The sequence below is a fragment of the Phoca vitulina genome, unplaced genomic scaffold (assembly GCF_004348235.1).
Source record: "Phoca vitulina isolate PV1807 unplaced genomic scaffold, GSC_HSeal_1.0 scaffold1, whole genome shotgun sequence".
NCBI classification, from domain to species: Eukaryota; Metazoa; Chordata; class Mammalia; order Carnivora; family Phocidae; genus Phoca; species Phoca vitulina.
In genome coordinates, this window is record NW_022589704.1 from 46,427,969 (window position 1) to 46,500,057 (window position 72,089).

The 72,089-nt window shown below is 37.4% G+C and overlaps 2 pseudogenes; one reads left to right on the forward strand and one right to left on the reverse strand.

The window, feature by feature from the left end:
* The first annotated feature begins 8,763 nt into the window (after positions 1-8,763).
* On the forward strand, positions 8,764-33,945 carry LOC116639977 (annotated as a pseudogene).
* A 15,205-nt stretch (positions 33,946-49,150) lies between these two features.
* Positions 49,151-49,587, reverse strand: LOC116641035 (annotated as a pseudogene).
* Positions 49,588-72,089: the final 22,502 nt, after the last annotated feature.

Here is a 72,089-nt window from a genome sequence, read left to right on the forward strand (position 1 = left end):
GCATCATCTGTCATTAGGGAAATGCAGATTAAAACACTAAAATACTGCTACACACTTAATAGAATAGCCAAAATCCAGAACACTGGCAACACCAAATTCTGGAAAGGATATGGAGCAACAAGAACTCCCATTCATTGCTGGTGGAAATGCAAAATGGTAGAGCCATATAGGAAGGCATTTTGGCAGTTTTCTATAAAGTTAAACATACTCCAGCTATGCAATTATTCTCCTTAGTATTTTCCAAAGGAGTTGAAAACTTATGCCCAAACAAAAATCTGCACGCATATGTTTATGGCAGCTTTATTCATAATTGCCAAACATGAAAGCAACCAAGATATCCTTCAGTAGGTGAATGGATAAATACTGTGATATATCCAGACAATGGAATATTATTCCGCACTAAAAAGAGATGCATATTAAGCCATGAAAAGACATAGAGGAAACTTAAATGTGTATTACTAAGTGAAAGCAGCCAATCTGAAAAGGCTACATCCTGTATGATTCCAACTATATGGCATGCTGGAAAAAGCAAAAGTATGGAGACAGTAAAAGTATCAGAGGTTACCAGGGGTTTAGGAAGAGGAAGAATTAAAAAGGTAGAGCAAAGAAGATTTTTAGGGCAATGAAACTATTCTGCATGGTACTACAATAGTAGATATAGGTCATTATAAATTTGTCCAAAGCCATGGAATGTGCAACACTAAGAGTGAACCCTAATGTAAACTATGGACTCTGCATAGTAAATATGTGTAGGTTCATCAATCATAACAAATGTATCACTCTGGTGGGGGATGTTGATAATGGAGGGGAGCAGGAAGTATAAGGGAAATATTGTACCTTCCACTCAATTTTGCTATGAACCTAAAACTACTCTAAAAAATAGTCTATTTTTTAAAAAGAAAAAAGAAAACCACAGGCATCTTGCATGGAGAAATTGAGCTTCCCACACTTGCAAATATGGAATGAACAAAAGCTAGCATATTCCAAGTCAGATGACTTGGAAACATCCAAATGCTGTCTTGGAGAATATATTACAGAAACATTTGTTAATATGGTGTTTATATGTCCAGGAATGTGTGGTCTCAGTAGTATTATAAAAGATTTTCTGAAGGTAAACAGAAGGATGAGGGCAAGACACCGAGAATAAGGCACAGGAGAGGAGTAGTGTTGGAGAACCCTGCCTCACTCCACACTACACCACTCCCTTCTTCACGTCCCTTTTTGTCTTACCAACAATTATTCTTGTATTGGAAAAACCAAAGTAGCAAATACTTATCGAGTGCTTGTGTTTAGTGAATAATTAAGGATTGTTAAAGCCAGAAAGGAGAGCGTGAAGTATAAATTGGTCCAAGGTAAGAAGCAAGATTGATCACTATTGTTGTTCCATGTGGTATCAGATTAGGTCCTGACATCATTAATCAAAGGTGGAACCAGATCAGAAACTAGAAATGGAGTTGAAAGTTAAAATTCTTCTCAGAATTAAGGACATATTTTACTTAGAAATATGAATTATATTGAGGCTTAGCAAGGAAACAACTTAGAATTCTATGGTCTGGAACTGGTGATTTTGATGTTGTAATCCTTTTGAATAAGATAGGCTGTGAATTCCTAAGATACTCAGTCCATCAAAAGTCTAAATCAAGCTTTCAAATCTACAAAGTCAGGGTAAAACTTTTCACATTAAAAGGAAAATTTTACCTTGTAAAAGTGATGTTTAAGGTAGAGACACCAATGTAAGGCTCTTTCATGTGGATAAGAATTTATGGAACTCTAGATATGTAAATATGGAAAGAAACTAAGAAGTGGAGTATATCCAACATTACTCCTAATGCAGAAATTCTTTCTATAGCATTTCAACCAAAGTTTACACAGCCTCTGCCTAATACATGCAGTGACAATGAGCTCACTCCTTTTATAGAAAGTTTAATATATTCATCTCTGGTCATCTCTGACACCCAACATTTCCTGTGAACTCAACATCTGCCAGATACAACCCTCGGCACTGAGGATACAGGCATGTGTAATGTATTCCTTCAGGAACATTGATTCCATCTCCTTTTAACTTCCATCTACTGGTCTTTATTCCTATAGAACTGCACAGAAGTCCTAAGTGTTCCCTTTATCCAGTTGACCATTCCCAGAGACTTCAGCTATTGTTCCTATGACTGCTTTGCATAATGCACTTAATCTGGATGGCTTCTAGCGCTGCTCTTACAGAGTGAAATCCTGAACTAACAACAATATTTCAGACATGGCACAAGCACTTCGGCACAAGGTAGAATCAATACTTTCTTCGTGTGGAATATGGTCAATTTAACATAGTTTTGGCTTTTTAAAAAAATAGTCAAAGAATTTGGTTAGAGAACTATTTATGCATTCTAGTGATAGCAAATTAACATGATTTAAATGTCATAAGGCATTATCCTAATATTAAAGCAAATTAAAGGTTAAAAAGGTTAAAAAAAAGTGTCTTAAAGGTCAAAAGCACTGTATAAATATAAGGAACTGGTTATTATTAGATTCCATTGTATGACTTTATAATATAAGGACTGGACTAGAACATGCCAACATACAAGTACTACAGATGTACATGTAGGAATATTTTCCACGTAGGTGACATCCGGGCCCATTTGAGTATTAACAGTTTCACAAGAGTGAATGTTCAGAGAGAATGAAGGCAAATTATATTTGTAAGATTAGTTTGCCTAGTTTGCTAGGTAAATAAATCACTGCATTTTAAAAGTTGAATAGGTACATAAACAAAGCTTTGGCTACAATTTCTTTCAGTTTTTGTGGATTTTATTGCTCTGAATAACAAAAATATGTACTTTGGCTTGTTATTCTTTACCCAAACACTCTGCGAGGTCCTGGACTTCAGGAAGATGCTGTAAAGAGTTCTCAGTTTTAATTGAACAGGAATTCTCCTGAGGCCCTTGAAAAATTATTGGATGGGGAACATTTTCATAAGTGAGAATTCTACTTCACAAGAAACAAGAAACATAATATTCTAATCAGAGAGTAGAGAATCTCAACAAATGCTCATATTTCTCCCACTTGCAATTTTCCCTCAAAGTATCTTGGAACTTGTTAAAAGTCCGAGTTCAGAGGCAGCAATAGAGCCAGTTGGCTGATCACGTAAGAGCAGACTTTGTTAACTGCTGAGAAAGAGGGTGGTTCACCCATGAGAGTCCAAAATGATATATGTTGAGAATTTGTCAATATTTTCAAAAGCTAAGGAGAAAACATGTGTCAAACAGAATTTCAAATATAAACAAGTAGGAATTTATATTCAAACCAATGAGAAATAGTTCTTAAACATAAGAAATGCTATATTAGAACAAATATTTATCCTAAGTATTGACCTTCAGAGATCACATTTATCAAGACGCTTTATTTTTTCTTTGGATATATATCATAAAATAAACAAAACAATAAGAGAACATTTTGGTTAGTAAGCAGATAGTTTGTGATGATCTAGAGGGGAGTAGTGGTAAATAATACCAAAAAATTAACCAATTAACCAATTAATTATGCTTGACTTTTGGTGGGCTTTTGCTTTAGAAAATAAATAATGGCATGTCCAGAGTTCTAGATAGCCTCAGTACTTCAAGTTATATAATGCAGACACACTATGAAGATCTTTGCACAACCAGACAACATCCTCTGCTCATCCTCTGCCTGACATTGCTGATCTTCCTTACCTCCTACACACTTTCCAGGGTTAGCTTTCACAAAGCATGAACTTTCTGGCATTCTTTAATATTATTCTAATATTATTCTATTCTGGTAAGAATTTATGGCATTTTAACTTTATAAAGATAAAAAGAAATTAAGAGAGGTTTCTTTTGCTGACTTTTCACCCCACTTATGAAATTCTTGCTCTACCAGGGATGGCTCCCTACTCAGAGGATGCTGTACTCACTTCCAAGCAACAGCAAAGTCCTGCCCCCATCTACACTGGGCTGATCTCCTAGAATTTGCCACTACACTTTTATCTTGGGACCAGTGCAAAGAATAGTAAACAATTATATCCAGAATTGTCTGAAATGGGTCTGAGTTTGTTAAACAATTTTTTTAAATTTGTTAAATAACTTTGTTAAACAATTAGCATGTATCTATTGATAGGTATTTTTGTTTGCCTTTCTGCTCTCATATTCTCTGGACTAATTCTCCCTTCTGCATGCAAATCTAAAAACAATATTTAGATTCCACCCTCTCAAATGCTCATAATGTCTTACTAATTCTAACCCAACTCTCTAAAGGGACTTATCAAGTGACAACACATCTTTTCATTGGATATCCTGTTAAAATTCTAGTACATGCTCTGCCCCAATAAACCAGATTTGGATACTTTAAGATCCATAATTGGGCCCGGCCATGGAAAAGAAAAAAAGCTTAAACCATCCAAAAGAGACAAATCTTATTGTTTAATTCATTCAATCTACAGATGTGCATCAATAGCCTGCTCTGTGCCAGGTATTGGTCTAGATGCTGCAAATACACAAAGAACGAGAGGCACTCTACATTTGAAAAGAGTTTTTGTCACTTTACAACTATGTTTACACATTCCTGTTGAAGCCAGAGCTTCTGAAATATCTCACAAAAGAAAAATGAGCCTCAAAGAAGATACTGACTGCCATTTGAGGTGTGTACACAATTCTACAATTTGCCAGCTTGAAGGTTTTAACCTAGAGTTTAATCTTCATTTGATAATGTGCTTAAATAAATAAAAATTATACAAATATTTCCCTCAATTTTCAACATCAATTTGTTTTTAATGTAGTTGCTTCACAAATAAAAATTACATATCCAAAATATTTCCCTCAATTTTTCGTGTCCCTGTTTTTAATATATTTGCTTCACAAGTGGAATTCATATATATATTTAAAACTACATGAAAAATATATAATCTCGGGGCGCCTGGGTGGCTCAGATGGTTAAGCATCTGCCTTTGGCTCAGGTCATGATTCCAGGGTCCTGGGATGGAGCCCCACATCGGGCTCCTGGCTCAGCAGGGAGCCTGCTTCTCCTTCTCCCTCTGCCTGTCTCCCTTCTCATGCTCTCTCTCTCTGTATCTCTGTGTCTCAAATGAATAAATAAAACCTTTTTTAAAAAAAAAGAAAAATATATAATCTCATATGTAGAATCTAAAAAACCTGAACTTCTAGAACCAGAGAAAATGATGGTTGCCAGGGAAGTGGGTGGAAGGGAGAAAATGGAAAGATGTTAGTCAAAGCGTAAAAAACTTTCAGTTATAAGGTGAACAGGTTCTGAGGATCTAATGTACAGCATGGTGAATGCAATGAATACTGTATTACATACTTGAAATTTGCTAACAGAGATCTTAAGTGCTACTACACACATGCTAACTAGGTGAGGTGATGGATGTGTTTGACTGTAGTAATCATTTTGCAATTTATATCAAATCACCACATTGCACACTTAAAATATACACAGTTTTTGTCATCAGTTATACTTCAATAAAGCTGAGTGGAGAGGAATCTATATGCATCCTAAGCAAATGAAAGAATCAGTAAGACAGGACATACTCTTTTTTTTTTTCTTAAAATGCCCACTTTCATTTTGTATCTTATATATATTTCAGACTTTTTTGATATTTAATTTTGGTCCATTGATCTGTCATTTTGGTGACACATTATTTTAAGAATGACGGCTTTGTAAAGCATTTTAATATATGGTTGCATTAGTTATCTATTGTTACAATTATGCTATCCAACAATCATCCACAATGCAATGGTTTGAAACATCCCTTCTTAGTAGGGTTCCAAAAGATAGTTAAGCCTTAATGCCCTAAGACATTTATTAACGAATTAACCATGTACCATTTGGGAGAACTGAGAAAATAGTCACTCAAATATTTTTTCTATAGGGCTTAATTTTCTTATGGAAACCCACCGAGAAAATACAGCTTAAAAACAATAAAGTTTATTTAGCTCATGCATCTGCATCTTGTAATTTAGACTGGGCTAAGCTGGGTGGTTTTTCTGGCCTTATTCTCATTACATCTTGTTTTCTCTGAGACAGTGAACTAGCAATGGCACAATTCCCTTTGATAGAGATTGTTCCAAAGTTTTTTGAAAAATTGGCTTTCAGTATTACATATCAGTAATGTCTGTTCAACAGTGAAAAAATCACCCAAATTATATCAGCCATCTGGATTTTTTCCACTTTAATCTCCAAATAATGCACTATGAAACACAATAAAGGCCTGACTGCTGTCTGCTTCAGCATTACACAATAGGTATTGCTTGATTCACAGGTTATGGAAGTATACCTATTGAGAAATATTAATAACACAATAAGAAAAGCATATGCAATAAAACAAAAGATGGAGCACAGCGTCTTTGGGAGTACTATTTTCCTCTTTGAGTAAAATCTTTATAACCTGGAAAATGGGCAAAGATGGGCGATACTTGGGCATAATTATTGCTTCCTAATTGGACAAATTTCCAATTTTCTGTGTTCGCAGGTGAGCAATTCTACTAGTTTTCAATTCATCCAAATAAACGAGACAAGATACATTTTTTTTCTTGTTATGTGACTTTTGGTTAGTAAAAGTACGAGCATGCCATGTACTGTTTAAACACAAGGACATAGCAAACAAATACTAGGTTGCCTTTGTGTGCCAGGCTCCAGGCTAAGAGCTTTGAATCATCTCAAATACATTGATGGATGTTGCCATTTGCCGTAAGTTAAATAAATAACCATAGTGTAATGGTTAATACAAAAATCTCTGAAAACACAAGGCACAAATCATAGTTCTTCCAATTATTAACTAAATAATCAAAGACAAATTATTTTCTTGTTCTTCAGGTTATTTCTCTAACATTGAGGTAATAATAGCACCTACATCACAGTGTTGTGATAAGCATAAACTGAGTTTTACATGTAGAGCATCAGAACAGTATCTAACAAGTAAGTTCTCAGTAAAAGTTAGAAGGAAAAAAAAAGCTTAACTGGGTACAAGAGTATAGCTGATTCAAGAACTGTTAGAATACAAAGTCATTTCCTGCCAAGAATAATATTTTCCTATGAGGACAAAGTTTAATAAAATTGATTCTGATTTCAAAAAAAATTGATTCTGAGATCAAATAGCCATATCTGGTTTTCAAGATACTGTATCAATTTTTAGAGAAATTGTCTTTCACCTTTGAGGACTACACTTTTGATTTTTCTTATTCTTTTTGTTATTATTGAATAAACTACAAAGACTACATTTTACTTTTATATAAGGAAAAAGCACATAAAATTATTCATGGTCACCTGTTTATTATTTCATCAGGCAAAAAGGTCTGAACAGATGTGGCAATGCACTGAATGTTTGTGTCCCCAGCCTCCCCCCACCCTCTACCAAATTCATACGTTGGAACCCTAATCCCAATTTGGTAGTTTTGGGAATTGGGGTCTTTGGAAGGTAATTAGGTCATACGGGTGGAACTTCCATAAATGGGATTAGTGCCTTTATAAAAAACTCACTCCCTTGCCATGTGAGGATACAAGAAGTAAGCAGTCTGCAACCCAGAAGAGGGTCCTCACCATAATTCAATCATGCTGGCTCCCTGATGTTGAATTTTCAGCCTCCAGAATGATAAGAAATAAATTTCTGTTATTTATAAGCCACTCAGTCTCTAGTATTTTGTTATAGCAGCCAGAATGAAGATGGATCATAACTAAATTTTGAAAATGTTTGGAACTGACAGACAGCATAAAGGCTGTGTAGCACTTCCCATATTTACTAGGGAGATGGTAACTTGGGTCACCTCAAAAAGATTGCCATTCTTCATCCAGAGCAGCCACAAGAGAGGTTTATAAAGGGACTCTGTGGCTGTATAGCATTTCTCCTATGGCAAAGTAAAACACCTCAGCTGTAGAAATCAGTGGTTTCAAGTATAAACTATAAAGCAAAAGTCAAAAGAATATTCAAAACTGTAAGTGCTGATTTGTCTAGAGCTGCTTCTCAGTTTCCTCCAAAGTGAACACTAATGAAGATTTATTTACCCTTTTGAGCAACTTCACAGAGGCTAGTATGTTATAAAAAATAAATGAAATAGATGTTATTACCCTTATTTTTAACCTCTTTATTTGTACTATTTTTTTGTTACAGGCCACATCTAACATTATTAAGAGGGTATATAAATACAGTCTTCTTCAGTTCCAGAGGAGCAGTAAATATTGATGAACAATAGTAATAACTGCCACAACCAGTCCTCTCAAGATAAACGCCACCAAGCCTTTCTGTACTATGCAGAGAGGCATTCATACAGGTGTTGTGCTGCTGCGTTCCCATAACTTAACAGGAAGCTTTCACAGTGTCAGAGCCCTTGATGCCCTGCAAATAAAGGAGCAGGGTGCCCTCACATTCCTTGCAGCGGGAACCTACTTGGCACCAACCTGGCCCCAACGCTGACTTCCAAACAAAACCGTCACCTACAAAAGGGAGAGCGATGCCATTACCTCATAAATCTGAAGAGGACCCGGGAGAAGCTTCTGCAGGCAGCTCGTGACATTGTTGCCGTTGAAAAGCCGGCTGCCGTGGGTACCATGCCCTCCGGGAGCAGTGGCCGGGGCGCTGTGCTCAAGTTTGCTGCTCCCACTGGAGCCACTCCTAATGCTGGCCGCGCGGCCCTGGAACCTTCTCTAACCAGATGGAGGCAGCCTTCTGGGAGCCGCAGCTGATCCTGGGGCTGACCCCCCGCCTCTCCAGAGGTGTCTTAGTTAACCCGCCGACCCCGCGTCTGCTCCATGTGGTCACTGCCACCTCGGAGCAACAAGGGAGCTCGCTCAGTGGCTCTGACGTGGGGGAGGGGCGCCGGCCGGTGGCACCATCCCCCTGAGCAGCCACAGAATGTCAGGCCTGGTCTCTACTCGCACAGAGATCCTAAAGAGATTGAAAACGAAGCGCAGGCCGCTGCTAAAGACACTGTGCGCAAGAAGGAACTTAGGGCGAACGGACTGCGCCAGCTCCCACTTGCTGCTACTCAGCGGAGCTGGCGGCCAGGCGGAAGGTACAGGTGCCCTCTGCTTACTCCGAGGTTCCCGCCTGAAGCCGCAGCGCCAGGCCCCCCACCCAGGGCCTGTCTGCAGCCCCCGCCGCTTGGGCCGCGCAGTGGGTAGGAACCACCGTCAAGAGGTTGCAGGCGCTTCTGCACGCTCGTCAACAGAAAATGGAAGTCAGCTTGGCAGAAAATAAAGTTTAGGGGTGCTTGGGTGGCTCAGTCAGTTAAGCCTCTGCCTCGGCCAGGTCATGGTCTCAGGGGTCTGGGATCCAGCCCCGAGTTGGGCTCTCTTCTCAGTGGGGAGTTTGTTTCTCCCTCTCCCTCTATGCGTTCTCTTTCTCTCTTTTTCTAGAAATCTTGCCATTTGCGACGACGTGGGTGGAACTAGAGGGTATTATGCCAAGTGAAATTAGTCGATCAGAGAAAGACATGTATCATATGATCTCACTGATATGAGGAAATCTTAATCTCAGGAAATAAACTGAGGGTTGCTGGAGTGGTGGGGGGTGGGAGGGATGGAGTGGCTGGGGGATGGACATTGGGGAGGGTATGTGCTATGGTGAGCGCTGTGAATTGTGTAAGACTGTTGAGTCATAGACCTGTACCTCTGAAACAAATAATACATTATATGTTAAAAAAAAAAGAAGAAGAAGAAGAAAATAGTAGGAAGGGAAAAATGAAGGGGGGGAAATCGGAGGGGGAGATGAACCATGAGAGACTATGGACTCAGAAACAAACTGAGGGTTCTAAAGGGGAGGGGGTTGGGGGGAGGGTTTAGCCTGGTGATGGGTATTAAATGGAGCATTGGGTGTTATATGCAAACAATGAACCATGGAACACTACATCAAAAACTAATGATGTAATGTATGGTGATTAACATAACATAATAAAATAAAATTTAAAAAAATGCAAAGAGATAAAAATAAAAAAGTTTAAATAGTTTCATAAAAGATTTTTAGATAAACATCTATCTATGTAAACATATTTGAAAACCTAAATAAAAGTCTAATTTCCTAGAGAATTTGAGCAAGAAAGCTATAATTAAATTAGGCATTCCTTTATTCCTTTAAGGAATTACAGCTTTCTTAATGAAAGTCTATGGAATAGTTTAAAAATATAACTAAAAAATAAAGGACTAAAAAGATGACAAATTATATAGAATATGCTTGTGATACGCTACTTTAGAATTTTAGACTTTTTATTATTCCTTTACCTTGAAAATAAAAAAATATATAAATGAAAAAAATATATATGTATAAATAAAAAGCCCCTCCCCCAAAGTAATATATTTTCAATGTAACTTCTCTATGTACTATAATCTCTCATCTAGTATTAAAAAGATAAAATATATTATTCATAATGAAATGAGATCTTTATGACGAATAAACTTTCTCCTCTACATTTTTGCTTAAAATAATCTCCCTTGGGCTTTATTCTCTCACTACCTAAGCAAGGTTTCAGGTGTAAATTTTTTTAATTATTTTTATCCTTATATGCTGGAGTGATGTTTAAAAAATGTTTTTCAACTAGGGGTGCCCGGGTGGCTCAGTCAGTTAAGCGTCCCACTCTGGATTTCAGCTCAGGTCATGATCTCAGGGTCCTGGGATCAAGCCCCTTTAGCAGACTCCCTGCAGGGAGTCTCCTTGTCTCTGTCTCCCTCTGCCCCTCTTCCTGCTTGCGTGCTCTCTTTTTCTGAAATAAATAAATAAAACTTTTTTTAAAAAAGTTTTTCAACTAGTATAGCACATAACATATCAAAATAAAGCACTGACCAATTGTAGCAGATAATGGCTAAAACAGTATGGTTATACTGACCTATCCTGACTATCCTGACTCATTATCAATCCAGCCTCCATATAGGGTAACCATACCTCTCTGCTAACCCAAGGCAGTTTTAATTTATACTTGTTCTCCTGGCATAATTTATAGTGTATACCTTCATTCTCAAAAGTGTCCTAGTTTAAATGATAAATTATATTGTCACCCTAACTTATATATACACAGACATAAATGATTCCTTGGAATATCAACTACCATAGCAGTACTTTCATTGAGAACTAGAGGGCAAATATTTCCATTTTAGCCTCCTAGTACATGTCAGTGATCAAAATTTCTGTTTTCATTAACACAAAAAGTCCTGATGTGTATTCTTGCCCTTCCATAAATTATTCCATCTCTGTAATAGGAAAACACATGCAGGGCCTGCAAGAATCTTGGAATACTGTATTTAAATAAGAATGTAATTAAAGCCTTCTCTTCCAGACCAAAAATGTGAAGACATAACTTGCTTGGGGGAATCTAAGGACAGACATAAACCAGTTATATATCCTTCCTCTAAGAGGAACTTTTGCTTGTGAGCAGGGAAGCGTCTCCATGAGCCCAGCAGATAGTGTGATCCATAAAATACTCTCCCCCCAGACAGCTAAAAGTAGATGGAGAGCCCAGAGAAGGCATCACAGAAGAGGCAAAATTTGAGCCAGGTTTCCAAGTGTAGAGGATGTATACAGTGATTGCAGGGGAGTTTGCCAGGGGCAAGGCTGGCTTCCTCCCAAGAGGCCTCACAGAGTAATAATATTCATCACCTGGGTAGATTCACTATGGCCCGTGAATTGGCCGGTTGCTTTACATGTCTAATAACTTGATTGTGTCAGCATTCCAAAAGCAAATCCACTTCACAAGAAAAAGCCCACATTATGCAAGCTCCTGAGGTAGATAAATGAAGCCAGAATGTGACTTAATTTACATTGTGAAATAATTGTTACAGGGACTAAAATTTTTGAGACTCATATGAGCAACATATTTTGCCCGTGTAGGCACACACAGAAAGACAATAATCAGAAGGCTGTTCAGTAAATGTGGAATCAAAACAAAAAAGTTAGATGAATCCAATTTTTAATGGCGTTAGGCTCAGACAACTGATTAATTCATCTTAAAACAGGGATAGGCTTGCCAAAGGAGTCAGGAGTCAGTATACTCAAAGTCTGTTGGCTAAATGTGCTTTTCTCCTGGGTAATGCTTGGATAGAAACTGCCAAATTTGCCTTCATGACTTCCTTTTTCAAAGGTTCCCAGGACTAACCAACTTGCGTCAAATCGACTTTCTTTCTTTAGATATCTTAACACTCTATATCAGATTGCACTCATTATATAATGTGTAAAGCTTTGTTTCTTTTGTGATTAATTATATTTTAAATTGCATAAATTATAACATGCATAAATATCTTTTAAAAGGGGAAAACTTTCAAACCTTTCAAAGTTCCACTGCCCTTCTCAGAAATGCACATGCATGCATATACGCACATACGTCTATAGGTGTATAAAAAATTCTACATTGGTTTCTTTCCTTAAAATTAAATTAAATCCTAATCCCAATTCTCATCTGTTTAAGCTGGCAGGATATTTAATTCTGGTCATCAAGGCTTGTCTATCCCATTCCCATCCCAGGACTCTTGACACCTTGGTCTCTGCTGCCATAGTTATTTCCCATGGAAACCCCTCTCCAAAGAGTGTCACATCTTCAGGGTTCTGAAAGGAAGTTAATTGTGGAATCTCATACCACTGCAAGTCCCATTCCACCAGAATTCTCAGTTCACTGCTCTACCTCTTTTCCCTCTCCAATACCATCTTGATTTCTCCCACTTCCTTCCTCACCTAGCTTGGATTCCATGATTCATCATTTTAGCTGTTCTTCGCATATCCTTGGGGTTTTCATCTCCCCTATCCATTCCATCTCACATGGAAAAACTCCCATCTGTGAAAAGCCACCCATTCTGTTAGGCAGTTAGTTAGGCATCAGTGAGGAGGGATAAAACAGGTGCTGGCCATACCTTCAGAGCCACCCCCGAGGGTTAACAGAACAGGAAAGGTCTAGCCACAGAGCTGGCTCAAAAGCCCAAGAGGACTTCCAAGAGCTGAGCATGTGCACAAAAAGTACAACTTGCCCTTAAGTAACTTTAAGGTCACAGCAAAAGCTCATTAGATACTCATAAATATACAATACATAAATAAATACAATTATAACAGAATGCATCATGGGTAGGCACATGCACAGAAGCCTAAATGTTATATAACCACCAGCTGTCAATCAAAATGTCAATTAAAGCCAAATACAGATGCAGAAAGTAGACTTAAAAGGAGGCGGCTAGAGCTTCCTGGGGCCACTGCCACTCTAGCTCCAGCAGTGGCCCGCTTTTTCTCTTGAAAATGTACTATGCTTATCTACCCAATAAACTCTATCTCCCCGTTCTGATCTCAGGTCTCCAATTCTTTGGTGCATCTGGGACAAGAACCAAGCAACCCAGTAACAATTCTACCCCTGAACCTAGGTAACTGAGTGCACCTAAAGAAAAACAAACCATGAGAGATTATGGACCCCGAGAAACAATCGGAGGGTTTCAGAGGGGAGGAGGGTAGGGGAAGGGGTAACAGTGTGATGGGTATTGAGGAGGGCACGTGCTGTGATGAGCCCTGGGTGTTATACTTAACTAATGAATCATTGAACACTGTATCAAGGACTAATTATGTACTATACAGTGGCTAACTGAACATAATAAAAAATAAAATAATAAAATAAAAAGAACTAGCTTCCCTGCTGAAAAAACAAAACAAAACAAAACAAAAAACAAACTTATACTGGCCTACTTAATTTATGACCACAAACCTCAAATGGTCTGCTAGTACTGTCTGGGGACTATACATTTCTTTAGTTAAATCACATTTAATTCCTCCAAAATAATTATTTCACCCTTTTCTTCCTCTCAATTTCAAAACCCTATTATTACTACCTTACTCTTACCTTATCACCTTGCTTTCATTTTCACTTAGAAAATATAAAAATTTCAAGGAGAAATTTCATGTCTTCCACCATTAAATCTGCCAATTTTAGGTCCTTAACCCCAAACTATACTTCTCCTTTTATTAAAGTGATAAAAAGCCCTTATCCCTATCTATGTCCCAAAGGGCCACCTGAATATTTGTTCTCATTTCTCTTACAATTGCAAACACCTCTTCTTATCATCCTCCTCTCTCTTGCATCATCATGTTTTCCTCCATGTGGATCATTTCCATCAACAAAAAACATGCCCCATTTATCTGTTCCCATTTTCAGGAAAAAATAAACAAGCAAAATATGTATAAGTATTACTTATATACATTATTTTCACTTCCTCTCTTAGCTGTACTCTTCACTGGAATAGCTCATTCAAATTCAAAGTTCTATACATATTCAACAGTCAGATCTCATCTAACTTTTCTCAGTATCATGTCACCACTGATAATTCCCTTCTTGCAATTCCCTACCTCATGTATTTTTAGGACACTGTGTCCCTAGCCAACAGTCCACACCAATCACTTCCATTGTCAGCTTTCTTTTTTGGATCTTTCTGCTCTTCCTAACCCCTACATGTTGGAATGCTCCAGAACTTACTCCCCACACCTCTTTTCTTCTCCTTTTAAAATTACTTTCTGGGTGATCTCATCAAATCCCCTATTTTTTAAATCACACATGGTGAGTGCTACATTTTTATATCTAGGCCCAAACTTGTTACTGGATTCCAGACTCAGAAATCCAGTTTCCAACTCAGCATGTCCACTTGGATATCCATAGGAATGTCAAGTAAATATCTAAGACTGAATTTTTATTTTTCAACACATATGTTCCACCTCAAGGGACTCCAGCTTATCTTATTAAATGGTAATACTATTTGCCCAGATTTTAGTCCAAAACTTTATAATCCTCTTTGATTCTTCTTTCTCGTATCAACACATAATCTGAAAGCAAGTCCTATCAGTTCTATTTCAAAACATATACTGAATGAAGGAATCTACCACACTCACAAATAGCTCCATAGTTTAAGAGACAACCATCTCTTGCTTAATTATCATAAGAAGCTGTAGGATTTCTTCCAACACAACCAGGTTTGTTCCCACTTCAAGGCCTTTTGTAGTTGATATTCCCTTGGCAAGGATGTTCTTTCTTCCCTTATGTTGGCAAAGCTCATTCCCTCATTTCACTCAACTTCCTGGTCTTATTTCACCTGCTCAGATAGACCTTCCCCGACCTCCAATAGCAGGTGCTGCCACGTCTATAACCTTAGTATTCTAGCTTGTTCCCAAAGATGGATACAATAATTCTTCTTGTGGAATATGTCCTTTTGTATATAAACTTCCCACTTTTCCCATCAAAGGGTAAAATCTATGTCTCTTCCCTATAAATCTGGACTGGCCTTAGGACTTCCTCTGACCAACAGTATAATAGAAGTTATGCTGTATGCTTCAGCTCTAGGTCTTGGGAGCTTCTCTGTTGGCTTTCTTGGAAGCCAGTCACCATGTAAGAAGCTCAGGATATAATATTGAAGGATGAAAGACCACACGGAGAGGCCGTGTGGAGAACTGAGTTACCCTAGCCCGCAGTCAGTGCCAAGCTCCCAGATTGCACGTGTGTGTGTATGTGTGTGTGTGTATGTGTGTGTGTGTGTGTGTGTAGGTGTGTGTGTGTAGCCTCTTGGACAGCCTAGTTCCAGAGTTTTCTTGCTGAGTATAGGCACATAAATGATTCCAGACATCTTAAAGGATTTTTCCATGATTCTAGATTACACATAAAATATAAACAATTAGCTGCTCTGTTCACTAATAACTAAAATAATTTCAAAAGAGCCTTTGTTGGGGAGTTTAGATCTTTTTACTTACAGAAAGTATATTGTGGGATAGGAGTAATAAAAATATTTTTTCCTTCAGTTGAGAAGACACAGTTCGATCAAAACTGTCAATCATTTCATTATCTTGGCATCGAGTGAGATAGAAAAGATTTTGACAAATATAATAAAGAGAAAAGTATTCAAAATATAAAGTGATGATAAAGCAAATGAAAAAGACTAAATAGATTTTAACTTTATTTCACATTATTTGAAATGAGATTTAAATTTATCAACTAAAAACCTCACAATTATATTTTTCCAAAAAAAGTGACTGTCTGTATGACACCCTACTTGAATTTTGACAGTTAATATCTTTTCAAACATAAGTTAAGCTATAATTATTGTCAATTCTAGAATTTAAAAAATCCTTATAGTTCACAAGCCCATCACAATTAGTAAAATAGTTTGCCTATGTGTTCCATGAAAATCTCACTTCACTATTCAATTTATTTTAGAACTGTAATCATAAGTTAACACTATAATTTCATGGATCCATTCATTTTATGAATGTCTTCATAAGATTTTTTTATTAAGATATTTCCTTGAACTTTTTTTTTCAGGCACATACTTTGAGGTAAGACTTTGTCCCTTGCTATTTATTTAGTAGGAAATCTTTCCTGGCATGTTGACTGTGTAGATTGGATTTTCCAGAAAGCGGACTTTGAGACAAACTTTAGCATGCAAAATGCTTAATGAGAAGTGTGTTTGGAACCAACACTTGTGCAGAGGCAGAGGGACATAGCAGGGTTAGGCAGAGGAAGAAGCTGAGTTGCAATGCAGTCCAGACAGCCTCAGCTGACTTGAATGGCAGTTCTCAAATGATAAAGAACTTTCAAAGGTGTCTTGGGTTAGGCCAGAATGAGAGATCTTTATATTCAGGCATCAGTTTATCATTATATGTGAACCACAACAGTCATGGGCCCACTCTTCCACCTCCTTTGGTATAAAAATAGGTCCTGAGAATAGACACAATGTTATCAGGATCCCATGCTGGTGGGTCGAACACTATGTAAACCTAACTTAGATAGTAGTGCTGGCTGAAATCCTATAGGTAGGAAATGCAAACCTGCCCCTGAAAAGTCTTATCAGAGCTAATCACTGGCATTTTTGGGGAAGAAAGGATCCAACGTTGCTTACTTGTCACCAACTATCCAAAGACTTAGTCTTGGCCTTTGTCATCAATAGGGTAGATATTCTGTAGCAGTAGGTAGACCAGTCTCAGTAAGTTGGAGTCCATGCTGTTGGATTCATGAATAGCCTCCATTCTTCACTTTACTCATGTGCTCATTATGCCAGCATGGGAATGGCTGGTGACAAATTCTGGCTCATGACCAAATCTTTTTATCTATTTTGTTCTGTAGTGCCTCTAACCCTGTAGGTGCTCTCTGATTGGCATGAACATTTGATATGAAGATTTTCAAACTTCATACCTACTTCCATGTGCACAACCAAATGCCTCCTCCCCAGACCTCCTGATCTTCAATTTTCTAATTGTTCTCCGGCCCCTGGAGAGCTAGCCATGCCATTTGTCACTGACTATACCCATACATACACCAACTCCTATAGATTATATACATATAGATATGTAAAGGAGTATGTATATGAGTCTGTATATGTCTAACCTCAGGCCACTTATCTTTCTACACATATTGGATGACCAGGTGCATCATTCAAATATCTTTTCCCTATGCACTGTCAAGACTACCCCAGGGGCGCCTGGGTGGCTCAGTTGTTAAGTATCTGCCTTCGGCTCAGGTCATGATTGCAGGGTGCTGGGATCAAGCCCCGCATCGGGCTCCCTGCTAGGTGGGAAGCCTGCTTCTCCCTCTCCCACTCCCCCTGCTTGTGTTCCCTCTCTCGCTGTGTCTCTCTCTGTCAAATAAATAAATAAAATCTTAAAAAAAAAAAAAAAAGACTACCCCTCACTAGGGCTATAGTACAGTTGTTATCCAGTTGCAGCTTAATACCCATATCCTGTTCCAATATCTCTGACACAGGATGGGTATCCTTTGGGTATGCTCTTGAGTGTGGGCATGAACTATTACTTCTAATCAATAGCTATGACAAAGATGATGAAATGACATGACACTTCTATGATTAGGATACATAAGAGAATAACTTCTGTCTTGCTGTCAGACTCTCTTTTTCTAGTTTTAATTGAAGGAAATTGCCATGTTGGAGAAGTCCCCATGGCAAGGAATTAATGGTGTCCTCCAGCTAGCCAAGAACAGAAGCCCTGATTCCAAAAACCATCAAAATATGAAATCCCACCAAAAACCACAGTTTAGAAATGGATCCTTCCCCATTGAGTTGAGCTTTCAGAGGAGACTTCAGCCCTGAGCAGTATTTGCAGTCTCATGAAAGACTATGCAGGGGAAGACTCAGTTAAACCATGTCCAGATTCATAAACCACACAAATTGTGAGGTAATAAATGTATATTATTTTAAGCTGCTAAATTTTGGGGTGATTTATTATGCAGCAATAGATTACTAATATACCATCCATGAACTAAATAAAGAGACTGTTTTAAAAACAACTTAAAAGCAGAAATTATACTTTATATATGAGAGTATAAAATATAGTAGAGGACTTTCAGTTACAGTTCAGGTTTTTGTCTCTAAATTTGGTAGGAAATAGGGAGCCAATGAAGATTTTATTACCCAGGAAGTGGGGGGGATTCTTTCCTAGTGATTTAAAATTTTGGGGGGGCGGGCTGTGGTATATTGAAAGGATAAAGGTGGAAACAGAATGGCATTATGCTTGTATAGACAAGAGAAAATGAGGGTTTGAGCCAACATATAGCAATGAGAATGTAAAGACAAAAGTTAAATGAAAAAGATAGTCTCAATATTCAATTGATAGTATTAAATGTGGGAGATTAAGGAGGGGGAATAGTTTACCATATAAGACATGGATGACTGGAAAATTTCTGGCCTTCTAACAGAATGAAGAAAGCAGGAAGAGTTGTTGGCTTAAAATCTTAAATATTTCTTGATTTTAAAGAACAGGATATAGAAGATTTTTTTAAAAACCAGTTTAGAAATGTGTATATGGGCCCTAAAAGATACTGATTTAGTAGATACCAATATAGCAAAAATAGTTTAAAGGAGAATCTAGACAAAGAAGAGATTTGGTTAAGAAAAGGACTTTGGAGTATTAATCCATGTGAAAAGACAAAAGATAAGATATGAAAAAGGAATAATCAAAGACAATAAGCATGAAGGCTAAGGTGGAAAGGAGAGTCAAGAAGGTGGAGCTAAAAATTAGATGGACTTAAAAAAGTTCATTTGCCCTGGAATGTAAGAAATTACAAAATGATTAATTTCCAAAGAGCAGTAAAGAAGGTAACTGGATTACAAGAGGTCAGGAGTGAGTGGGAGGTAACAAGTTGGGGCAGCAAATTTCTTTCTAATAGCAATTTGGTGGAGTAACAGAGATCAAGAAGGAGAATGTGGGATGGGAGTCTGATAGGCAGAGAGAAAAGGAGCTTTGAAACCAGGAGATAGGAAGTTGCATCATCCCTTGTCAGATGGCTCCCACTTCAAAGCCATAAATTATAAGAAACTGGGTGAGGCAAGGTTGGAGTTTAAGAAGAGTGGAAACCTTTAAAATAGCCACTGCAAAGAATAAAAAAGAACATTTAGAGCATCCTTAGCAGTGATGAGAATCCAGTTACATTTAAATAGCTCATGAAACTTACTCAATTATGGCTGCAATCTCACCATTAGAGGACCACATGCTCAAAAAAGCCCCAAAATGATAAAATTTATGTATTTTATCTGAGCCCCCTTTTGTTCATCCAAAATCCACAATCAATGGACACATGAGAATCCCTATGGTTATTTCTGTAGTTCAAGCATATTACATTATTTGCCATCCCTGGTTCATACCATGCCTCCATGCCTTTGCTTATGCTATTCCCTCTGCCTGAAGTGAGCCTGCCCCTTTATTTTAGGTCCTAGCTCAAGCATGACATAGTTTATGAAGTCTCTCTCCCATCTATTTCTCAAACACTGTAGAGTTGATATTTTTCATTACACTTGCATTATATATGACCTGATAGAGAAATACCCTATTTTCAAATGTATTTTAGAAAATGTATACTAAAGTCAAATGTGGAAAAGTCAAACAAATGACTGATAAAGGATAAAGATGGAGACAACCCCAGATAAATAATATCTTCTAATTACCCCTTTTTAGGTCACTGTTTCTGAAATCCCAGTGGGTATCATATTGCCTGTTGCATAGCTAATCTCCCTTCTAATTTCAATGTTTTTTTACTCTCACATCACCTTTCCATAAAATTATATGGATCAGATCACTTCCCTATTAAAAACCCCATGGTCTGGTACAGAAGATCTTTCAGTGCAATTTGCCTTTTGGGCTCCTCTCCCACCAGCATTCCAATCAGGCTACACTCCTGCCACACATCCAAAGCCAAATATCCCACAACACTCAGGTTCAACCTTCTGAATCTGGAAAATTATAACTCATCATTGAGACCTGGTTCCCATGTCATAATGTCAGTGAATTCACTCCTAAGGCAACATTAGTTGCTCCTTCCTCTGTGTTCCTTATAGTAGGTGATCTTTAACTCTGTAAGAGTTCTTGCATTGTAATGGTGTTCTGTAACTGATCTTTTTGCATAGTCTCCTACCAATAGACTGGACATAATGTAAATGGTCAACAAAGACATTTCGTAATTGATTTAAGTTTCCATTTTATTAGTAAGAATCACAAAATAAAACAAAGTTGATTATGGTAATTTTATTCACTTTGTTCACCTAAACACCAACTTTGTGCCTAGCTTAGAAGGCAGGATATGCTGTGCTGAAATCAAAACATACAGTCTTTACGTTATAGAACTTAGAGTTTAGTAGGGTAGAATTGATATATAAACAAAGTTGCATAAAATGACAAATTATTTTTAAATGTTAAGAAAAAGCATAATGGGACTTAGGCTACTTTAGATAATCAAAGAAAGCCTCTCTGAATAGGTGATATTTAATCCAATAACTCATAGGGGAGGAAAAAAAAAATAGTTGTGGAAGAATGGGATAGAATCTTCCAGGCAGAAATGACATATACAAACTTCTAAGGCAGAACAAAGCTTGGCATATAGGAAAGAGAACAGGTGTGGCTAAAGTATGGAATATGTTGAGAGTGGTATGAAATGAAGGCATGGAGAGGTACCAAAACCATAGAACTAAGGAATTTGTCTACCAAAATAAGAAATTTTTACTTTATTCCAAATAGGTTGGAAAAATATTAAAGAATATTAATCAGTAAATTGACATGTTCTAATTTACAATTTAAAAATTTGCCCTGCTAGCATTTGAAGAATCCACCTGAGTTGGTAAGAACAGCAGCAGGGAGAATGAGGAGAATATTGTGGATGTCCAGGCAAAAAATGATGATTTGGACCAGGGTCATAGAAACAGAACAATAGAGCCTTAGATATATTTGTTGTGTGCTTTCTAGAGAATAGAGAGGTTTTAGTAAGGGATTGAGTGGGGGTTAAAGGAAGAGGAATGTGTTAAGTTAGATTTCTCACCATCATTAATTATTGTTCCCATTACGCTTAGGTACGACTTGTGGCTTACCTACAAGCTATGCTAATAAATAGAGGGAAAAAATATCGGTGTATGGAGTCAATGCTTTTCTTGAAAGAAAGGAAGAAAATAGTCCCACATCCATCTCTCTCAACTGCAACTCTCAATTTTGTAGTCAGGCAAATTTGATATAAAATTCTGATTCCACCTTTCCATGACCTAACTTTTTTTTTTTTTAATGATTTTATTTATTTATCTGAGAGAGAGCCCACACACAGGAGCAGGGGGGAGGGGCATAGGGAGAGGGACAGCAGACTCCCTGCTGAGCAGGGAGCTTGACTCTGGGATCATCCCAGGACGCACCCCCTCTATTACCTAACTTTAGCTAGGCAAGTTACTTCTCTGTTTCTGAAATTTCTTATCTGAAAACAAATGCAATTATTTCATATGTGCAGAGGTGTTGCCAAATTTAAAAGAGCCAATATATGTGAAAAACATAACGCAGTACATTGCATATGATAAGTACTAATGTTTATAATTCTTTTCAGTTGCAGATGTTTCTTTTAAAAGTCCCTTTACATCATTACATATGCATGGACTAGGAGTTTCAACTCCAGCGAGTCCACATAAATTCAGTACATGCTCAGAAATACCTGGTTAGTCCATTATTATAAGTTTCAAAAAGTGTGAGAACTACTTCAAATAATGATTTTACATTTGAAAGATGCAATGGACTATCAAGATACATACTGGCATATTTTTCCACTGTATTAATTGTTAAACATGTCACAGGAAGTATAAATTGCCTTGGAGACATAAAATATTTCAATAAAATATCTTAAAAGAAGACCACTTCAGCTCTTTCTCAGATATATTTTCTTTGTATATGAAATTGCCAGGTTATAAATATTCCCATTGTACATATATTTTTGGCACTATATTCATTCTTTGGAACTGACAGAGGTTTGAAAGAAAAATCAATCTATGCCAGCACATAATCCTTGCATTTGTCAAAAAGGTAAAATAGCAAAGATGACAGCATTTACAATAGAGACAGAAGCATTTTAGAATCTTCTATTGCTCTTAAAATCTTGAATAGAATTACATAAAACTGTCACACTTCCATCCAACACCTTGGAGATATTTATGCTTTAGGATATCTGGGTGTCAGTAAAGTCTGAAGATTGATTACCACTGTGATGAAAAGAAAGAGCACAGGCTAGTTCCCCACTTTCCTCTTTCGCAAAAAGCAATCTGTGACTTAGAGAAAAATCAAAAGGTAACTGAAAAAGATAGGATAGGATAAAGTGATCAGGCTCAGTTTCCATGTGAGGATGTAAATGTCCAGGGGGTCAGTTCCCAGGGCAAGGTAAACAGTGTCCTCCCTTGAGTGTCTGCCTTTCTCATTAATCTGCACCCTCGTTTGGATCATAAGTGGATTGTGTTTGCACTGCTACCCAGCTTCCTGGTGAGGGGTTGCAGCCTGGAACTGGCAGCTACCTCAGGTAAACGAAGAAGTATCCAAAACAGTGAACTCCTCCACCCATTCATGTAATAATCATATTCTAAAATAGCTGTCATAGCCAAATTTATGCATGGAACACTGCATCCTTGATTCCTGTTCTAGAGCTCAGATAATTAGACTGTATGGTTTCCTTCAGAAATATTCCATTTAACATTATATTACATTTTTAATTTGTTTTTCTTTTCTTCAGTAAAAGAAAAAAGTAAATGGAAAACATTTGTGAAGTATTATTAACATACCATGTTATATTAGTTTCAGGTGTACAACATTTTGATTCAACAATTCTATACATTACTCAGTGCTCACCATGATAAGTATAGTCACCCTCCTTCACCATACATTACTACAATATTATTGACTATATTCCCTATGCTGTACTTTTTATCTCCATGACTTATTTTATAAGTGGAAGTCTATACCTCCTAATCCCCTTTATTTCACCCATCCTCCCAACACCTCCCCTCTGGCAACCACCAGTTTGTTCTCTGTATTCAAGTTTTTTACTCATTAGTTTTGTTTTTTTTTAGGAAAAAATAAATTCATATTACGGTGGAGAAAGAAAACTGACAGTTTTGAGCCAATTACAATCTCACTACTTTGGATCTAATACCACTGACCAAATAACTTATGCACAAACTATTGTTAATCTACATATGATTCTTATATGTGATTATAATCACATTTAAACAATACCTTTTCAAGTAAACAATGTATATATGACAATCTCTAGCTTCCACTATTATAAAAGTGATTCTGAGTATTAATGTTTCAAAATCTATTTGGGCTAATCAAGGTCAAGTCCCCATTATGGGCTATACTTTCCTCATCTGTAAAATTAAACGATCAGATTACATGTTCTCTAAAGTCCCATCCAACTTTGAAGATTTAAAAGTTTTAATTCCAAGAATGAGAGTGAAGGAATCCAACCTTTATGTCTGACCTTGGCACTGAACTACACTGTGTCCTTTTGACTCATTTGAGGACTTAATCTAAAGAGTGTACATTCATACCCAATATGCTACTTCCAGCAACAAAAAGTGAAAAATTAAAATACTAGGCTGCTCAGTGTAGTATTTCAATTCATAGAGGCTCAAAAACAAACAGCCAACTTCATACTAAATGGAATTAAACCAACTCAATAACAGTCATCAAAAACATACACAGATTGGCACCTTCGACTCCATTAAATCTCAGTATTCAAAGCATTACACATGTTGTTTTAAACTTGGCTCAGGAATGGTGATGTGAGATATCCTTAGAGGGAACCTATTAATATGAACATATCCTTAATACACCAAAGACTGTGACTGATCTCTTTCAGATTGCAACTGGCCTTCTGCCACAGGCTGGTCTAGAAATAAAGCAAACTCTGCAACAGGATAGAATGAAATCTAAGAAGGCTAAGACAAGAAAGCATTTTTTTTCCTTAATGCCTGGGATTTGAGAAGGCAAATAAACTGTTATTGTTTCCTGATTCAATTACTACAAAATAATTTGGAAAACATTCAGTTATTCATACAAATAGAAGCACTAGCAGTTTGTATTCCCTGATAATTCTAACTCCCTCGTTTTGTTTCCAGATTCTTATGTAAATCACATCTAAGCTTTAGTGTCAGAATTCACCTCGATTTAATCAGTTTTATCTGCCAATGTTCCCTTGAAACTGGAGATACTTATAAATGTGACAGGAGCAAGTAGAAGAGTTGAAGAGGGTGAGGACAAAAAAAAAGCAGCAATAATGTCTTTCACTACTTCCCAGCCTCAGAGAGACCTCACTTTAGAGCACCTGGCTCATTTCCCAGCAGCTAGCATAATTCAGGTGCTCAACTCAGAGGTCATTAATACCCAGTTCACATAGTGCTTGAAGCAAGAGAAACACACTTAATGTATTAACGATCAGCGGGCAGTGTGTGCCGTAAACAGCCTGGATACCAGCCTGCCGATTTTTCCCTCCTGGATCTGCTGTTTGCCCAGGACTTAGAACTAGTTTTTGCTCTAAACTTCTGACGATACATACCCTCTTTTGACACTGGAATTCTGCATTAAACATCAGCCTATTTCACTGGTATTCCAATACGTTGTTTTATTCCTGCCAGCCACACTACCTCCAGGACCCAATTCTCATTTTCTATAGCTTTAGCCAATGGCTGTGCACTTTCCAGGATCTACAAGTCTGATCATAGTAATAGGATATTGAAAGGGGCCGTTTCTGACTCAAGTTTCTACTGAGATCCAGGACAGTAGGTGCCAACTACTTCAACATTCCCATGTGAAATACTAGCAGGACTGCAAAAGGGCTGTCTGTGAATCAGTTTTAACTCACTCTTGATTTTCACCCATCTCTGGCTTTTAAAGGGGGGTTGAAGAGGCAGCTTTTACATTGAAAACAAGAAGAGGATTTCCTTGGAGACAGTTGCTAGTGAGCTGGAGGAGGCATGTGGGGACACATGGTGAGTTTGTCCCTGGTCCCAAGTCAAGTGAGCAAGGCTTCAAAGAGACCACTCCTTGAGGAGTTTGACATAATCCCTCGGAGTTTAGGGATATCCAGTCTAGTCTCCAACTCAAGCCTGAATATAAAAGGGGCAGGAGGCTGGTCAAAACAGCTTGTGGCAGGGATGCCTGGGTGGCTCAGTCGGTTAAGCGACTGCCTTCGGCTCAGGTCATGATCCCGGATCGAGTCCCACATTGGGCTCCCTGCTCAGCAGGAAGCCTGCTTTTCCCTCTGACCCTCTGCCCTCTCATGCTGTTTCTCTCTCTCTCTTAAATAAATAAATAAATAAATAAATAAATAAATAAATAAATAAATAAAAATCTTAAAAAAACAGCCTGTGGCAGCAGAGGAGAGGGTTGGTTAGGGAAGCCACTGACCATCCACAGCGGGTTTCCAAAGGACAAGGCATGGGCCACATGGAAGACAGAGCCTCCTGGGCCTCAAAGCAGTTTTGAATCATCCAAGAGGGCTTCCTGTGAGGATCAAGATAGTCTCATCAAGAGAGGCTGGAGGTACAGCGCAAATTGCAGAAGCTGTGTGGGAATCACAACTGGATAGATGAAGGAAAATTACTATCCATGTGGAGGGCTTCAAGAAAATTGGAGTAAACACCCCAAAGAATCACCTCAAAACAACAGCAAAGGCCAAAGAAGTGACTTCTACCTGAGCTCATACAAGAACTACCCTGCCTCTTATTCCTCATCCTTCCAGTACTCCTACCAGCAATAGTCCAGGGAGTGGGACAGATATAACAATGCTAAGAAGATAGCCATGAAAGTAAAGATGCCATCTACCCCCACCTCTAATGCAGACTTTCAGCTGGAATGTACATGAGCAACGGGAGAAAGAGGCTTTAACTCACAATGAAGTTTCCCATTTTGCACATTATGTGGGATGGATATTTTAATCATTGAAATGAGTCTTTGTGATTAGGGAGCACAGAACTTTTTGTTATCTAAGATAACTATAAGAAATATGAGTCTTATCAAGGATCTCATCCAGGGCCAGGGGAGTTACCAGGGGATAGAAGAAATCTAAACAACAACAAAAAATGACAGCAAAGGTAAAATCAGTTTCCAGTTCCACCATGTTATTTCACATATTGTGTATACCATTAATAAGTATTATACCTATGCTTCCAAGTGTTGTAAAAAAAAACATGGACACCAGATCTAACTTCCCTGATCAGAGCTGATTAAATTTGCATTTGTTGAAATATTGTAACAGGTTTAACAACTTTTCTAGCGGGGCATATATTCTGGTTAATGTCCTCTACCTTTTGTATTCCATTACTCTCTGCTTCCATTGAAGTATCAGCATGTCTTATAACTGAATCCTGTGGTAAATTTAAAAAACAAACTGGTGACGGTATTAACTAGAGGTTGATAATTAGGGCTGTTTCTCAGGTAATCACCGCAGAAGCAAATATACAGGCCCTTTGCTTTGCTTTGCTTGCAGCCTTTCTTAATGAGTATTCTTTCCTTTCTAACATATTTTTTAATAAAATGGGCTTGGGAATAAAAAAAAAAAAAAAACCTGTCAATTGCTTTGTTTTACATACCAGTAGCTGAAATCTTAAATACAGCAGAAGGAAAGGATAAAATTAATGTTTAAAGTGTTTACAGAGATTATCTTTGTTACATCTGATGGCATACTTGGCCTGCAAGCACAAAATTGAAAAAAAATCAAAATTCAACACTCAGTTTTTGTCAACTTATCCTCTAAATATTAAGTCTCAGCACCTGTAGGTATTCACACCAAAATAAATTATACCATTGTAAACCATGGCATAAGAGGAAACAACAGCAACCATAAAGAACTAGAAACATAAATATTTGTCAATAAGGAATGGTTGAGTAAATTATACTATATCAACACTATAGAAAATTTCAAAGCTATGAAAAGAGAAGGGTTGGATTTATTAAACCAATTGACCTGGAATAAGGCCCACATTGCAAAAAGCAAGGTGAATCCCGTTTTTTTGCCAATCTAATTTAATTAATTAGTTATAAGAATAGCCATACATGTGATATGTTTGATTATTTTTGCATAAGAGAGCAAAAGTTGAGAATAACATGTGACATGACATAGAAAATGAACACCTAGGGTGTTCACAGTACAAAGAAAAATTACTAAGTTCATATATATATGTATATAAGATATATATATATCTTAATTTGTGGAAGTCACCATGTAGTCTATCTTTATGGTTGAAAAGTCTTATAACATTAAATTTTAAAATATATGTGTACACACACTGCATTAGTTTCCTATTACCGGTATAAGAGATTACAACAAATAGGTGGCTTAAAACAACACAAATTCTTATCTTACAGTTCTGTAGGTCCGAAGTCTGATGAAGGTCTTTCCTTCTGGAGGTCCTAAGGACAAATATATTTCCTTGCTTTTTCCAGATTCTAGATTCAGCCAGAATTCCTTAGCTCATGGCCCCATTTCATTTTCTTTTCTTTTTTTTTTTTTTAAGATTTTATTTATTTGACAGAGAGAGAGCGAGAGAGGGAACACAAGCAGGGGGAGTGGGAGAGGGAGAAGCAGGCTTCCCTCAGAGTGGGGAGCCCAATATGGGGCTTGATCTCAGGACCCTTGGGATCATGACCTGAGCCGAAGACAGACGCTTAACCACTGAGCCACCCAGGTGCCCCTAGTGTACTGGTCTTAACACTGATTATAAATACTAATATCCTGTGATAGAATTACTTTTTTAAAAAAGATTTTATTATTTATTTGAGAGAAAGAGAAAGAGAGAGAGAGCACAAGTGGGGAGAGGGGCAAAGGGAGTGGGAGAGGCAGACTCCCCGCTGAGCAAGGAGCCTGAGAGAAGGGACTAGATCCCAGGACTCTGAGATCATGACCTGAGCCAAAGTCAGATGCTTAACCCACCGAGCCACCCAGGCCCCTCCCTACTCCATTTTCGAAGCCAGCAATGCCCTGGATAGTCTATTCTTCCTCCTACGGCGTCACTCTAACACTGTCTTCTTTTGCTTCCTGCTGCTTCTATTAAGGACTCATGATTATATTGGGCCCACCTACAGTAATTCAGGCGCTTTTCCCAGTTTTAAAGGGAACTGATTGGCAAAATTTGCCCGATAATTACCCTTTGCCTGGTAACAACCTACTCACGAATTCTAGAGATTAGGTCATTTTTCTACCTACTCCAACACAACTACCCCCACCCCCACTACCCCTAAAACATGATATTATTTCTCTGTGTAGTAGAAAAAGCTTGGTAAAAGTCCTTAGAAGACAAGGCTTCCTCATGTTAGAAATGTACCTCTGACTTCCCTTTATTAATCAGCATGGATACCATTTGTCTAAGTAAACATTCTCTGAAACTTATTTTAACCTTTTCGAATGACAAGTTTCTTTGTATTTGTTCATATGCACTTGATAAAGTAAAAACAACCTTTATTTGTTCTAACGCTAATCCCTACAAATGAAATAAATTGGGTTCAACAAGGAAATCAAGTTTGTTCTTTCCCTAGTTCCTTCTCCTTTGTCTGAATTTCATGTCAGCCTGAACTCCATGTATTTGCCACAAGTGGGGTGCTTGTGTTGAGTTTTTAATGAAAAATTTTAAAGATGGTTGGGAAAAGACTAGGTTCACCAGTGAATTAGAGTGAAAGACAAAATCAGGTGTTGCAATTTGCCTGGGGTTAATGGTTTAAAAAAACATCTCACAAGGCTGGACAGCAGGGTTGGGTTTTTTTGGGTTTTGGGGTTTTTTTTTTTTTTTGCTTTTTGCTTTTCTTTCTCTATTTCTTTTTCTTCCTTTTCTTAAGTAGAACTCCCGAGAAGTGAGATCGGAATTCAGGCATATATGATTTATTGGGGAAGTTCTCTTTAGGAAAAATCTATATGAGATGAGGGAAGGATAGAGAAGAGGAAAGAGCCCGCAAGCATGCGAAATCAGGTAGAGGCTAATCTCAAGTGTAAATTGGCACAGAGAGTTGTCTCACCCAGAAGCAAGAGGGCTGGGCTTTTGTACCTTGTATTAGTCCATTATTGGCTTCCCCAGGGATAGGGAGGCATGTAACCTCCCAAACATTAGCAGATGAGGATCAGTTCAGCAAAAGGACAATTCTCCACAGTTAGCCTCAACACTTGCACAGCTAGGGGATGACTTTCTGATCAAATAGAAAGGATATGAGAAGGACACCGACAACATCTCCTACGTGGTTACTTTGATCCTACATCATTTCTTTCACACTGTCCTTTCTTCCTTCCTCTATTCTCTTTAATCCTTGCTTTCCTCCATAATGCTAAATTTTCAAATATTCAGGTCTTATTGGAAATATTCACCCATTGTCCTTTTTTTATTATGTTATGTTAATCACCATACAGTACATCATGAGTTTTTGATGTAGTGTTCCATGATTCATTGTTTGCGTATAACACCCAGTGCTCCATGCCGTACGTGCCCTCTTTAATACCCATCACCAGGCTAACCCATCCCCCCACCCCCCTCCCGTCTAGAACCCTCCATTGTCTTTAAGCAATGGAAAATTTAGAATCTTTGTTCTTAAGCTGGTTAATATGATTACTGATGTCTGAACAGAACCCCCCAATTGACACACCTCCAAAAATTTTGATTTCACATTATAAACACAACGTGGAAAACATTTTTTTAAAAAATTAGAATCAGGTGGGGGCACCTGAGTGGCTGATTTAGTTAAGCATCTGCCTTTGGCTCAGGTCATGATCCCAAGGTCCTGGGATGGAGCCCCATGTCCGGCTCCCTGCTCAGCAAGGAATCTGCTTCTCCCTCTCCCTCTGCCCCTCCCACTCATTCTCTCTCTCTCTCAAATAAATAAATAAAATCTTCAAAAAAAATTAGAATCAGGTCTTGGGGCACCTGGGTGGCTCAATTGGTTAAGCCTCTGACTCTTGATTTCAGCTCAGGTCATGATCTCAGGGTCCTGGGAGGGTCCTGGGATCAAGCCCCACCTTGGGCTCCACACTCAGTGGGGAGTCTATTTGAAGATTCTCTCTCTCCCTCTCCCTATGCCCCTTCCCCTGTTCACACATACACTCTCTCTCTCTCTGTAAGATAAATAAATAAAACTTTAAAAAATAAATAAAGAGTAAAAATTAGAATCAAGTCTTTTAGTAACACAAACATAACACTCTGAAATGTAGCCTGTCAAGTATGATTTCTGTCTAGTCTATCTGCTGGATTCTAGCTGTCTACAAAATGCTACCACAATTTTGAGTTCTTTTCACTCAAACCATGCATGTACCAGGTTGACAGACCATTGATGATTTAATTGCCTGAAAGTTGCAATAGTGAAATGTCAGAATATTTCTACTAAAAGGCCCTTATATTCAAGTTGACTATGGGTTATAACCAAATTTTGAGTACTTTCTTCAGCTATTTCAAACACTGAGCTCAAGCATCCTTAAGTTTGGTGAACAATGAATTTAGAACACAAGTTATATTTTACAGGGGAAAAAAACCCATATTGGAAATCAAGAAAACCTGGGAGATCTATAACAAGTCACTAAAGCTTTCATTTTTCATTTCCTCATTTATAAATGGTTTCACAAAATGAGCTATGATTTAATCTTTGATTAAATGACTTTCTCATTTGAAATAGTGTACAGAGTAGCACTCAGAGTTATAACATCATTCTTTGGCTGCATGACGTTTCAGCTGTTTTCACTCTGAAATAAAAAGATAATGTAAAACAAATGGGCCATCTTCCTTTTAACAGGAGCTGAGGAATCTTATGAAAAGATAGTTTCTGTAATCACTACATCAAATTGTCACAACAGATAATAAAAATAGAAAAAACTAGAAGCTTTCATAACTGCTCACTTATTTTCTTTTACTGGCATAAAATAATAATTCTAGTAATAATTATAATTCTATATAGCTCACATTTCTTAACCAACTTTCAAAAACATTTTCTTAAAAATGCTTGGAATTTTTATCTGCTCTTTACATACACATTGGGAAATAAGGGACCAAGGTCAGATAGTGTATCAGTAGTCCAATCAAGATTAGAAACTATAATTCCAGATTCATGTGCTCTTTATACTATAGCATGCCCTTTCATCAGAAGCCATAGTTTGACTTCATATAATAAACAGATTTCATTGGCATCACAAAATTAAACCAAGTATTATGCTGACATTCAATCAGAAAAATTATGTTTTACAAATATTTGTATTGTTCATAAGTCAACTATATTGTTCACAAATGAATATAGATTTATAGCTAACATTATCACCCATATTACTGGAATGGGAAATTTTGTCAAGTAATCTAAGTCCTTAGATTCCTTGCATTCATCTTGGAATATGCCCAACTCCACCATCATCCTTCTTGCTGACCTTTGATAATCGCTTTGGACTCCCTTCAAACTTTATCTTCCCCATCACCCATTTGATTAAAAGTAAAGTAGGAATCAGACGCACCTGGGTGACTCAGTTGGTTAAGTGCCCAACTCTTGATTTCGGCTCAGGTCATGATCTCAGGGTTGTGGTATCCAGCCCTGACTTGGTTTCAGGCTCCACGCTAGCTGGAAGTCTGCTTCTCTCCCTCTCCCTCAGCCCCTCCCCGCCCATCGTGTGCATGTGAACATGCACTCTTTCTCAAATAAATAAATAAATCTTTGAGAAGGCTCTACGCCGGCACCGTGGAGTGGTGCAGAGCCAGACGGGAGCGACGTCGGACGCGCCGGATCTTCCTCACGGAACCAGGTCCAAGCAAGAAGGAGGCGCCAACGCCTCCTCATGGGTCGTTGCTTCCCGGCGAAACTCGGCGGTGTCCCGTGCTCCGGAAAGGAGGCCCACGGAGGACCCGAATCGAAGAGGTCAGGAGGCCGGTAGGGGCGGCAGAGGTGGCGGCTTGAGGAACCCCTCCGGCCTCCAGCAACCTGTGGCCGCTGGCCTCCAAGAACCGCCGCTTTGCTTTGGATTGAATAACGTGTGGGTCGGCGCTGTGATCGGTCGTGGAGGGTCAAAAATAAAAGACATCCAAATTACAACAAACACGAAAATACAGATAATAAAAGGTCACTCAGAAGAAGCGGAGGTCAGAATCTTTGGCAACAAGGTGATGCAGGCGAAGGCCAAAACAGTGATAGATAATCTTGTTAAAAAAAAGAAAATTACAATTCAAAACTCAGAACTGATATTATTGCATTCCAACCTTCTGTTGGAAGAGATGTAAAGACAGATAGTAATGTTACCGAGAATCAGCCATTGATTGATTGGGATCAAATTCGAGAAGATGCTTTGAAATGGGGGGAAAAAAAGTGGGAAGATTTACCACCAATTAAGAAAAACCTTTACGTGGAGTCAGAAGCAACAAGTTCAATGTCACAAATGCAAGTAGACATTTGGAGGAAAGAAAATTATAATATAATGTGTGATGACTTGAAAGAAGGGGAGAAGCGTCGTATACCCAATCCTACTTGTAAATTTGAGGATGCTTTTCAGTGTTATCCTGAGGTTATGGAAAACATTAAAAAGGCAGGCTTTCAAAAGCCAACACCGATCCAGTCGCAGTCATGGCCGATAGTTTTACAAGGTGTAGATCTTATAGGAGTAGCCCAAACTGGAACCGGGAAAACACTGTCCTACTTAATGCCCGGATTTATACACTTGGATTCACAGCCTGTAATTAGAGGAAAGAGTGGACCCGGCATTTTAGTCCTCTCACCTACGCGCGAGTTAGCACTTCAAGTGGAAGCTGAATGTTCTAAGTATTCATATAAAGGCCTCAAAAGTGTGTGTATATATGGCGGTGGAGATAGAAATGGACAAATACAAGATCTGAAGAAAGGAGTAGATATTATTATTGCAACTCCTGGAAGACTGAATGATCTACAAATGAATAACTTTGTTAACCTCAGAAATGTAACCTACTTGGTTTTAGATGAAGCCGACAAGATGCTAGATATGGGATTTGAACCCCAGATAATGAAGATTTTATTAGATGTGCGCCCAGACAGGCAGACTATTATGACAAGTGCAACATGGCCATATGCTGTCCGTCGACTTGCACAGACTTACTTGAAAGAGCCAATGATTGTATATGTTGGTACTTTGGATCTAGTGGTAGTAAGTACCGTGAAACAAAACGTAATTGTCACCACCGAAGAAGAGAAACGCTCATATCCAAACTTTTCTAGAAAGCATGTCTCCCAGAGACAAAGTCATAGTGTTTGTCAGCAGAAAAGCTGTTGCTGACCACCTATCAAGCGACCTGATTCTGCGACACGTATCAGTGGAATCCCTTCACGGTAATAGGGAGCAGAGTGACCGAGAGAGGGCATTAGAAAACTTTAAAACAGGTAAAGTAAGAATATTGATTGCCACCGACTTAGCATCTCGGGGTCTTGACGTCCTTGATATCACACACGTCTATAATTATGATTTCCCCCGGAACATCGAAGAATACGTGCACAGAGTAGGGCGCACTGGAAGAGCAGGGAGAACTGGGATATCTATTACTCTCCTCACTAGAAATGACTGGAGGGTTGCTGGAGAGTTAATTAATATTCTGGAAAGAGCGTGACAGAGTATCCCAGAGGATCTTGTGGCAATGGCCAAGAGGTATGAGGTGAATAAACTGAAAAAAGAAATGGAGAAAAAATTGGGGAAACCCCAAAGAAAACCCCAGAAGTTTTATTATTAATGCCCTTATTGAAAAGTGGTACCAGCCTCCTGAGAGGAGATCTCAAGATATATGGAAGTATGGGAAACATGCTGGCACTATGAAGAAATAAGTGATTCTTAAAATAATAGTGTTTAAAAATGTAGAATTCAGTATTTTATACTTTCTTTAATAAAATCAAAAGTATTTAAATAAATAAATAAATAAATAAATAAATAAATAAATCTTTTTTAAAAAGTAAAAAGTGGGTTTCTGCGGCTGCGCAGGGGTGCTGGTGCATGGGTGCGCGATTCTTCCAGCGCCAGAGTTGCTTCGTGGAGAAGGCTCATTGGGGTGAGGCTGCTGGGCAGGTGTCCTCCCCACTGTCATTGGTAGCATGAATCTCATCAGCACAGAGAGAAAGCTTCACTCAAAACTCATTGCTGGAGATCAAAGAAAAGAATAACAGCAACTCTCTGAACAGAAAAGCGACCACTTTCTGGAAGGTAGGACATGCAGAGAAGTGAATCCGAGGCAACATTCGGGAAGATAGACCCTGGGGGGAGGGAGCCTCTGTCAGCCGCTACTGGCAAGTGATAGAGCAGCAAAGCACAAAATCCGAACTTTTAGAAGTCTGCTCCGCTGAGGGATGTTGCTCCAGTGGCTAAGCGGGGGGTGGAACCCTCGCTGGGACAGTGTGGTCTCGGGACCCTTGGGGTCACAGAAAGACCGGGGGTGACTGAGTGCAGAAGAGCTCCCAGGTATCAGAGTGGGGAAGCCGGCTGCAGAGACGGAGCTGAGGAGTGGGCTCTCAGCTCGGGGTTGCCATAAACCATGATCTGTGGCACAGTCAGGCCACTGCTCTTCCAGCAGGGACCCAACAAGTGGCAGATCCGGGGAGACTCCCCTTCCTCCCCTGGGAGGAGCGGCGGGGGAGTGCACTGCAGGGATCTGCTGGGTTTGGAGACTCCACACCGAGTTGGGTGCCAGAGATAGAAATGCTCCGTCACAGGCCGGGTGAGCACGGAGTGCGGCCAGAGACGGGGGAGATGGGAGTGACTGACTGCTTTTATCTGGGGGCGCACTGAGGAGTGGCACTCTGAGCTCTCAGCTCCTCCAGGCAGAGATTGGGAGGCTGCAATTTTCACTCTCATCCTCCAAAGCTGTACGGAAAGCTTGCAGGGAACAAAAGCTCCCGAGAGCAAACCCGAGCAGATTACTTAGCCCAGACCAGCAAGGGCGGGGCAATTCTGCCTCCCGCAAAGACATTTGGGAACCACGGCAACAGGCCCCTCCCCCAGAAGATCAGCAGAACAGCCAGCCAAGACCAAGTTTACCGATCAATGAGAACGGCAGAACTCCAGGGCTAGGGGAGTAATGCACATAGAATCCATGGCTTTTTTACCATGATTCTTTAGTCTTTCAAAGTTAATATTTTTAGGGGCACCTGGGTGGCTCAGTCATTAAGCGTCTGCCTTCGGCTCAGGTCATGATCCCAGGGTCTTGGGATCGAGCCCCGTGTCGGGCTCTCTGCTCAGTGGGGAGCCTGCTTCTCCCTCTCCCACTCCCCCTGCTTGTGTTCCCTCTCTCACTGTGTCTCTCTCTGTCAAATAAATCAATACAATCTTTAAAAAAAAAAAAAGTTAATATTTTTAATTTTCTTTTTTTCTTTTTCTATTGTTTTTTGAATTTTTCTTTTCCCTTTTTCAACCAACATCTTATCAATCCCTTCTTTAAAAATCTTTTATATTTTTCATTTTTAGAGTCATATTCTATCCCTTAATTGTAGTTAACCTTATTTTTGGTGTATATATATAAGTTGTTCTCTCTTTAAAATTTTGGGATACAGTTTCTTCTAACAGACCAAAATATCCTAAATCTCTAGTGTATGGATTTGTTCTAGTCTCTGCTTGATCACATTCTCTCTCTCTTTTTTTTCTCTCTTCTTTCTTTTTTCAACTAACTTCTTATTAGTTCCTTTTATAAAATCTTTTATAATTTTCATCTTTACAGTCATATTCCATCCCTTCATCATATTTACCCTTATTTTTGTACATATATAAGTTTTTCTTTCTTTAAAATTTTGGGAGGCAGTTTCTTCTAACAGACCAAAATATGCCCAAAATCTAGTGTGTGGCACTGATCTGTTCACCAGCCTGATCATATTTGATCATATTCTTTTTTTTTCTTTTTCTTTTTTTTATTTTCTTCTTTTTCTTTTTTCTTTCTTTCCCTTTCTTTTTCCGTGGTTTCAGGTCTCTTCTGATTTGTTTAGTGTACATTTTTCTGGGGTTGTGGTTACCCTGTTAGCATTTTCTTCTCTCATTCATCTAGTCTCCTCTGGACAAGATGACAAGATGGAAAAACTAAAAAAAAAGAACAAGAGGCAGTACTGACTGCCAGGGACCTAAGCAATATGGACATTAGTAAGATGTCGGAACTAGAGTTCAGAATGACGATTATAAAGATACTAGCTGGGCTTGAAAAAGGCATGGAAGATACTAGAGAAACGCTTTCTGGAGAAATAAAAGAGCTAAAATCTAACCAAGTTGAAATCAAAAAGGCTATTAATGAGGTGCAATCAAAACTGGAGACTCTAACTGCTAGGATAAATGAAGCAGAAGAGAGAATTAGTGATATAGAACACCAAATGATGGAGAATAAAGAAGCTGAGAAAAAGATAAACTACTGGATCATGAGGACAGAATTCGAGAGATAAGAGATACCATAAGATGAAACAACATTAATATAACTGGGATCCCAGAAGAAGAAGAAAGAGAGAGAGGGGCAGAAGGTATATTGGAGCAAATTATAGCAGAGAACTTCCCTAATTTGGGGAAGGAAACAGGCATCAAAATCCAGGCGGCACAGAGAACCCCCCTCAAAATCAATAAAAATTCGTCAACACCCTGACATCTACTAGTAAAACTTACGAGTCTCAGAGACAAAGAGAAAATCCTGAAAGCAGCTTGGGACAAGAGGTCTGTAACCTACAATGGTAGAAACATTAGATAGGCAACAGACCTATCAACAGAGACCTGGCAGGCCAGAAAGGACTGGCATGATATATTCAGAGCAGTAAAAGAGAAAAATATGGAGCCAAGAATACTATATCCAGCTAAGCTGTCACTGAAAATAGAAGGAGAGATAAAAATCTTCCAGGACAAACAAAAACTAAAAGAATTTGCAAAGACAAAACTAGCCCTACAAGAAATACTGAAAGGGGTCCTCTAAGCAAAGAGAGAGCCTAAAAGTAACATAGACCAGAAAGGAACACAGACAATTTACAGTAACAATCACATTACAGGCAATACAATGCCACTAAATTCCTATCTTTCAATAGTTACCCTGAATGTAAATGGGCTAAATGCCCCAATCAAAAGACACAGCGTATCAGATTGGATAAAAAAAACAAGACCTATCAATATACTGTCTGCAAGAGATTCACTTTATACCCAAAGACTTCTCCAGACTGAAAGTGAGGGGGTGGGAAACTATTTACCATGCTAATGGACATCAAAAGAAAGCTGGGGTGGCAATCCTTATATCAGACAAATTAGATTTTAAACCAGACTATAATAAGAGATGAGGAATGGCACTATATGATACTTAAAGGGTCTATCCAACAAGAAGATCTAACAATTGTAAATATCTATGCCCCTAACATGGGCATATCAACGAAACCAGTAGCTGGTTCTTTGAAAGAATTAATAAGATTGATAAACCCCTGGCCAGACTTATCAAAAAGAAAAGAGAAATGACCCAAATAAATAAAATCATGAATGAAAGAGGAGAGATCACAACCAACACCAAAGAAATACAAACAATTATAAAAACATATTATGAGCAACTCTATGCCAGCAAATTAGATAATCTGGAAGAAATGGATGCTTTCCTAGAGATGTATCAACTACCAAAACTGAACCAGGAAGAAATAGAAAACCTGAACAGACCCATAACCACTAAGGAAATGGAAGCAGTCATCAAAAATCTCCCAACAAACAAGAGCTCAGGGCCAGATGGCTTCCCAGGGGAATTCTACCAAACATTTCAAGAAGAATTAATACCTATTCTTCTGAAACTGTTCCAAAAATAGAAATGGAAGGAAAACTTCCAAACTCGTTTTATGAGACCACCATTACCTTGATCCCAAAACCAAAGACCCCATCAAAAAGGAGAATTACAGACCAATATCCCTGATGAACATGGACGGAAAAATTCTCACTAAAATACTAGCCAGTAGGATCCAACGGTACATTAAAAGGATTATTCACCATGACCAAGTGGGATTTATCCCTGGGCTGCAAGGTTGGTTCAACATCCACAAATCAATCAATGTGATACAATACATTAACAAAAGAAAGAACAAGAATCATATGATCCTCTCAATAGATGCAGAAAAAGCATTTGACAAACTACAGCATCCTTTCTTGATCAAAACTCTTCAGAGTATAGGGATAGAGGGTACATACCTCAATATCATAAAAGCCATCTATGAAAAACCCACAGCCAATATCATTCTCAATGGGGAAAAACTGAGAGCTTTCCCCCTAAGGTCAGGAACGCGGAAGGGATGTCCACTATCACCACTGCTATTCAACATAGTATTAGAAGTCCTAGCCACAGCAATCAGACAACAAAAAGAAATAAAAGGCACACGAATCAGCAAAGAAGAAGTCAAACTCTCACTCTTTGCAGATGATATGATACTTTACGTGGAAAACCCAAAAGACTCCACCCCAAAACTGCTAGAACTCATACAGGAATTCAATAAAGTGGCAGGATATAAAATCAATGTACAGAAATCAGTTCCATTCCTATATACCAACAATAAGACAGAAGAAAGAGAAATTAAGGAGTCAATCCCATTGATAATTGCACCCAAAACCGTAAGATACCTAGGAATAAATCTAACCAAAGAGGCAAAGGATCTGTACTCAGAAAACTATAAAATACTCATGAAAGAAATTGAGGAAGATACAAAGAAATGGAAAAACGTTCCATGCTCATGGATTGGAAGAACAAATATTGTGAAGATGTCAATGCTGCCTAGAGCAGTCTATACATTCAATGCAATCCCTATCAAAATACCATCCACTTTTTTCAAAGAAATGGAACAAATAATCCTAAAATTTGTATGGAACCAGAAAAGACCCCACATAGCCAGAGGAATGTTGAAAAAGAAAAGCAAAACTGGTAGCATCACAATTCCAGACTTCAAGCTCTATTACAAAGCTGTCATCATCAAGACGGTATGGTACTGGCACAAAAACAGACACATAGATCAATGGAACAGAACAGAGAGCCCAGAAATGGACCCTCAATTCTATGGTCAACTATTCTTTGACAAAGCAGGAAAGAATGTCCAATGGAAAAAAGACAGTCTCTTCAACAAATGGTGTTGGGAAAATTGGACAGCCACATGTAGAAGAATGAAACTGGACCATTTCCTTACACCACACACAAAAATAGACTCCAAATGGTTGAAAGACCTAAATGTGAGACAGGAGTCCATCAAAATCCTAGAGGAGAACAGAGGCAGCAACCTCTTCGACCTCAGCCACAGCAACTTCTTCCTAGAAACATCACCAGAGGCCAGGGGAGCAAGGGCAAAAATGAACTATTGGGCCTTCATCAAGATAAAAAGCTTTTGCACAGCCAAGGAAACAGTCAACAAAACCAAAAGACAACCAATAGAATGGGAGAAGATATTTGCCAATGACATATCAGATAAAGGGCTAGTATCCAAAATCTATAAAGAACTTATCAAACTCAACACCCAAAGAACAAAGAATCCAATCAAGAAATGGGCAGAAGACATGAACAGACATTTTTCCAAAGAAGACATCCAAATGGCCAACAGACACATGAAAAAGTACTCAACATCGCTCGGCATCAGGGAAATCCAAATCAAAACCTCAATGAGATACCACCTCACACCAGTCAGAATGGCTAAAATTAACAATTCAGGAAACGACAGATGTTGGCGAGGATGCAGAGAAAGGGGAACCCTCCTACACTGTGGGTGGGAATGCAAGCTGGTGCAGCCACTCTGGAAAACAGTATGGAGGTTCCTCAAAAAGTTGAAAATAGAGCTACCCTATGACCCAGCAATTGCACTACTGGGTATTTACCCCAAAGATACAAATGTAGTGATCCAAAGGGGTATGTGCACCCCAATGTTTACAGCAGCAATGTCCACAATAGCCAAACTATGGAAAGAGCCAAGATGTCCATCAACAGATGAGTGGATAAAGAAGATGTGGTATATATATACAATGGAATATTGTGCAGCCATAAAAAAAAAAAGAAAACCCGAAATCTTGCTATTTGTAATGACGTGGATGGAACTAGAGGGTATTATGCTAAGCGAAATAAGTCAATCAGAGAAAGACATGTATCATATGATCTCACTGATATGAGGAATTCTTAATCTCAGGAAACAAACTGAGGGTTGCTGAAGTGGTGGGTGGTGGGAGGGATGGGGTGGCTGGGTGATGGACATTGGGGAGGGTATGTGCTATGGTTATTGCTGTGAATTGTTTAAGACTGATGAATCACAGACCTGTACCTCTGAAACAAATAATATATGTTAAAAAAAAAGAAGAAGAAGAAGAAGATAGTGGAAGGGAAAAATGAAGAGGGGGAAATCGGAGGGGGAGATGAGCCATGAGACACTATGTACTCTGAGAAACAAACTGAGAGTTCTAGAGGGGAGGGGGGTGGGAGAATGGGTTAGCCCGGTGATGGGTATTAAAGAGGGCATGTATTGAATGGTGTTATATGCAAACAATGAACCATGGAACAATACATCAAAAATTAATGATGTACTCTATGGTGATTAACATAACATAATAAAATAAAATTAAAAAAAAAAGTAAAAAGTGAAAATGTGCATGTTCAATTCTTACTGTGACTAAAAGACATGAACCCCAATGACCTTTCCCAGTAATGCTAGGATTACCAAATTAAACCATTGCCTCTGTACATTTAATTTTTTCATGTTTCCATTTTGTTTCACATACCAGATCAAATTCAAGATCCTTGTAAAAAAAATTTACCTTTCACCTAATCATCTGATAAGTACTGTTAAATTAATCAAACAAGGAGGCCATTAGACTGAGGAGGTCTTAATACCTTAGAAGCCGATGTGAGCAAACCAAAAACCTAGGCCTATAAATGCCTAAGGTTTAAGAAATAAAAACCTAAGGACAACCAATCACAACAGCCAACCAGGCTTTGCCAAAAAAAGACACACCCTTAAGTTATAGCTAATCAAATAATTTTCTTGCTTTGCTTCCACCTTTTCTTAATAAAAAGTCTCTCCCCAAGCTACTACAGTGCAGTACTCCTAATCATTTCCACTTTGGTGCTGCCCAGTTTGAACTGATTTTGCTCAAGTAAACTCTTAAAATTTTTAACATATCTGAGTTTATCTTTCAACATTTCAAATGTTAGTGCTACACCATATACACAGTGGAAGCATAATAAATTGAGGCAATAAACAGAATTGAGAGAAAGTGGATTTATCTAACAATTTCTGATATCTACAATGAATCACTATTCTTAAAATTGATTTCTTCACTGTATTCTACCCTTCAAAGTTTGTGGAACATGCTCTGTAGCTTTGCATCTAGGTTCCCCTATCTGCATACAAGCTAGCAAAAGTCTCTTTGTCTCTTGATCATTTTGACTGAGTCCCATGTCTATCCCCAATCTATCATTGTAGTCAGGAAAATGCAATGCACTGATTGTTTTAGGACTGGGTCACATGCTTCACTTCTGAGACATGGTGTGGGCCCACCTATGCATATGGACAGAAGACGGCATGTGGGGGTTGATTCCCAAATAAAAATTGGCACTGTTGCCAAAAGAATACAGAGTAGAGGTTGGGAATAAATACCAAATTTTCACAACCATAGAACTTCCTCAGCTTTTATTTACCATCCCTTGATTCTTATAGAAACATTCTAAAATGTCAAAAAAATGTAAAAAAAAAAAATTAATCTAGTCACACTGCAATTCCTATTCAAATACCAACCCTTAGAATAATTTCTCAAGCATATCTGTCAGAATTCTTCCCTCCCATAATGGTTTGCCCTTTTATTAGTAAGTTATTTAATTGAACACTGCATTATTATATTTGTTTAACTTCTGCCAGCATCCCTGAACTGGGTTTTCAGGTAGATGATTCCATAACTACATTGTCTTATTTCAAATATGTGTTTCCAATAGAGCTTTACACATCTTAACAGGTACTTATTGAAATGAAATCTTCTATAAAATACTAAGAAATATATCCAGGGAACAGTTTTTATAACTAAGCACAATCCTATGAGACATGTCGAAAAAAATCACACATTAAAATGTGAAAGAGCATTTCAGTCAGTATTCATAAACAGATGTTCTTGCATTGTCACAGAGCAAAATTTTTTGAATTTTAGGACACTTAGATGCAGCGGTGTCAAAAGAGGAGAGAGTACAATTTAGACAAATGTCCCAGGCTTGCAGTCAAGTGTTGCCCAACTCTAGCAGACATGTTACATCAACGGGGTTTTGAATGGCAGGGCCAGGATTTGTGCAGTACGTAACGTGCATGACTAGACACAGCAACTGCACATTTCTACCTTCCATCTGAGTCATAATAAACTATAAAGCACACAACATTTTTAATCAGAAGAAAAAAACCCATAAAAATCTAGATTAAGAGAAAAGGTATCTAAGGTATAATAGATCATTGATTCAATATTTGTAGTAGAAGACAATGCTGTGCACCACAAGGGGAACACATGTTTTGAGTTATATTTTCAGATAAGATGACTGACATGAATCTCCCCTTACCTACTCAGCCCCCTTTGGTAAATGACCTGTGGTAATTGTTCACAGTGAAGTGGAATGAGCTAGATTGTAGTTATGGACATAGAGATTAATGAACTGCTCAAACAGATCTCATAAACATGACATTAACTTCATTAACAGGTGTTCTGCAATGTTTTTTTCACCTCTGCAGGGCCCACCTGAGAGATAAACTCACTTATACAGCTTGCATGGGTTTATGAGTACAGACAACTAAGGACCAACTGTTCTGAACAGTGGTTCTCAACCCAGTGTGGTTTTTTCTCCCCACCTGGACAGGGAGTGGGCAGTGCTACTGACAGCTAGTAAGCAGAGGCCAGGGATGTTACTAAACATCCTACAACACACAAGACAGTCCCCCCACAATATACGCTTATTCAGCCAAAAAGCCAAAAATGTGAATAGTGACTGAGACTGAGAAACTCTGCTTTAGAGGTAAAATTCCTTTGTGGTCTTTATCTTCCACAGATCACTGTTACTGGGAAACACTTCAAACCAATTGATATAATGAGTCACGATAATGGCTAGGGTCTCACAGAGGCCTTTTGAGCTGAACACCTAATGTATTCTTAAAATGTTACAATACTGACAACACTAACTTAAACTTTAAATAGAGATGTGGTTTAAAAATATGATGGCATGTTATGCAGTTGTTAAAAATAATGTTTTAGGATAATTTTAAGTGACATGTAAAAATGTCCATGACCTGATAATTAAAAAGGATCAGTACTTTTTAAGGTAGATTATAACCCCACTATATGTATTTGGTAAATACAGGCATATGTGTGGGTAATGTATATGCTTACACATACAAGTAAAAGTGCATATTAAAAGTCTATCAGTGGGGTGCCTCCATGGCTCAGTGGTTAAGCCTCTACCTTCAGCTCAGGTCATGATCCCAGGTCCTGGGATTGAGCTCCGCATCGGGCTCCCTGCTCTGCATCTCCCTCTCCCACTCCCCCTGCTTGTGTTCCCTCTCTCGCTGTCTCTCTCTGTCAAATAAATACATAAAGTGAAATTCCATGTTTAAAAAAAAAAGTCTATCAGTAGTTTAATTTACAGATGATTTTAATTCTTTACATTTTTCAGATATTTTAAATGATCTACAGTAAGTAACTACAATTTTATTAAAGGGAAAATATTATTTAAAAATTAATGTATGCTTCTGAAAATGTTTTTGAAGGTTCTGTGGAGAGATTTTTGGCTATTACAGAAAAATGGTATCAGTCATGCTAAAAACAGGTTGAAGTAAAATTTAAAAAATATTTTGGGGTGCCTGGGTGGCTCTGTCAGTTGAGCGCCCAACTTGATTTCAGCTCAGGATCCTGGGATTGAGCTCAGCACAGAATCTGCTGGAGATTATCTTCCTCTCCCTCTGCTCCTCCTCCTGCTGGCACTATCTTTCTCTTTCTAAAATAAATAAAATCTTTACAATCTTTTAAAAAAATATTTTGAAGTAAGTTATTTTATTTGCAAAAATAAAAGTCATCATTAGCATTAAAATTGGGAAACATAAAATGCAAATAATTTATGGAGGAAAATTAGAAATATCTGCCTCCATTCCCCAGTACTCCCAGGAACATTTAAGTGAGGGAAATAAGATTACAATATAGCATTTGAAAGAATAAAACTAACAAATAATACTGGAAATATGTAATGTCTCTTTTGGTTTTTAGGGCATCAAATTTCATCTTGTTACCTAACTAGAAGTTATCTTTCTACTACCCCACATATCACAGAAGAGAGGGTTATTTTGTACAAACACACACACACACACACACACACACACACACACACACGCCTTTGTAGCTAATTATGCACACAAATGGAACCAGGGAAATATTTTATGTGACTTCGACTTCAAGGAGTCAGTCTTCAGAAGGGCAGTCAGCACTGATTTATCTAAAACAGCTCATACTGAGTTCTGTCCTATCTTAAACCAAGAGAGATATTTCTTAACGCCTGCATAAAATGTAGATTTCTAAACCTCCTCCTCAGAGACTCAGCTTTAGAAGGCCTGCATGGTTAACAAATACCCCCAGGTGGTCCAGGACCCTAGCAATGTACCTCACACCCGAGCTCTCTGCAGAGTTATCTTCCAGGCTCTTCTCATTGCCCTTCCCAGCTCTGAGTTTCCCCTCCCCTGACTGCACCCCCACTGATGTAAGGACTCCAGGAAGTGCTTTGCTGCCCTAGCTGTCTTTTGCCATATACCGCAGCTGTATAGCAACAGGGTAAGGAGAGAGAGAGGGAAACCTTTATATCCTAAGGATGGAGAAGAGAAGGGGACAATGCCACTCTGAGATCTGGCCTTGGGAGTATTAAATCTTTCTATGGCAAGGATCAATCTGCTAGTGAATATTTTATATTTTAATATGCTGAAAGAATTGCTATCTTCTATCCTAGGCTTAGAGATTATTTAAAAAATCTTTTATCTGAAACCTTAAATATTATGTGTCAGGAAATTATAGAAACCCCCGCAATGTGTCCATCTGAAGAGGACTCCTTTTCTTTTCGTAATACAAACTGCAGGAAACAAAGGTTGGAAACATTGTGCAGATTTATCTTGATTTATATTCTTCCTCTCTCCACCAACCAAAAAGATTCTCAACTTGTGAGGCACTTTCCCTAAAAGAAGTGGGTGGGATGAAGTAGAGTGATTTGTAAAATTTTCGTAATAATCAAAAGAGAGTGTGTGTTATAGATTGAATATTTGTGAATATTGTGTAAAATTCATATGTTGAAATCCTAGTCTCCTATTAGAAGATGGGCCTTTAAGAAGTGATTAGGTGATAAGGTTGGAGCCTTCATGAATAGGATTATTGCCCTTATGAAAGAGGCATCAGAGAACTCCCTTACCCCTTTGGCCATGTGAGGGCCTGGCAGAGAGACAACCATTGATGAGCCAGGAAGTAAGCTTCACCAGAACTCAACCATGCTCAAACTTCCAGGCTCCAGAACCATGAGAAATAGATTTCTGTTGTTTATAAGCCATCCAGTCTTTTTTTTTAGTAGTCCAAAGCCCAGTACTTTGTTTTAGTAGTCCAAACTAAGACATCAAAAGAACGTGTGGTTCAATAATTTTAAATGCTGCTTGAGAGGTCAACAAAAGGAAGAGGGAAATAGAGATACTTCCCAAAGTGATTGATCAAAGGGCCCAAAACTTTCATTCAGAAGACTTCAAGGTTAAAAAAAAAGAAACAGAAACAGATTTAACTCAAAGGATATTCAATTCCCCACTTCATTTTCTCATATAAATTGCTTCACCCATTTTATTGTCTCATGTAAACAAAAATGTAATTACCTTTGTAACTGGGAATATTTTTGTATTCTTTATAAGACTAAACAGAGTGGTGAAATAACTGGAAGCTTGCTGAGTATGAAATCAGAAAATACAAAAATAAAAACAAATTTTGAAAAAAAAAAAAATGTAAGCAATCCCATCATTCCTATTCTCTTCCCAAAATAGGTCAGAATATTTATGCCAGACCTTGAACATTCCCTGTGGAAAAACATTCAGGTCCATCATCTATCTAAGACCAGAAGCTAGACTTGATGGCAAAGCAGACACCTTGAGAACTGGGCCTAACATGTCCCCCCAAATAACATCTTGAGTTGGGGACACTATGATCTCATACTTTTGCCAACAGAAAAAAAAAAATCTAAAAGTTTTAATTTGCAGTTGTATTAGGAAACATTAGGAACAGGAGTGGGGTTGAGAATGGGAATAAAATTATCTTCAATGCCTCCCTAATTGCCTCCCATTTAAACATACTGCATTAATCAGGGTTCTCTGGAGAAACAGAACCAATAGGATGTGTATATAATATAGAGAGATTTATTTTAAGGAATTGGCTCACATGATTTTGGAGGTTGGAAACCAAAACCTTCAGGGCAGGCTGTCAGGTTGGAGACCTAGAGTAAAATCGATGTCAGAGGCAGCCTAAAAGCAGAATTCCCTTTTCCTGCTAAGGCTTTCAATTGACTGGCTAAAGCCAGCCCACGTGATGGGGGTAATCTGCTTTACTCAAAGTCTACTGATTGAAAGGTTAATCACGTTTTAGGAATACCTTCACAGCAACTTCTAGACTGGTGTATGATTAAGTATGTGGTACTGTGGACTAGCCACGTTGATACATAAGGTTAACGATCACACATACCAATATTCACTTTTTGTGATCCTAATGACTTGACTAACTTTTTTTTTTTTTAAGATTTTATTTATTTACTTGAGAGAGAGCTCGAGAGCACAAAGGGAGAGGAAGAAGCAGTCTCTCTGCTGAGCAGGGAGCCTGTCTCAGGACTCAATCCCAGGACCCTGAGATCATGACCTGCGCCAAAGGCAGCCACTTAACCAACTGAGCCACCCAGGCCCCCCTTGATTTGACTAACTTTAAAGGAAAAAAATAATTTTTTGAACACTCATTTAAATTACTTAATGAACAGTTGTATTTTATTAAATTTAACTGAAAATTTGGAAATGATTGAAGTTTATTTTCAACACTTAAATATTTCAAAGTGCTACATGCTTCACAAGGTAGTGATTTTAGCTTCTATGTTTGGTTCAGTCAAGTTTCTGGCTATTAACAGGTCCCTGAACTGAGGAAATAATTTTAAATTGTTAAAATATTAGATGACTATTCTTCAAAAAAATTTTGTTTAAAAGCTCATTTGCTGATCTTGAGCTGCCAGTCACTAAACCTTGGAAATTTAAAATCCTGCTAGTATGTAGTTATGTTCAGCACCTGCAACCTTGGCTTCACATTGTATTCACCTACAGAGTGTTACAGATACTAAGGCCTGGGTTCCTCCCCAAAGGTTCTTATTGAATTGGTCTGGGATGCAAACCAGAGATCAGGAATTTTCGAAGTTCTCTAGATGAAGCTAATGTGCAACCAGAATTGAGAACCACTGCCTACATGATAGTGAATCAATCCAACCTGAGTGTGTTTAGCCAATTATTAGTACAAGTTTATAGAACTATCTACATTCAGCAGAGAAGAGAGAAATATTTATCCACTTTACATTTAGTATGTAGATAACACAGATGAAAGACTTTTTTTTTAGATAATTCACTCCAATTATTCAAATTATATTTTGAAGGTACTAGATACTTCTATTCATCATAAATAAAATTAGTCTGTGGTTTTCTTTTTTGCTTTATTTCTCAGAGCCTGGTATTAGAATATGGTAGGATAATTTCCTCTTTTAAAAAAATTATTGCTTTTTTGTAGGTGGAAAATGAAACTGTAAACATACAAGAAAAAAAAACATCTGGAGGGGCAGAAAATTTAAGGACAGTTTGTATAAGTTGAATGATACAAACATTTAAACTTTCTGCCAGGAAGTAATGATAAATTTTAAGAAAATTTCTGAATTTGCTGAGGAGGAAGAAATTATTCTTTCTATGGGGTAGAGAAGGCTGGGAGAAGCTGCTTGAAAGGGAGACTTCCCAGATCAGGAAACAGCTGGAGCAAACACCTGGGGAGAGGAGAGTGTTCCTAGAACAACAAAGGCCAGGAGGAGGGAGGAGCATGCTGTGCCATTCAAGGAGTAACAGAGCAGTAGGGAGCTGGGGGAAGATGAGCAAGGGTGAGTGAGTGAGTGAGCCGGTGAGTGAGGGGGAAATCGAAAGGGGGTGGGTGGAGCTTGGATTGTCCAAGTCCTAACCTGCCCCGTTGATGCCTCTCCTCCAAGGTCAACCCACATCAAGACCCACTCGTGGGACAGTGCCAAGGTGCTGCCGATGGAGAACAAGTGTGACAAAGAGTGGGTGGTGTCCGTAGCCATGCAACAGGCAGCAGGCTGACCACCTCAGTGAGTACCTAGCCGGGCTGGGGGCTTTAAGACTCACAAGGTAAAAGTGGGACACTGGGACCCTGAAAGAGGAGGGGACACATCCAAAGTCTCACAGAAAAGCCATGATGGGGCCTGGATTTGAATTCAAACACTCCCTGCAAACTGGCCTTGATCCAAGAGCCTTTTGAAGTGAATCTTAACGGATGCATAGGAGTTTACTATGCAGGAAGTTACTGATTCATTCTGATATCCTCATTACCCAGCTTTGTGTTGGGTGTTACTGGGCTCCTGAGAGGTCTCCAGCTTTGTGGAACAGCAGGAGGAACCTGGGCTGGAAGACACCGTGGGTAAAGCCAGACTCTGCCTAGCATAGATAAGGCTTCCTGGAGGCCAGGTGAAGGGCTTTGGATCTAGTGCTTGAGAAAGGGTGGTCTTTCAAGCAAGGGAAACAGTTTGGGCAAAGGGCAGAGGTGGAAGAGATCCTGTGTGGTTTGCCAAATAATTTTTAGTTAGTTAGTTAGTTAGTTAGTTAGTTAGTTAGTTAGTTTGAGGAGGTTGACATCTTCATTGCTTTGGAGGTGGGGGCAGGTGCTCAGGAGCTCTTGGTGGGGCGGGCCCGCTTCATCTCTGGCTTCTAGCGGCACAGGGTGGCGCTGGCTCTGTGAACGGCAGCCGTGCGCAGATCTGGGCGGTACTTGTTCTTGCGGATCATGTGCCGGATGCTGAGGGTGGCCGGGCATTCTTGTTGATGGTGGTCCGCGCGTAGGAGGTGGCGGGATTCCATTGGCCGGATCTCCGCTTCAAGACCACCACCACGCCTTTACCGTCGGCGGCCGGTTCCACTCCCACAGTCTTGCAGTGAATCAGACCGTTGTAGCGGAATGAGTTGTGAGCCTTCAAGTTGTTGAGCTCAGTGCTGTAGGTCAGCTTGTTCCTCTTGATCAGGAAGCTGGAGCAGTTCCACACGACCATCTGCTGCAGGTGGGCGGACATGGCGACGACCCCTCTCGCTACGGCAGCCGGAGTCAGAAAGAGCTGGAAAATAATTTGGGGGTATGGCTGCAACGTGAGGGTCACTTGGAGAAAAGGAGGCAGATTTTGCAGGACTGAATAAGGTTGGGAGGTGCCAGGACTCTTCGGAGGGTAATAAGGAGCCACAGAAGGTATGTGAGCAGGAGAGGGCATGGGTGGATCTGAGTGTGACACCAGAGCCATGAATGGGGCTGGGCTGGATGGTAGGAGCAGGGGAGAATTTCCTTTTATGTCTGTGCTTTGGGGCAACTTAAAGACCCTCAGGATTTTATGTGCTTTGAAGGTTTTATGTAGTGTATGACTTTATAGATGGGTACATATTTTTTTATATTGTCAAATTGTTAATCTTTAATAACTTAATTTCTTAATGACATTTAACGTTTTTAGGTTTTTATTTCTTCCAAAATATGTCTTCCATCTCAATTTTCAAATGTATTGACATAGGTCTGCTGATTATTATACTAGTGTCTCTCAGCTTGAAACCCGCCATTCTATCCCCTGCTCCATGATGTTGGGGCTCGAACAGGGCAAACCCATTTCCCCTTTCTACAACCTGTAGGGCTGTGCCAATAAGGACAATTTCCTGGAGGGACTCTGGAAAACTGCAGGAGACCAAGGAAATTTGTCCTTTCATTCCTTCCTGTTCCTGTCTACATCACTACAATATTAGATTTTTACCATAGCAGCAACAGTTGGTTCAAGTAGCGGTAGCTGGTTCAGTGTGCAATTTTCCCAAATCTCCAAGAATTAGGCCCATTGGGCCGCCTCAGAGATATCAGCACCAGTCAACTGTTGCCCCAACTCAGAGTTCTGGGTCTTATCCTTGGTGGGCCCTTCTCCAAGCCTCTACATTTTACTCATCTCAGTTCTTCCCTGTGTCCCTCCAGCTCCAGGACCATAATTGTTTCTTGTGTTTGATACCTCTCTATACCTCAATGACCTTTTGTTGATTTTCAGTACTCCAAAACTGGTCTACAATTCTTTATATTACATTTTTAATGTTAAAAAAACAAAACACACACACAAAAAAACTGTGCTTTCTGTCTCCTGACTGGAAACCTTATTCTCTCATAATTTTTTTTCCCATTTCCTCAATATCTGTGAATATATTACCATTGTCTTCTTAGAGGCATTTTTTTTTTCATTTTTATTATTTAAATTTAATAATTTTTTTAAAAAATTTACATATATCTAACTTTACATGAATGAAGGGAGTAATATAATACATGTGAATTTCTGGAGTACAATCTTTTTATTTATTTAGTTAGTTTTGTTTGACCTTATTCCTACCCCTCCTACTCCCTTTCACCCAGAGCAGCTTTTCCCGCCACCCCCTCCTCACACACACACACCCCACATGGACAAATAACACAAATTAACAATCTAACATATAGGTGTAATTTTCTCCATGTCCATATAATTATACACAAATATTCAGCTGTGTATATACACACAAAAAAGTTATAATCACATACCTTCACTCCATACATTACTCTAATTAGGGATATTTTTGATCATTTTCTAAAATGTGGTCATAAGAAGTTACTTTTCTTAACTTAAAACTACCATATAACATTACTTCAAGTTAACTTGCATAACTTTAACTCATTTTATAAAATTGCTGTATAAAATTAAGAGAGTTATAGCTTAATTTATTACCCATTCTTTTTTCAGTGGACATTGACTTTGTTTCTAGTTTTTTCCCTCTGTGTACAAGGTGTCAATAAACATGTATACTATCCTTAAATAAGTTATCATGTTCTGTGGGAAAGATTCTTACAAGTGGAATCGCTGAGTTAAGGTGATTTTAATAGATGTTATAAGAATTCTTTTGCCCAAAAAAGCAGTAATAGTGTATACTTCCATAAGTAATATGTGAGAGTAACTCTTCTCCTGCATCTCCCCCATCCTTAAATTGCACATGTAGTAACATTTTCTTGCAGCATTTCTGTAGCTTTAGATTTACATTGAATTTTGTATCTAAGATACAGGTTTAATTTCATTATATCCCATATAGTCAGTATAGTAACCCTACTTAAATAATTATCATTTTTCCATGAACTAGAACACCACCTTTGTCATGTGTTAAATTCAAATATATACTAGTATCAATTTTGGTTTAATCATTTGGTTTTTTTACACCAGTGCCAAAATACTGTTTTCATTTGAACAAACTTTAGACAGGCTCCTCTGAGCTCTCTTCTGGACTAGGCCTCAACCTTGGCCCCCATTCTTGTTGGGCCTACATAGCCCAATTTTAGCAAGAATCCTGCTAAGTCAGTTTAGAGAGACCCTCCCCCCATCCCCTGCCCCGCCATTGATATCTGCTTAAATTCTTCATCCCCACACTTGATATCTGATCAACCTGGCCAGCCTTCAGTAAGGATCTGGTCTTTAAGTTGGTTTACTAATAGTCACCTTACCCTTGATGTCTTTCCTCTTAGTAGTTTTTCATTGACCACAATCCCCTTGCCCTGATTCTGGGCTATAAATCCCTACTTCTTGTTGTATTCAGATGCCGGGAATGGCCAGCAATCCCCGTACTGACGGATGAAAGATTACTCCAAACTTTGCTGTGAAAGAGAGGAGAAGTCAAGGGGGTCAATGCTCAGAGGCAAAGACCCTGTGCCCTTCTTTGCTCCCGCTTTTACTGGTCCTTCAGGATAATCATACATCTTTACCACTGTTTCTTAAGCACATGATGTATGACAAGGGGTCTTACTGAACTAGGAGGATCTGTTTATGGGAAAGATACGATATGCTAATCTGCGCACGAGTTCTGCTAAACATAATCTAAGAGACAATGCCTACATCTCTTAGATCACAGGGCAGTTGTTTGCGCTAAGAAAGCTTTGGGGAAGGCAACTCCCAGCGGCATTCCTAAGGCAGAGTGGTCACGCAGCATCTAATGAGCTCTTATATATGTTATATCTAGACATTTTATATATATATAAATAGTGAACTTTATTTGGAATTGGATTAAGTGTGAAAATTAATTAATTATGGGAGAATTGGTATTTTATGATATTAAATGTATAAAAACGTGGATGATATTTTACTTGGATAGCCTTTTTTATGTCTTCCCATTTTCTCAAATCTCACTTTATGCTCTCTAATTAAATTTTATGATTTTTATGTGTCCTGCCCTTATTTTTAAATTCATTCATAAGTATTTTATAAGTTTTTGCTAGTGTGAATGAAAACTTTTTGCTCTGTTTATCATATTATAGAGAAAATCTATATTTTGTATATTTATGTGCAGTTACCACACCAAATTATTTTAATTTACCTTTTTTTAAAAGATTTATTTATTATAGAGAGAAATAAAGAGAGAGAGCACACAAGTGGGGGAGGGGCAGAGGGAGAGAATCTTGAAGCAGACTCCCTACTGAGCACAAAGCTCAGTCTCAGGACCTGTGAGATCATGACCTGAGCCAAAACTAAGAGTTGGACTCTGAAGTGACTGAGCCACCCAGGTGCCTCTAAATTATCTTTATTTTTTAACTAGAGGCTCATATGTTTTCTTGTTATGAAATGTATCATCAGCAAAAAAAAAAGTTTCAGCCCTTCTTTGCCAAAGTCTGTACAAATCATTTTTCTTTTCTCGATGAATTTGCTAGGATCTTCAGAATAAATATGAATGATAAAGTCTACATCAAGAGCTTCTTTGTAGTTTTTATTGTTATTTAAATGGCTTAATGTTTTGCCAATTAGAATACTATTTGCTATAGATTGTGCAGGATAGCTTCTATTAAAATTATTTGTTTCATATTATTCTCACTTTATTTAGGAATAGCTGTTAATTTTATCAAGTACTTTTTTAGTTAATATAGCCATAAGATAAGATGTATATATATCATATGTAAAATACATATATACAGAAGGTAAATAAGGTAACATATAAAACATGTTGACATTATAAATGGATTAGGGAGATTTCCAGATTTTTCTGGGGTTTAAATGGCTTAATATTGCAATTCCCTATTCCTTAAAAGTTAGTAGAACCACCTGGTCCTCTTTCTACTTCCAATGGTAGATTAAGCAATCTTCTAATCTTGTCAGCATTAATTGGTTCATTCAAGATTTTCAATTCTTTGTTAGCTTGTATCTTGCTAGCAAGCAATTAATTTCATGATTTTCAAAATTTCCCCATAGATTTATATGTTGTACTGTCTTAAAATCCTTTTAATAACTTCAGATTTTTGGCTATGTACCTTTCCTCATTCTTGCTTTTCCTCCAGATTTCTAAGAGGTTCATCTACTTTGTTGGCTTCCTCAAAGAACAAGCTATTGGATGGACTTAATCTTTATTCTTGATTTTCTTTGTTTTTTATTTCATTAATTTCTACTTTTAACTTTATTAACTTCTTCCTTCTAGTTTTCTTTGGATTGGCCTGTATGTGTGTTTCTAATGTAAGTGAGTTTCTTTGCTGGGCTTTGATACAAAGTATTTTTTTCTTTCTTGTTTACTAGATCATTTATGATTTTGAAATTTCCTTTTTTATCTACAGACTACTTAGGAAAGTGATTATTAATTTTCAAGTAGTTACTATTTCAATAACATTTTATTTATTTCTAACTTTGATATTAATATGATCAGAGAAATTATCTAATAAAACTCTTCATAAAATACATTCTTATAGCCATACATGATCAATTTTTGGTCAGCCAGTAGAAAACTGGAAAAAAACCATAATGTCTAGAGATTTAGAGATCTTATAAAATTATTAAGCCAAGTTTTTAAAATAATTTAAATTTTCTTGCTTATATTTGTGTACTAGTCATGTCTAAGTATCAAAAACTGTAACAAAATTCTCTCAATATAATTGTTTTATAAGTTTATCCTTTTATTCCTAAATGTATTGATTTTTATCTTTACCTGCTGTTTTTTCTGTATTCTAGGTTTATTATTATGTTTTTCATAAACCACATCCTTCATTATGATATTATGTCCATCTCTATCCCTATTTATTGCCTTTATAGACAAGTTATACCCTTTCTCATATTAATACAGGCATTACTGATTTACTTTTGCTTATGTGTCTATCATCTCTTTGGTCATCCCCTTATCACTTAATTTTTTTTCTTAGAAATATCATATGTGAGTTTTGCTTTTTGAGTCAATCTGTCTTTTAATTGATAAATTCAATTCATTTATATATAGCATAATGAGTAATACATATGCATTCTAGTCCATCCATCATACTTTATTTCCTATTGTTCTTTATTATGTTCTTGTTTTCCTTCTCCTTAATTTTGTTGATTTATCTAATTGCTACTTATTTCCTTTGTCCTTTTTAAATGCTATTTAATTAGGTTATTATACATTTATTGGTTCTCTCCCTTTCTTTTTCCTAGCATCATAGGCAGAAGCATATTTTTTGTATTATTATCTGAAAGAAAAAAAATGCCAATTTCCCACACTAACAAAATCTTTTTTCAGAACTTCCTACTTGCTACACCTCAATAAGAAGAAACTCTTAGAATACTTTTTTACTTTACCTTTTTTTATCACTATTCTTTCTGGAATAGTATTACAGTATTCTTTGCAGCATGTCCCCTCCATTTCAAGGATGCTTATTTGGACTTATATTACGCATTCTCAATACATAACAGTCAGTTGTAACTATATACATGTGTATACCATTCATCATCTAACATGTGTTTCTCTTGCTCATTCCTTCACCCATGATGATAAGACTGTTTTGACTCATTTGTTGTTTAATTAGAGTTAATCCCTCTGTACTTTGCTTCACATGATCTCATGATTTATATGTATGTATGATCCATACACTAAATATTTTTATTTTCTCCAATATCTTTCTTTTGTCTGGCAGATAAATGTAACCTTGGCTTTGGTTGAGCTCTAATTCTTTTCTCAGTTGTCTTAACAGCCAGGGCTGCAGATGAGGAACTGTTCTGATTTATTTTTATTCTTTTTTACTATGAAACTTTTAACACCACTTAACCCTAAGTGGGTAACATTTATCATGGAAAATGTAGATATTTGTCCTTCCTCCACTGAATGAAATTTTCTTCTATTAATTTTTAAATTATTGTCCCTCCTACAACTGTTTCCATTTCTATTCATGGAGCCCTATTTACATTTTATGTTTATTACTTACTATTGTTTTATTTCATACTCTTTTATTCAGATTTTTTTAAGTAATCTTTATGCCCAATGTGGGGCTTGAACTCATGACCCTGAGATCAAGAGTCACATGCTCTAAATGACTGAGCCAGTCAGGCTCCCCTATTCCATTTGGGTTTTTTGCTCATAAGTTTTCTCTGTGCTTTGGACTACTACTGTCACTATATTGGATCTCAGCTTTAATCATCTACAGGTTAATTTGCTTCAAAAATACTGCTTTAAAAAAAGTTCTTGAGAGCCCTTTTTTCTGTGTACCTGAATTTTATTAAAGCTGTTTTTGTTTTTGTTTTGTGGTTGGGGAGCAAGGGTTAGGGGGAAGATGTTGCTCAAATTGTTTTCTGTTACGTCCAGCAGTGCAGTTTCTCTGAATGCCTATTTTGTAATCTCATGTATAGGAGGCCTCACTCCACTGTTCAGCTTCTCCCCAATGTCTTCTGAGTAGACTGACATGCTTTGGGATCTGTTTTAGTCTTAGCTCAAGCCTTGGGCTGACTCTGTCTTTCAGAAGTCTCCCATGGCCGAGTCATCTCGTAGCCATCTCTACATACTCTGAAGGAGCAGATGGATTAATTTTCAGAGTAGAAGGAACATGGAAATTGCTCACATGAGGATGCCATCTTTACTTTTTTAATCTCTTTTCAGATTTGTTTTATTTTATTAGGTTAACTAACAATCTATTTATTGTTTTGTTTTTTCAAATAACTTGAATGTGTTTATTATTTGTATTCTTTGTTTCTGATTTCTCCTTTTATCTTTATTAGTTCTCTCTTTCTGCTGTCCTTTTGTTGTTGTCTTTTTTTTTTTTTTAAGATTTTATTTATTTTTTTGACAGAGAGAGACACAGCGAGAGAAGGAACACAAGCAGGGGGAGCGGGAGAGGGAGAAGCAGGCTTCCCGTGGAGCAGGGAGCCGGATGTGGGGCTCGATCCAAGGACCCTGGGATCATGACTTGAGCCGAAGGCAGACGCTTAACCAACTGAGCCACCCAGGCACCCTTTTGTTGTTGTCTTTTTAAATGTTCTTCAGCTGAATTTATTTTCAATTGAGGCATTTGTTTTCTTTCTTGCTTGCTTCTAATGCAATTATTATGCTATGATTTGGGGGGATACAAACTTCAGTCTTTCTAATTAAGTTACTTTAGTTGGTCTCATAGATCATAATATATCATTTTTTTCTCAGTTATTAAATTTTAGATATTTTTACCATTTTGATAGAATGTTTTCATTATTTTCTGGGCTTTTGTAGGTCTACCATTAATTTTAATGTTATCAGACTGAGACCAGAAAACTGTACTGTACTATTTATTAATTTTCTCATTCTACTGATGCTTGAATTGTGGCCTAAAATTTGATCAAATTTTGTTATGTTCTATGGACATTAGAGGAATCCTGCATCAGGCAGAAATGGATTGTCACTAATACCCTGCCATGTTCAGTCATTGCCTAGGAGCAGTCTGGGGACTGCTTGGCCTCAGATTCGTGGGGGTGGTAGCTCAAGCTACAGTCAATTATGCTCCCATGGCAGCTTTTTGTTGTAGGAGACCTGAATAGTGAATCTTCATGACCATAATACACAGCCAAAACTTAATTGAAATATAAATTTAAGACCAGGCCATTAGACATTCTAAAATGAGAAATGTCTCTGAATAAGGGTAAAAATATCAGCAATAAATGAGTTATTTTGTTCTTTCCATATACAGTTTTTGTCACCACTCCTTTATAGTTATAGATGATTTTTGTATAAAATTGGACATGAACTTGGGAAATTATTCTGCTGCTGAATCTTATAAAATCTTTGTAGAAGCCTCTCTCAGGTTTCAGGCATGTTCAGATTAGAACATTACTTGACCTTCAAGTGTATAGCATATGGCCAATAACATCATTGGAATTCTGACAGTTACAGAAGGGTTTGCTAAGGATTGCTAAAGAAGATTCACAGGACCCAAAATGGCAATGCTTGCCAATCTACAAGAAAACAATACATTATAACAACAGCTTAGAGAATGGATATGCATCACAAGCCAAAGGATGTCTTTGAGCAAGGTGTCCAAAGCAGGCCATCTGGGGGCTTCAGTCCTTTCTCTTTAAAGGCCATACCAGATACCTCATCACTCTCAGATCAGGAATCACTAATATATGCATGGAACATCTCCAAACCAGAGAATCCAAAAGGGTGTTTCAGCTTGGGTTTCATATATGATGCTGGTTATGTAGGTATATTCTTTTTTTTTTTTTAAGATTTTATTTATTTATTTATTTATTTGACAGAGAGAGAGAGACAGCGAGAGAGGGAACACAAGCAGAGGGAGTGAGAGAGGGAGAAGCAGGCTTCCTGCCTAGCAGGGAGCCCGATGTGGGGCTTGATCCCAGGACCCTGGGATCATGACCTGAGCTGAAGGCAGACGCTTAACGACTGAGCCACCCAGGCACCCCATGTAGGTATATTCTTATATAACCAGCCACAACAGCAGAGCCTACAGGAGCACACTGAGACCAGATGCAAATCATCAGTTCCAATGTTATCAGTAAATCATGCTGACAAACTGATACAATTCCTCTCAAACCCATGGTTACAAAGCAGTACAAATCCGTATGTTTCATGCCTCAACCTGGGGTCAGGGCTGCAGAGGTGTGATTCTTATTTCAGTAGAAAAACTCAGGATAATTCTAAGCTGTTGGAATTAACTCTCCCAGCATAGTCCACCCTCCTGGCCTGTGATCAAGGCCTTTTTATGACAAAACAACCACTCTTAGTTTGATAGTAATACATACCTTATATCATCACATATCAAACATCTTATGAACAATTGTAATGTACATACAGATTCCAAGCATTTGTAATAATCAGTGGAGGGTTGGTATGGATATAAACAGGCAGCTGAACCATCCAATGATGCCAGCACAGACTTTGTCAATATTTTACTAACTTTACAGAGTCTTTTTGCCTTCCTGATCTACAGCTATCTGTACTTCATAGTATATATCTATTGAAGATTAAAAAATATAATCATCAATCTATTACTAATCAAGCCTTAATCCTCTTCAAGCCAATTCACTTCCATAGGAAAATTGTTCTGTAGTCTTTAATTCAATCTCCCGATATATTTGATCATCAATAATATTATCAGAAGTTTGTTAGCTTCTATAATATTAATTTTATCTATGATTCCTGTATTATACTATAGAGCAGTATCATGTAGTACTGAAATGCTTGGCTGCCATAAAAACCAGACATATTCCTGTTGGAATAAGATGTCCTCAAGACCCCATATTCATGCTAGGAGTTCTTTTACATCAATATGTCTTTCCTCACCAAATCCACCTAGCTGATTACTTTTAGCACAACTCCTAATTCTCTTGAAGCTCTCTTATTTTGAGTAGGACAGTATTGTTTGATCCACCAGATATGCTGTTGCCAATGAATATTAACTGCTTAGTACAAATGGAAAGTAAATTCTTTCAGAGCAAATCTGCTGTCAACAAATTCTCTTAGTTTTCCTTCATCTGAGAATGCCTTTATTTTACCTTCATTTCAGAAGTTTATTTCAGTAAATTCTGAGGTGACAGTTTTTTGGTTCTGGTTTTGGAGTTTTTAAAGCATTTGAACTATATCATTCAACTTTTTTGGCCTTCATGGTTTCTGATGAGAAATACGCTGTCAATCAAGTCTTGGTTTCCCTATAGGTAAAGCATATTTTTCCCTGGCTGCTTTCAAGTTGTTTTGTCATTTCAGATGTTTGTTTCTTGGAATAGGCTTCATTGTATTTAGCCTGTTTGGGATTCACTGAGTTTTACCACATTTGGGAAGTTTTCGGCTATTATTTCTTCAAATATTTTTCACCATACTCTTCCTGCTTTCCCTCTTGAGATACTGAGGACATGAACACTTGACCTTTGGGTATTGTTCCACAGCTCCCTGAGCCTCTGTTCAGTTTTTTCCAGTATTTTTCTCTCCATTATATTGACAATTTCTATTGCTCTATCTTCAAGCTGACTGACTCTCTCCTCTGTCATCTCTGCTATTGAGCCTATCCAGTAAATTTTTTGTTTCAATTATTGTGGTTTTTCCTAAAATTCTAAAATTTCCATCTAGGCTTCTTTAACTCTTAAATTTCTTCACTGAGACTAATTTTCTATTAGTGTCAAGAGCTCTCATGATTTAGCATTTTTAAATAACTGCTATAAAGTCTTTGTCACATAATTCCACATCTGTGTCATCTTGGCATTGGAGTCTCTTTCCCACGCAAGCTGAGATTTCCCTGGCTCATTGTATGTTACGTAACTTTGGATTACATCCTGGACATTTTGAACATTACGTTATGAGAATCCAGGTCTTATTTAAATCCTATGGAGAATGTTGAAATTTTGTTTTAGCAGACAACCGAACCAATTAAGTTCCAATCTACATTCTGTGGTAAGTCCAGTGTCAGTTCAATTTTCAAAACCTTCATTGTGCTATTAGTATTTCTCCCCCATGTGCACTACCCAGTGGTCAGCATGGGGTAGGGGGGAGCCCAGTCCATGGTCTGTTTGTTTAGTTCTTAAAATCTTTGGTATGCTCAGGATCAGATCTGTGCATGCATATCTCAGGAGTGAGCTCAGGAGTGTATATACAACTTTTGGGGATCACTTTCTCAAATTCCTTCCTCTCCATGATCTCCTGAGTACTTTCAGTTCCCAGGGCTCCCCTTTATGTTCTTTCAAACAGAAAGTTACGTTGTTGATTCTTTTTACCTGGCTCAGATGCATACTGCAACAACCATACCTATGTCCCCAGGGCCAGTTGTTTAAGATTTGTCAAAAAAACCACAAGTTACACAACAGGAAAAGAATGTTGGTACTGAGTTGTAACACTAAAGCTATTAAAGTACACCACAATAGGTTTCATTCTCCAGTTAAGGAGGATGAAAGGGGAAAAAAAAGGTAAACTAGCTGCCAAATTTTGATCTTCCCCAATCTGTCAGCTGTAATTTACTTTTCTTTTTTTTTAAGATTTTATTTATTTATTTGAGAGAGAGAGAATGAGCAGAGTGAGAGGGAGAAGCAGGGAGCCCAACACGGGGCTTGATCATAGGACCCTAAGATCAGGACCTGAGATGAAGGCAGATGCTTAACAGACTGAGCCACCCACGTGCCCCTTCTGTAATTTATTTTTCAAAGTACGGGTGGTCCTCGACTTATAAAGATTCAACTTAATGATTTTTTGGCTTTATAGTGGTGCAAAAGTGATAAACATCAGTAGTAACCATACTTCAAGTTCTGAATTTTGATCTTTTTCCAGGCTAGTGATATGTGCACAATCCTCCCATGGTGTTAGGCAGTGGGGGCAAGCCACAGCTCCCCATTCAGCCACGCAGTCATGAGAGGAAACAATCAATACACTGACAACCATTCTGTACCCAGACAAGCATTCTGTTTTTCACCTTCAGTATAGTATTCAATAAACTTCATGAGATATTCAACACTCTATTATAAAATGGACTTTGTGTTAGATGATTTTGCCCAACTGTAGGCTAATGTGAGTCTCTGGGCACATTTAAGCTATGATGTTTGATAGGGTGGGGGTAAAAATGCATTTTCAACTTACCATATTTTCAACTTAGGATTAGTTTATCAGGGTATCACCCCATCGTATGTCAAGGAAGATCTGTATGTACGTCACTTTATGCATTCCGCCCAGATTGGAAAGCAGTGTTCAGTGGGAGGGGGAAGTGTGCTTACTGTGTCTTACCTGGAATTGGAAATTTCCCAATCTTTTCCTAAAGAGATAAAACATTACAGATACTTTTGGGATCCATTTCATATCATTCTCCTTGTTCCAACAGAAGTAATCACTATCTGAAATTAGTTTATATCTTTCTGACCACATCTTTATATTTTAAATGCATATGTATTTCATAAAAAACATATTTGCATTGTTTTATAACTCTACATAACTCTGATATACTGTATAGATCTTTACAATTTGATTTTTTCTGTAAATTTTATGCTTTTGAGATGTGTTTATGCTGACATATGTATCTGGTTTATTACTTTAAGTACCACTTTGTACAGATATATCATATTTTATCTATTCACAAATTGATGGGCATTTAGGTGGTTTCCAATATTTTCCTATTAAAGATTATCCCAAGAGGTTTTGAATGCCATCACTCTCTCCCTACCCTAAAAACTGTTCGGCATTATAGCAGGTGTTTAACCTGCATGGTTTCAATTAATTCTTAAAACATTCCAACAAGTTATAATTTCTGCTACAAAACAGTGTGTTTTCTTGACAAGCTTTATGTTCTGCAAAATTATACACAAAAACGGTATAGCTTATGGGACTATATGGTTAAGGGCTAACCAAAGAAAGCCTGCCACTGTCTGAGCATCAGGCTAAAGAAAAATAGTACTATTTAAAATGCTAGCACAGTTAAAAATTTATATGAAATCTCATAACTAAGGGATTGCAATAGCAAATGTATATAGGATTTTTTTAAAAAGTAAAACATACTTTGATGGGAGATGGCATAAGGAATGATTGAGACTGCTGTGTTATAAAGATGAAGGGAAAATGCACCAAGACAAAGCATGTCACCAAGAGGAAGAATCTGGGGCAAACAGGTATTGTATACAATACAGTCTTTCATAGTACAGTATTACTCATTCCTTTAATAAATGAAACAGAATTCTGCATTAACATAATTTGCATTCTGCTGCTATTATTTGATGACCAAAAATCGATATGATGGAAAAAACTGCATTTGAACCAGTGGAATTTCTTTTTATACTGAATCATTCTTTATTTAAAAATCACATATGAGCTAATTTGCACTTAAAGTATACATTTTATCAGGATAGACTAGACTACAAATTTACCTGATTTATAGTTCTTAAATACTAAATTATATGGCCTCCAATAATTTTTTTAAATTGTCAACAATTTTTTCAAGTAAAATTGTGAATGAATGTAATATTCAAATTGTTATTGGCACAGAGAACAATAATGTTTTGCCTGATGGTGGCCAGAGGGGAGGGCAGGTAAGGGCTTGGGCACAATGGGTGAAAGGAAGAGGGAGATACAGGTTTCCAGTTATGGAATGAGTAAGTCGCAGGAATAAAAGACGCAGTGTAAGGATACAGTCAGCGATATTGTAATAGCAGTGTAACAGGACAGGTGGTAGCTACACCTGCGGTGAACACAGCGTAATGCATAAACTCGTCAGATCACTGTTTTACGCCCAAAACTAATATAACATTGTGTATCAACTGTATTCAAATTAAAAACATTTCAAAAACAAAAAATCAACTGTATTTGAAATAAAAACATTTTAAAAAGAAAAAAATTTAAAAACAAATTGCTATTGGCTTGTGATATCACTTCCAAATTAAACCATGATGACTATTCTTAGAATGATAATAGAGCAGAAGATGTGAACTTTAGGATTTTTTAACAAGTCCTTTGATACACTTAGCAGCTGAACATAAAAATAATAAGCAACATCTTTTTTTTTTTTTACAAACATTTTCTTTAATGAAGATAGTTGTTTTTTCAAATGTGTGACAGGAATTTTAAGGAGAGTGTCATATACTACAATCAATGAAATTGCGCTGTGTAGAAAGCATCTTTCAACTAACACCTTCTTTGATGAAGATAGAAGCATTTTCAAATGCATGTGTGGAAGCAAAAGGAAACTGCCATCTATGTAAGTCAAGGAGACAAAGTTTTCTAGAATCTGCTTCTTGATTAACATCTTCTTTCATGAAGATAGATGTGTGTTCATATGTATGGCTGTCATTGTAAGGAAAGTGTCATATACTAACCAATCTCAATGACACAACACTGTGTAGAAAGCATCTTTCAACTGACATCTTCTTTGATAAAGATAGAAGTGTTTTTATTTATTTATTTATTTTTATAAGTTTATTTTACTTAAATTCAGTTAATTAACATATAGTGTATTAATAGTTTCAGAGGTAGAGTTCAGTGATTCATCAGTGGCATGTAACACCCAGTGCTCATTACATCAAGTGCCCTCCTTAATGCCCATCACCCAGCTACCTCAACCCCCACCCACCTCCCTTCCAGCAACCCTGTTTGTGAAGTGTCTCTTATGGTTTGTCTCCCTCTCTGATTTCATCTCGTTTTATTTTTCCCTCCCTTCACCTATGATCCTGTTTTGTTTCTTAAATTCCACATACGAGTGAAATTATGATATTTGTCTTTCTCCAATTGACTTATTTCACTTAGCATAATAGCCTCTAGTTCCACCCATGTTGTTACAAATGGTAAGACTTCATTTTTTTTGATGGCTGAGTAATACTCCATTGTATATATATATACACCACATCTTCTTTATCAATTCATCTGTCGATGGACATCTGGGCTCTCTCCATAGTTTGACTGTTATGGACATTGCTGCTAATAAACATTGTCGGTTCAGGTGCCCCTTCGGATCACTGTGTTTGTATCCTTTGGGTAAATACCTAGTAGTACAATTAATAAGCAGCATCTTACTGACACATGGCTATCAACATAAATGTGTTTTGTGTCAAAATTATAAATGCCTAAAGAAATTTCAAAAGGTAAATCAAAGTAATAGATCTTTTACAAGGCTAACATCAGCAATTTAATACAGGGATCAGCAAATATGTTTTTGTAAAGAGCCAGAAAGTAAGTATTTTGGCTTTGTGAGCAATATGGTCTCTGTTGGAACTACTCAAATCTACCATTGTAGCATGAAAGTGGCCATAGACAATATTTAAATAAATGAGCATGGCTGTATTCCAATAAAGCTTTATTAACAAAAACAGGCAGCAGGCCAGATTTAGCCCATGGGCTATTGTTTGCTGACCCCTGATTTAATAAATAAGTCATAAATTGGTTTATTTAGCCCCCCCCATGCTCAGAAAGAGCACTATAATGATAAAACCCTTCTTAGCCTGTGCCAGTAGGTTTATTATTGTTATGATAACAGTGTGACTGGAAACTATGCTGCATTAAATGCAAGCTATTTTAAATGATGCATACTGTATAATAATTGATAAATTATCAATAATATCCCCATCAAGCTTAGTAAAAGAATTGGTCATCCTAATTCCATGCAGTCATTAATGCCTTATCCAATAAATTAACCCATAATTCTGATACATAACAAGTATTTAAGTTATTATAGTTATAAAATGATTTTTAAGAAGCATATCAAATATTTCTCTTTCACTTTCTCTCTTTGGATATATACACATATACATCCATAATTACGTATGGATAAAGGATATTCAAAACAATCCAGTCACATTTACTTCTATTAATTGCTCTAAGTTAATTAATTAGTTCAGCTAAAACTGAAATTTGAATGATCATAGATGTTAATAACCTGAAGAGGAAACAATTCTTCTATTTAGAACAAATGCCAACAACATTTTTTCTACTAATGAGATTCTAGAAAAATTAAAGTGATGACAGAAAAGAGAAATCAATCAATCCTACGACCATTAAAAATCATGTTTTGGAAAAACCTTTACCTATTTGGGAAAAGGGTTGTGATATGAAAATACACAAGGAATCTGTAACTGTAGCATTTTTTAATGATCTTACTGAATCAGGAATAATTTAAAAATTGAGGAGATAATGGCTTCTCACTATTCACACCCAAAAAAATCTCAAGAACTAAGGGGACCTGAAAAAAACAAAACAAAACAAAACTAAGAGGACCTAGCCAGTGCCTCAGTGGAAATGGCTTGGCTTGCCAGCCTACTCCCCCTTTGTATTTTACTACCTGCTAGTCCACTGATCTGACCTACATGGGTCTGGAAGAAATATACAATGACTAAAGAGTTAGAATAAAAGGTTTCTATTCTCCTAGGAAAAGACTGACTGTCCTTCGGCCATAGAAACAAGGAACCGTTGATGCAAGTGGTCAATGCACATGTGCATATGCCTTAATGCTTCCTTCAGAGAGATTATGTTCTACAACTACAGCTCTCTCTGAATTAGCTAACGATAAAATCAACTTTGTGTTTAACATCCTCAGTGGTGGCTTCTTCTTTCAATAGATAGTTTATGTTAAATTAGAAGGAAGGGGTGGGGGAGAAAAAGACAGAAAAAAATAAAAGTAGTGAGAAGTCTTAAGGAAACTACCTTACAGGTAAAAAGGCCTTTCTGGAACCAAAATCATATTTTTAATTTTAAAAGAAAACAAATTAAGTAGGAAAAAGAATGAATACAGGTAAACTAAAGTACTGATGTGAGCAGATGTAATATGGAGAAACTAAATGGACAAAGAAACTGGTAAGAGTCTTGAAGCCCAGATACTCTAGATCTTATGATTATCCTGTTCTGGGAGGAGTAAAATAAATGGAAGAAGAAAAACAATAATTAAAATAATGAAAGAAGATTCTGGTTAGACATAGGAGAATGAACACAGGTCTACTGCCTCCAAAATCCCAATTACAGAGATAGTAAAGGATTTTTTTTTTTTTTACATCAACCTATAAAGACTAGGAGAACAAGAGAAGCAACAGCAGATAAAAATTCAACAAGATTTTGAAAGCTGAATATCAGATGGATGAAAATAAAAGATAAGAGAAAAAATAATTAAAGCTAAGCATCTGGGCATACCTGTCTGGCTCAGTCAGTGAAGCATGCAGCTCTTGATCTTGGGGTTGTGAATTCAAGTCCCACATTGAGTGTAGAGATTACTTAAAAATAAAATCTTTAAAAACAAACAAACTAAGCATCTGGGAGGAAAGCAACCACAAAGCAATCTGATTCATATTTGAGTTTAACAATAAACATGTATTTATATTTTAAAATTTTTTAAATATTTAAAAAGCATACAACTATATTTCTTTAGATATCAGATTATAAATGCTAAAAAAATGCTCATATCATCAGGGATTATGCTTGTACAACATCATAGGAACTACTCCATTTTATGTATCTTAAATTCAGTATTTTATGTTAATAAGCAATTAAAGATACTGTGTTATTCCTTAGCATGAAGAGTTAGGAGACAGAACTCTAACATAACCAACCCCAAACTGAAGTTGGTCTCATTTTCTCAGTTTCCATTCTTAATTTGCACACATTTGTGTACTGTACACATCTTGTTGTGAATATGATAGATATATATGAGCTCATTAGATATAATATTTTATAAATATATATATGTATGTATGCACATATATAAAAAGAATTGGTTAAAATGATCTTAAAACGCATTTGAAAGTATCTGAGTATACCTGAAAGTATGCCTGAACAGTATCCTAGAAAAATATCAAAAAAAAATATTTAGGATAGAAGGGACTTGTTTTTATCAATAAATTAATTGTAATGTGTCAAAGAAAACAATGAGCCAGCCAGGCACCCCCAGATGCTTAGTTTTAATTATTTTTTTTCTCTTATCGTTTATTTTCATCCATCTGATATTCAGCTTTCAAAATCTTGTTGAATAATTCTTAGCTGCTCTTGCCTCTCTTGTTCTCCTAGTCTTTATACGTTGATGTAAAAAAATCCTTTACTGTCTCCGTAGTGGGGATTTTGGAGGTCTTTTTTTTTTTCCACAAAGAATTCTGAATTTGTCCTTATATTAGTCATCAAATGTTTGATTATTTGTTCAAAATTTATCTTCCAAGGACAATGTTCATATTGTATACTGAAGTACTCCAGCAGTTCACATTCTTAGAACATAGTAGGGGCTTTATGTTTATATAGAACCTGCCTGTAACACACACAGAAAAAGAGAACAGAGGGGATGGTCCCTCTGACAGAGACCATTAAAAATATTGTGGGGCTGACTAGTGTTAACACATTTCTTTCCACTTTCCTACCTTTTACAATTAATGTCTTAATGATCTGGTTAGTCTTTTGAAACACACACACACTTAACACTCCTACCAATATGAGATGTAATTTGCATTGTTTCAGAATCTTAAATTAGAAGTAGCCTAAATATACAATATACAACTTACATATAATAACTTTATTATATATTAAGGATTATATATAATAAACCTTACTAGTTAACTCTTACTGGAAAGACAGACAACATAGCAAGCATTCTACAGCTAAAGTGATCATCTTTAGTGAATACTCACCAAATTTCAAGTGATTTTAATATAATTGCCATACAACTTTCTTTGGAGTACATTTTGCAAATAGTTTTATGTGTTCACTTAAAAGTTGCAGTGCCTGATCTAAGTAGCTGGTGCTTTTTGTGGGTGCCTGGTATTACTGCCTTAATTCTTTAGGCTCAAATCTCAAGTTACAGTAACCATAATTTAGTTAAGAAAAAGAACTTTGGGCCATTAATGATTCATTTGTCCCTGAATGAGATTGGTAGCAACTTTTTGAAGACTATCTTGGTCTGCTCATAGGTACTCCTTTGGCTCACCACAAAGCAAGGATGGTATGGTCTTCGTTTTAAGCATATATTCTTCTTAGAGTCTACAATGTGTTTATTGTACACTCTTGTATGTACTTGCTAGCCCTCTGGACTTATCACAATATATGTCTCACTGTATATTACAATTGCCCATTATTTTTCTATTTTCCCCAGTAGTTAATAAATTTCTGTGAAGACAAAGTCCATTTCTGTCTTCTTTACAATTGCATTTTAATTTTCTAGAACAGAAAAGTGACATAGTACAGGTGCTTGGTAAAATCAGTTGAATAGATCTAGTGAATAAGATGATTATGTGAAAAGTTGTGCGAAATGCAATGTGACAGAACTTCATTCATCAATTCAGATGGCCAATTAAAATATGTTTATTCAATAACTTACATGTCATGTCAGGAAAATACAAAAATAGTAGCAGATAAAATGGATAGCCTCAATGATTTTATGTGCATGCTATATTAAAAAATGAATATATTAATTAAATTGTGGCTTTTTGCAAGGTAGACTGTCGGATTTTAGGCATATAATCAAATATTCTGATGATAGGTATTTTATTTTATTTTTAAGATTTTATTTATTTATTTGACAGACAGAGATAGCGAGAGAGGGAACACAAGCAGGGGGAGCTGGAGAGAGAGAAGCAGGCCCCCCGCTGAGCAAGGAACCCTATGTGGGGCTCAATCCCAGAACGCTGGGATCATGACCTGAGCTAAAGGCAGACGCTTAACGACTGAGCCACCCAGGTGCCCCTGATGATAGATATTTTAAAAGCAAGCAAAAACTTAAAGCATCTCAGTCTTACTCCCTTTGTTTTAATAAAAGAAATCATCTGTTTTTACTAGATGTTGGAATGGTATCACATCATGCCAAGAATTTGTTCTTAAAGTTGACAAAAAGGAGCAAGTTTAAAGTTAAAGCCTATAGATCACAACATTTATGATGAAAAATATCCTAATTTCAGACAGAGACCTATGACCACTTTTATAAAGCTAGGCATTCTGAAACTTCCTCCTCCAGAGAGTTTAGACAATTAAATAAATCACTAAGTAGTTTTTCAGAAATTTATTATTATAAGAAATGTTTTTGAAATGTGGTTAAGTAACCTAGTAAATATAGCTATTTAAAACCAGAAATTGTGTTTATCTTCTTAATCCTTTGAGTCAGGAAAAGTATCTTTTTAGCAATGGTTACATTTTCAGATGAGCCAGATGGGAAATCTTGGTGCAGTTAGAATATGTATTAACAGTTCTGCTACATTCTACATGAATGAACCTTGAAAACATTATGCTAATGAAATAAGCCAAACACAAAAGGATAAATATATCATTTCATTTATATGAGGTACCCAGAATAGTCAAATTCATAGACAGAAAGTAAAATAAAAAATACCAGGAGGGGCGCCTGGGTGGCTCAGTCGGTTAAGTGTCCGACTCTTGATTTCAGCTCAGGTCATGATCTCTGGGTCCTGGGATGCAGCCCCGTATCAGGTTCTGCGCTGAGCCTGGAGCCTACTTAAGATTCTCTCTCTCCCTCTCCCTCCATCTCTCTCACTGTCCCTTCCACTTGCACTCTCCTTCTCTAAAAAAAAAAAAAAAAAAAGAATACCAGGGGCTGATGAGATAGGATAATGGGGAGTTACTGTTTAAGGGATACAGAGTTTCAGTTTGGGATGATTTGAAAGTTCTGGAGAGGGATAGTGGGGATAGCTGCACAACAATATGAATGTACTTAATACCACTGAATTGTACACTTAAAAATGATAAATTTTATGTTATTTTACCACAATAAAAATAATAATAAATTTTTAAAAATCTATTAACATATATTAAGAAATGAAAACTACTCCGTTTATAACTGGTCTGTTCACAGCCAATGTCAGAATCAGAATTTTCTGTTGGGATAATTAGAATGGGCGAGGGGAGCCACATGAAATCATTCTGGCTTATTAGTGGAAGTCACTGGTACCACAATTTATTGATTTGTTATTTGGTTGATTGGTTCTCCTGAATATTTGAATCATCTGTCAGACCTATCTTTTTTGTACCAGACACACAGCCCACTGGTCGATGAATTCTTTCAAAACCTTTAAGGATAGATACTAGAAATAAATAATAAAGGTAAGGCAGGGAGGAAAAGAGCAACTAAATAATTATTCCTTGAATAAGTCAAGGAATCACAGGGCAGAAGTTAATATGTTCCAAGGGCACAGGATGTCCAATCACACACATCAGAGAGAGAATACAGAGAGTTTGAGCTAGTTAGTCTGGAACTGACTAGATGCACAGTAGAAAGGATGATAATCAATTTTTCAACTCATTCAATACCAAAAAAAATCAACTAATTTAGTCATGGTATAAACCTCTTACTTTTCTACTTACTCTGCTCTCTGAAAATTTTCTCTTTTCCTGCTTTGTGTTTTCCTGAGGCCAGAGACTCATTTAGCTGATCTTCAAAGTTAGAATCACTAAGAGTGGTCTGTCATGTATTCATTAGTCCTGTCCCTTTGCTTGAATCAGATAAAGTTCTCCAAAGCATCATAGGTCCTTATTATTTCTTTCTAACTTGAGAACATTTTTAAAATATTAATGTAGGATATATAGTTAAGCTATTTTTTCAATTTCTAAAAAAATAAAAAGGTAGTACCCTTGACAATAGCAAATTCTTCACAAACATTAAGCAAATGATCTCTGTATTCAAATTAAAGATCCATCACTTACCAGCAGTATGATCATAGAAAAACTGTTTAAGATTTTTTGAGTCTCAGTTTCATCTGTAAAATGGTAAGAATTTCACCTACCTCACTGGTTTATTGTGAGAAATAAAGTTTAACAAACAAAACATTTAGCACAGTGTCAGTCAGTTACACTATGAGCACTCAATCTATGTTAGCTAATAATTTTTAATACTAGTTGGTTATATAGTTTCCCTTATCTTTCATTACACTCTGAATTGACTAGTCATTTTAGCCAATGTGGTGAAACTGATATGGGCATGTAGTTGGAATCAAGGGTTGCAGAGAGAGACCAATATCAAACTTGGGAGGACCCAGCAAACAAAGGACTCCTGGGAGTCTAACCTTTGCTCACAAGGACCTCAGCTTCAGAGTCCTATGTTAAATTGAGGAACATCTTTGTTTCTCAATTTAAGCATAGGAATATTTGACCATATTTGACCTAATAACTGTATTACAAGCAAACCTAATTATTTTTCTCTTTCTGCAGGGAAATTGCCATCAAAAATCAAAGGAGATGAGTTACCTACAAAAGTAATTTGAGAAAGCACTTCAGTGAATGTAAAATCTTAATAGGTTTGAGGTTTCTGCACTGCATTTGGTAATATTCAAGTTTCCTTTTTAGGAAAATTGTGAAATTTCATTTAAAAAAATTGGCCACAGCTCTGACTGGTAATTAATAATAATAATTGTCCTAAATATAAAAATAAATTCTCACATTATTTGTAGTAAACTTTAATAGGAATTGCAAGATGCAATCTAAGCCCAGTAACAGTCACCGCTCACCTCAACAAAAAGAACAAGAGGTAGTACCAACTGCGAGGGACATTAGTACCATGTCGGATCTAGAGTTCAGAATCATCACTTTAAAGATACTAGCTGGGCTTGAAAAAAGCATGGAAGTTATTAGAGAAACCTTTCTGGAGAAATAAAAGAACTAAAATCTAACCAAGTAGAAATCAAAAAGGCTATTAATGAGGTGCAATAAAAAATGGGGGTGCTAACTGCTAGGATAAATGAGGCAGAGAGAGAATCAGTGATATAGAAGACCAAATGATGGAAAATAAAGAAGCTGAGAAAAAGAGAGGTAAACAACTACTGGATCACAAGGGCAGAATTCGAGAGATAAGCGATATCATAAGACAAAACAACATTAGAATAATTGGGATCCCAGAAGAAGAAGAAAGAGAGAGAGGGGCAGAAGGTATATTGGAGCAAATTATAGCAGAGAACTT